Source organism: Centroberyx gerrardi, chromosome 9 (genome assembly GCF_048128805.1).
Source record: "Centroberyx gerrardi isolate f3 chromosome 9, fCenGer3.hap1.cur.20231027, whole genome shotgun sequence".
Taxonomy (NCBI): domain Eukaryota; kingdom Metazoa; phylum Chordata; class Actinopteri; order Beryciformes; family Berycidae; genus Centroberyx; species Centroberyx gerrardi.
Genome location: NC_136005.1, coordinates 32,619,705 through 32,691,793, shown reverse-complemented (window position 1 = coordinate 32,691,793; position 72,089 = coordinate 32,619,705). Strand labels below are relative to the sequence as shown.

Sequence of the window (72,089 nt, the reverse complement as noted above, 5' to 3'; positions counted from 1 at the left end):
ATAATATTATTTCATAATTATTGTTTTCATAATAACATGACTAAATTTAATTGTATTTTTATTTCATAAAAACTTTTTTTTTATTTTTCAAATGCCTTTTATTGTCAATTACATGATATTATTCTGAATTACATTTTTCAAAGTGGTTCTTTTATTTCCTTTTTTCTTTTTTCATTGCTCCTCTTTTTATTTCATAACACTTTTCATAATGTCACTTTTCATAATGTCTCAGCTGTCTGTCAATCAAAGTGAATGGGGTGGGATCTATTTGCTGATTGGGTAATCCTTTGCAATCGATTATTTTTCCTGGCTCTGAGGCTGGTCTTGCCCCATGGGCCAAATGATGTTAAAAAAGTCATAATATTACAAGAATAAAGTGGTCATTTTGAGAAAAAAGTCTAAATATTACTTTAATATATTATCAGCACCTGGATAAGGACCTGACGCCGCGGGAGAGAAGAGGAGCAGTTCACTTCCCCACAGCTCCCAGCACTTCAGCTACACTCAGCTAACAGCTAACAGGTAATTGTAGGGAAATTGTTTACTAACTCTAGCTATGTTTAGCATGCATTCCTAGCTATGATTCCTACTATGGACGTCAATTTGGGGTAATTTTTCTTGGCCCAACATCTGTCATCGACCCTCATTATTAACCGTTAACTAGGGAGATTATTAGGCTACTTCCTGGCTCTATTGAGTGCATTGATTCTTGTATTGATTAATACCTTCTACCATGACAGACATTAGTCTTCTACTACGATTCTGTTCTATTCTACTACAACTCTAGTATTTTTACTGTAGCTCTACTGTCATATAGTATGACTCTACCCCACTGATGTTGACCTGGTTTCTTCTGTGTGTATGTGTGTGTGCGTGCAGTGAGCTAGAGGTTTTTTGTGAAACCTCCTGGAGATCTGTCCTCTCTGTCCTGTCCAGACCCGGACCGAAGTCCCCAGTCTGAGCAGAGCAGAGTGCTGGGAGCTCCTGTTCTTCTCCAGCAGAACCTGATGGAGCAGGTAGGAAGAAGGACCAGAGCCCCGTAGGTTTTGTGGAACCGATTAATTCAACATTGATTTGTTAGGCTAACTCTAGTCAGGATTTTCATAGTAATCCTTGTTTTTTCAATGTGACCATGGCATCCCTCTCTGTGAAGTTCTCAAGACTATTCTTGATTAAACTACCTGCTTAAGCCTTCGTTTGACATTTAGTCAACTGAGAGTTGCCTGTCTGTTTTACCTTGCATCTCAAACCAATGAATGGAAATCACCATCAAAACAAAACATTTAATTCATGCATTGACTTACCTGCTATAGGTAAAATCACTGATCTCCTGGTGAGTGAATGTCCACTGGCTGCAGCAAGGATCCTGTCCATGTGTGTGACTTCTAGCCTACTGCCAATGTACAAGCCAATCATGGGACATTTGGCATCTGTCAAATTCAGCTGAAACCACCTAGGTTTAGGCTAGTTGCTGTGGGTTGCTGAGTCTCGAAACATTTTGAAGCAGTTTACCTGATTGCTAGTGTGTTTACCTGGCCTGTCAAAAGTCCAGCTAGTTTCAACTTTTTTAACACTGATATTTTCACACACTGATCTCTATCAATCCATGCCATCCAGCAACGCACAGGTCTTGCCGAAGTACATTCATAACTAGTAATTTTTATGTAGTACAAATGCACATGTGAACGCCACCATATTGCGGCATAAAGAGTGCGTACGGTAATTAGGCACCACAGTGCGCACTGGGCACAAACAGCCCGGCTGCCTCTGATTTGAGTCCACTTGGATCCATGGAGCTAGTGGATTTTCTAATAAACCATCTTCCATATTAAACTCTTAACTACCTGTGCTATATGTGCTGCCTTGGAATGAGAGGACGTTAAAGTTTACTGTTACTGTAGTGTGTCACCTTTGGCTCAGGATCTTTTTAGAACTGGGGATGAAACCTTTCTTAGCTTTCATGTGCGGACTGGGACTCAATTTTGTAGCAAAACACTGGGATCAGGTTACTGGTAATTAACACATTAAAGACTACATTACCTTTTGGGAGCCAATATATGAAAATCATCTCTGTGTCTCTGGTGCATAAATCTACCTTGTACGCTTGCTAACGCTTTAGCATACAGTATGTTAAAGGACAACTCCAGCGTGATTTGAGTTTTTGCTCATTTCTGACATTTTACATCCCTTTAATGTCGACTGTTATTACACTCCGGCTTATTCACTCCCATTCAATTCCAAACGCCATAGAAAACAACTCTGGAGACTTAATTCAGTCAGTAAAGGTAATCCATCACTGTGAACGAGAGGCTGCCAATCGCGTTTTGCAAAATTGCTTCAGAACAATAATATCAGGCTATAAACTTTTACATTTTTAAAGAAGTGCCGTTCACGGTTTCATATTAGTGTCCAGGAACACTGCAAGAGCTAAGACGAGACAGTTTTCTACTTGTAAACAAATACACCGCTTCCGGGTCATTACATGCCCGATTTCTGCATTTTTGCCCAGACATGTATTTTCCCTGGTCATCTCTGCCTGAACAGCTGAACCAAAACAGAACAGAAAGTTTTATTCCAAAATAAAACTTTTAACCACTAGAACACAACAACTGTGCTTAGTGGTATTTTACTATCTGTCTCATCTGAGTTGAAAGCTCTTTGATTTTCCACAAAGTGATGGATGACAAATGTATGCAACCTCATATTTTGACCCCAGTGAAACAGGAAATGATGAAAACAATACAGTTTCTGGATTCTGAGATCAATAAAAAAAAAAAAACAGCTTATCCTCAACGGCCTTGGTGAGTCCGATGGCCAAGTCGCTGAGCTGCAGCGGGGGTACGGACGAGAGGATCGCCGGATTAATCCAGAAGCCCTGCAGGACTTTGGGCACAACCCGCATCACCACCTCCTAGGCCGAGGAGGCTGGAGCTGGGCTGCTGCTGCTTCTCCATCAGGCTCCTGATGGCTTTGACAGCCAGACGGATGATCTGGGGGTCTCTGTCGATGAAAAGACACAATTTCCCCACAGGAATCATTCAAGTTTCATCTTATCTCATAAATGGCTTCAGGTGAGTTGAGCACGATTCAGGCTAAAAACTCAATAACCATCAGTTTCATGCTGATGTTCACCTCCCACATCTGAAACAAGAAATGGGATGCACCATCAAGTTTTGACATATTTACAGGATCAATCTAGTGTTATGTTACTCCAAACTGAGTCTTTTCATGATCTTGGTCTTACCAGCGTGAGGAGAGGCTGGACACTTTCATCAAAACTCTGGAGATCAAACCTCCACAATCTTCAAATGGAAAGAAAACAGAAGGTTCATCTTAACTGTTGCTCTATTTTCTTCTCATTAGTAACAGACTAGCTTAAAGGACTAGTTCACCCAAAAATGAAAATTCAGTCATTATCTACTCACCCCCATGCCAGTAGAAAATCGATAGCTAAGACTAGCTCGAATTACCAGAAACAAGACTTCCGGTTTGGCCGTTTAGCCTTCCAAATAAAAGCGTGAGATTTTAAAACAGAAATACTGTTTTAAAGCAATTACTTTGTATTTAATTGTGAAACTCAATAAGTGAGCACCCATATTAATGTTTGATGTCATAATAATAATGAAAAATGGCAGAAAATGTGCCATTTCTAACTATAAACGCTGCATGTATTACACTGTGCAGAATACATACAGAACAGAGACTAAAGTGGACATCAAACATTAAACCGATTTTCTACTGGCATGGGGGTGAGTAGATAATCATTTTGGGGTGAAGTATTCCTTTAACATTAGCAGAGTTGATGATAGATTGAGTGGTGGACTGTCTGTATGTCTCACCGCTCCCTGGGAGATTTCCTGCCCTGCTCCACCAGCCAGTCAGTCATGTCCTCAGCTGTCAGCTCAGATGGGACCTGCTTTTGTTGCTGACGCCTCAAAAGCTGCACCATCATTTTTTTCTACAAGACAATAGAAAACATCAGATGTTCTCATGTGTAATCATAGGAGACACTTTACCAGAATTTGTCAGGTGTTTTATTTTGTGCGGGCCTGAAACAAAAGTGGTTCTTACTTGTACTTCATAGTACTTCCACTCCCAGCAGAGCTGTACAGTCTCTCTGTACACCGGTACATTGAACAATACCTTTGAAGGAAATTAGATAATGTCACTCAAAAGCCTCTTAGGCAGCTCAAAATCTTTGCAATTTAACTGCAATAAACAATGCTCACATACCTTGATGGGTCTATAGATGACCCTTTCTCCTTCAATCCAGTCCATGGATGTTTTGCTACTGGATGACAAATCAACAGTGCAGAAAATACATGTCTGGGCAAATATGATGATCAAGATCGATCAATAAGTTGCCTTTACATTTTTTATTTAATCACACAGGAATGTCTTTTTGCAAGGCAACACTTGAATAGATGTTAATCCTGTGTTTTGACTTGGTTAGTTGGTTGGTATTGGGAGTGTAGCCTACATTGCCCTAAAAAACTGCCAGGTGTATCAGCACTTTTATATCCTTGATACGCACACTGTGTAACATTTTGGTCAACATTGCAGGATTACACAGCCTAAGCAGATGGATAAACACTCTCACATTGTCTACATGGCAACTTCTAATGCTATGGTATTATGCTGCAAGTCTGACTTCAATTCCTGTTGACCGACACGTTGCCTTGTCATCTTCTCCAAGGTTTACATGTGTGCCATTAAAATTAGCCAGCGTTAGAGCTGACACAGGTTCTCATTTATTCACTTTTAGGATAATGCTAGTCACCTATAATTACTTAACATACTGTATGCTAAAGCATTAGCATGTGCACCAGACAGAGCTATCTACCGGAGGCACAGAGATGACTTTGGTGCTAATAGGGCACCAACTCACCTGAGAACTGCTGGTCAGGGATTATGGCTGAAACTGGTGCCTCTAGATATACATAGACACTCAAATCATGCATGAGTTCCTGGTAGATTGGCACTTTAGCATACACTAGTGATAGAATGATAGTAGGCTCCAGGGGCGGAGCTAGACTCTCAGCACAGAGGGGGCGGAGCATTCTCGAGGGGCCCTTCTGATAAAGTCATTTTAAATTTCACAACTGTAAAATAGCTGATATATCCTATCCTATCCTATCCATAAACACAAATTGTCACTTATTGAGCCAAGCAAGCCAATGTCTAAGAAAACATACAGTGAAGCCAGAGCCACTTTGTCAGACAAGCTTGTTCTGAAGAACAAAAAAAGAAAACAGGTTGCCAGTCGCGTTCAAATGTTTCAGCACCGAGGACAGCGCGCGGTTCAGCACCACAGCGACACCATACAATGTCATAACCAAAATTTAAGTTAATAAAGACTAATTATGGATGTTTCACTCACCAATTGTTGTCCCTGCTCAGCCTGCTGTAGTTTAGTGTAGTCCATTTGTGTAATATCCTCCATAGAACAAAATAATCCGAACAGGTTAACGAACTTTGTACATATCATGATGGTCCCTTTTTAAAACTTAATCCTCCTCTCCTTCATGGAGACAAACCTGCCAACCACTTTGTTTTTATCAGTGTTTATGTCCCGTTCAACATACAGCAAAGTGAGGTTGGATAGTCTGGCCTCATCCATGCACGAACGCAAATCGCTCTTAATGAGCCTCAGACGGCTGAAACTTTGTTCGGCACTGGCGCTGCTGATGGAAATGGTTTTGTAAATTCTATGGAGAATGGTCAGATGTGGGTATGCTCGATCCATGTCGTTGGCAATGAGGAATGGTAGGACTGAATCGGTGTTAAGGTCCATGGCTAACTCAGAATACAATGTACGAAAAGAGTGGAACTCATCCACAACTTCTTCTGGCTTGGAGATGTCTTCTGAGTAGAAACGTGCGAGCTCCAGCATTTTTTCTTCAGCATCAGGGCGCTCAAAGCACTTTGGGTTGAGTACCGTGAACAGTATAGCCATTTCTTTGAAGTCGGAAAATCTATTCTCAAACTGCCCCACAAAAATATCAAGGATGTAAAAATAAACCTTAGCTTTTAAGCGACTTCTACTGTCCTGGATTGGGTGATCTTCTGCGTCCTCATCAAAATGCCTCTTCCTCTTGCGGACTCTCTCCACCGCAAACTCAGTGGTTGCGTTGCTTTCTCTGGCCATCTTTTTTGCGGTGCTCTCCATGGTGTCAAAGGCCTCATCTGTGCGTAATTCTCTGATCTGAGTCATAGTGGTGTCAATGAGATCCACGGCAGTGTTGACATCTAGTGACTCTTTTTGCAGATAATTAGACAGGATGTATGTCCTCTTAAGTAAATTGTTCCAAAACACCAATATTAATTTAAACTCAAATGTGCTGAGTTTCGACAGCAGGCCATCGGCTTCAGAGGCCGCCTTGGGTGTGCTGTGGTTATGGTGTTTGATACGGTGCAGGGCTTTGAGAATTGCGGGCAGGCTCTGTATCACCGCTTCTGTGGCCTGCTTCCTGGAAGCCCACCTTGTGTCTGACAGGCTCTTCAGCGTTAGAACGGTTCTCTCCAGTTGCATGTTATCCTGTTCTTCTTCTAGTATTTTAAACCTCGGAAGGCTCGAAGTTAAAGTTTCTAAAGTTTCAAGTGTACCAAAAAAAACTTTAGCACTACACAAAGAACACGCAGCATCCATAAGTATTAGATTAAGATTGTGTGCGCAGCAGTCGACATAAAATACTTTGTCGGAACAGTTTTGCTTCACTCTGGCTTGCAGCCCTGTTAACTGTCCAGACATCGTCCTCGCCCCATCATATGCTTGCCCCCTCATGTGATTAACATTGAGACCAAGGTCCTTAGTGAGTGCGTTTATCAGAAGATCATAAAACGACTCGGCACCGCCATCAGGCAACTCCTCAAATTTCACAAAGCGTTCGATGCTATTGCCTGTTTTGGTGACATATCTCAGTGATAGAGAAAACTGATCTATTCTCGTTATGTCGATGGTTGAGTCTACAATAACGGAGAAAAACTTTGCTGCCTTGACGTCATCTATTGTAGTGCTCAATGTCTCGCTGGCAAGAGCTGCAATAAGCTTATTTTGTGACTGGTGGCTGAGGTATGTTGCACGGCTTACCGGGTTCGTCAGGTGCTGCTCAAGGATTGAGTCGTAGTGCGCCAGTAATTTCAGAAGCTCCAGGAAGTTCCCTTCATTTGAGTCAGGGGCGCCCAGCCCAGCATATTCCCTGTGGCCACGAAAGGCCAGGCCCTGTCGAGCTAAAAAAAGAGTGGTATCGACCAACCTGTGAAGGATCCTCCTGTTCCTTTCCACCTGCTTCCTCTCAGCTTTTATGAGCTCCGCAAGCACGGTGCTGTCCTGACTAATACAGAACTTTGTCATTAACTCTGCCTCGCGGTGAGCACTGGACTTTTCATGCATCTCAATCTGCTCTATCCCTTTCTTATATGTAGAAAAGCCCATACATGGATCAGCCTAGCCTTTCCCAGCAGTTTCGTTGGATTTTTTGCCAAACAGCCAGCAACAGAAGCAAAACAGTCAGTTTGCTTTAGGCGAATAAACTAACCACTGTCGCTCCACGGTGCCTGAGCTTCCCAATTGACGCTTATACCATGCTGGATTGAAGCGTCGTTTTTCCTGGTCATATGGGAAATTGTTATAGTTATCCTTCAAACCAGGCTGACACAGGCCATGCTCGATCACAGCTCGGATCACTTCGGTAGTGAGAGGCCGGTTTTGAAAAAGGTATGGGTCGGATGGGTACTCCTCTTGGGATAAAATGTTAGCAGGGTGGCGGCCAGGTCCTGAGCTGCCAGAGGCGCAAGTGTGTCCGGAAGGGGTACCACTGCTGCTGGAAGCATAATTGACGGCTGGGCAACTGTCCTCCACCTCATCACTCATGCATGTGCTCAGTTGCTGGTGGTAGTCCTCCTGTGCTTTTCATGCTTTGATCGGTGCTCGCCTCCTCGTTAGCCACTGTCAGGCTAGTAGTGCTAGCAGTAACGTTAGCTTGATTATCCATGCCGATGCCATCATCATCGCGGATGCGGTTGTGTTGAGAGGATGAGCAAGATGAGAAGCAATTTGTAAGAGGAGCACAGGATGCAATTAAACTTTTATTACTCTCTCACTCCTTGCTTTTAATGCACCCGATTTGTATTTTCTCTCCATTTTCCCTCCACTTTCACCTTGATCGTTAAACCTGCAGTGTGGAAATTTTGTCTCCCCCTTCTGGCAGATGGCGAAAACATTTAGAAATTTTACATATATAATAATCATTATGGCACTGTGTAAAACTATTCTAAATTGTAAGGCTGATATACAGTATTTTCACAGGAACTCCATTTCTATATTACATGAGACTGTAGAATAAAATTTAGGGGTTGTGTGAAATGAACGTGACTCATGTTGCAGCTAGCCAGCTGTCCATCTCCTCCAGCATAGATCATGTTCTTGGTGACCAGGCTGCCCCACCAGTCAGGCTTGGTGCAGTGGGAGTGGCTGACCACAGGCAGGAGGGCCTGCTGCAGGATGTCAGCGATGGGACCTCCAGCTGTGGAAAAGAACAGGGCATTCAAATTTAGCGCTGTAGTCAAGACCACCTTAATCAAGTCCAAGTCAATTCCAAGACCAGGTCCAGTTGAGTTCAAGTCAAGACCAGGTCCAAAGGGCGTTGAGACCAAGTCAAAGCCAAGACCAAAATAGACAATAAACAGTGTACATGTCTTTCCAAATGTAAAAATAAAGCTTAAGGAGTTTCTTATGGATCAACAGAGATGATAGCTCTGGACTATACCCTTCAACATCCAACTAATTAAAGTATTTTTTAACGTCATTTGGCCCATGGAGCAAGACCAGCCTCAGAGCCAGGAAAAATAATCGATTGCAAAGGATTACCCAATCAGCAAATAGATCCCGTCCCATTCACTTCGATTGACAGACGGCTGAGACATTATGAAAAGTGACATTATGAAATTAAAAGTGTTATTATGAAATAAAAAGAGGAGCAAAAAGAAAAAGGGAAATAAAAGAACCACTTTGAAAAATGTAATTCTGAATAATATCATCATGTAATTGAAATTAAAAGCCATTTGAAAAATAAAAAAAAGTTTTTATGAAATAAAATACAACTAAATATAGTCAAGTTATTATGAAAACAATTATTATGAAATATATATATATTTTTTTTAATTAAAGAATAAAACCAATCAATTATTTATTTTTTATTATTATTATATGATATTATATATTTCTGTATTTATTTATGTAATTATTTATTTTACTGACATATTTATTTATTTAATTATGACTAATATTGTCCTCCATACTCATAAAGTATCAAAAATATTTATATTCAGATATTCAGACTTGCTAAGTTGGGTTAAATTGTAGATTTATACAAAGTGAATGCTGAGTGTCAATGTCTGTGGATTATTATCTTTGTGTACAGGTAAAACGTGGGTCTTCCATATATTTTTTATCTGTTTTACGTACTTAACTGTTTCAGTTGTTTTATCATTGTTCCCATTTTTGCCCTTGTTTGAAACAAGTAGACCTTCAGTATTTTCTATGACGTGGTTAGAATAAAGAATGTCAAAAGGAAGATGTACTTCACATGTTTCATCTCCAGGTTTTCATCTCCATTTGTTGTTCTGATAATAATCAAAGAGCAAAAATCTGCATGGTGATTTGCCACAGATTTTGAACACAAGTCTTTTTTTCCACTTTTTTGAAACAGGAATCCTAAACACCTAATTAAATTTATTTGGCCTTAGAATGGGTATCTAGGTGAATGTGACGTTGACTTCAGCACGCTTGCACTCCCATATTGTGTAAATCCTGAAGAAAGAAAAACAAGTGCCAATTGCGGGGTCCCAGCACAATTTGAAAAGACAGACAGATAGACAAAACATTACAGACAGTAGACGGACAGACACACACACAAACAGACAAGTTGTGAAGATCGGACACGCAGTCTATTAGTTATGGTTAATTTTGTGTTGGCCTGTGATTTCTGTCACGTTTATCTTTTCATTGCAACCACATTGTTGAAGTTATTCACAATGGCCAAACATACTATTGGAAAAATATGCCCCTCATTTTTGACGGTTTAAGACTTCTGCAAGGACAAGCCTGTATTTGAACCCACAATTTTCCACATGAGAGGCTGATGCTTTACCTACTGAGCCAAACTGGTGTTACAGTTTTATAGAGGAGAAACTAAAGGCTTGGATATGCTTTGTCAGAACTGCTTCTGAGCATGGCCCGAAACTAACTTCTGAAAGCCCTGAACCTTCATGGTTTTTCAGAACATTATGATATGTAGGAGGTGCTGCAGGCTGTCCGTCAAACAAGGGGGTGGGGTAGTAAACAGGAACTAGTCATAGGTCAGAGGTGAATGTGTTTGTTTCCTGTTGTCTGTTCAAACTAAATGGCGGGACGCTTGTTTCCCATGTCATAGGTTTATTTGTGGCACACTGCCACAATATCGGCACGAGCCACCACAAAATCAAGCTGGTAGTATATAGAAATTGATCTAAAGTGATCTGTAATGCTGCATGTCACGTTATGTTCTCTGTCACACCAAATACTAATGTCAGAAAGTAGCGGATCCAGCTGATTCCCAGCCCCCTTCACATTTCATTACATCTGGCCAATCGTTGTGGAGGGGGGGTGTGTTCGGACGTTTCTGTTTCTGAGAGTCACATTTTCGAATTGCATTGCCCCCCCCCCCCCCCCAAACAGAAGCTCCCTCCGACCTTCAGAACATGAAACCCCTTCTGAAACCCTCTCAGAACGGAGTATAAATCAAGCTTTAAATCAACTAGACCTCAACTTTATGCAAATGTGGAGTAAAAGTTGCCTACAAAAGCACATAATGTCCTTCCAGATACAAGATACAGGAGAATATTACATGCAATCATTAAAATGTTCCACAATATGGGCATTGACAAAATAGCTATTTCTGTTATACTCTGAGTTTCTAATGTCTATTCCATCAAATAGAAGGGAAGAAGTGAGGAGGAAATGGTCTGCCTTTATCTATGCACACAAAATGTATTCTTATTATTATTATTCTTAGCAGTTGTAGTAGTAGTAGTAGTAGTAGTAGTAGTAGTAGTAGTAATAGTAGTAGTAGTAGTAGTAGTAGTAGTAGTAGTAGTAGTAGTGGTAGGAGGCTAGTAATGTCTAGTTGACTCCTCGGTGGAACCAATGCGTCGTGTGTAGTTTCAGTGGGACATTTAAGATGTGAACGCCAGTGTTTGACCTTCCGCCAGGATCGTGTTCGATTCCTCGCCGACTCAAAGAGACCATAACGTTACAGGATCTTTTTTATTTTCCTTCCTAATCGCGAACATGTCCTTAATGAAGTGTTGGGCTCCGCAGAGTCTATTTTCACGGTAATGTTCACAGAATAATGTTTAGAGATGCATGCTAGTTAAGCCAAGAATTAGCAATTAAAGTTAGCTTGCCGCTACCCCTGACACGTCCCGTATTATGGAGAGAACGTCACGCCAAATTCATTACAAAAATCTGTCAGTTTAATGCGGCTTTACATATCGGGAAACATACATACCTGGCAAACATGCTTTAAGAGCATTTACGAGTCTATAGCACTTTTAAATTCGCCAAACATCCATGACACCAAGCAGCACTTTCAGAGTTTTGAATGGAGTTTGGTGGGGCGTTCTGTCAGTGCTACAGTATACTGTATATTCAGGGTATGACATACAGTAAATACAAACTGTGTATATGTAATAGCCAGCTCTTGTAAAGATTCGTGTTTCAGTTTCAAACTAAATGGAATGAATCAGTGCAATCAGTGTGTTTGAAGGAATAGTTCGGTATTTTGAACTCTGGGCCCAAACAACGTGTTTTCCGTCATGATCCTTATTAGTAGAAACCATAACGTCGCTAGGGAAATACGCTAAAGTCTTTGAAAACTATGATGAACGTTGTTTTGCAAAACACGACGCTCACAGTAAAATCATACCGGTGTCAATATGTTATCTTGAAAAAATTGTAAAAAAAAACGCAGCAGTTATTTTTGGATTCTTCTGGCTCTCGTGGACGCTTACACCGGCTGGAAGGTAGTGCGTCTTTGAGAAAAAATAGTTCCTATCCAGACAGAAAGCTTGGTTATTTTGGCCCAGGGTTCAAAATACCGAACTATTCCTTTAATTCTGCTGAGAAGGTAACACATGGCCCTAACTCAATATTCTCACACACAGTAAAGGAAATATTATTAAAACCAATGTGAAACGAACCTACCACATTCCCTTCAGTATCTTGTCTTGACATAGACTTATTTTTGGCTCGTTTTGCCAGTGATAGATTACATATTCTCTAATTTTTTGTGTAAATGGTTACTGTGTGTGTGTGTACAGATGTGTGCGCCATGCGGTCAGCCGGACTGGTTGCCTTCCGGTGTTGTCTGTCCATACACACGCTCCATGGCTGGTCCAGGCGTCACAGCTCCACACACACGCACCTCAGCTGAACTCCAACAGGGCGTCAGTGGTCCGCTGTGGTCGGCAGAAATACGAACGACTCTACCCTGTTCTGCTGGTCCGGCCCGATGGATCCACCATTAGCATCAGATACAAAGAACCAAGACGCATCCTGATGGTTAGTATGTCTTCTGCTTCACTCTGTTCTGTTCTGCTTCATTCTGTAGGCTACTTCAGGGTTTTGATGGGTTTTTGAAGGCCAACATCAATGTTTTGGGGTTGAAGCTGCAGATTGCTGTGATTTTGTGCTAACAATATCTTTAAATTTGCTCATTTTTATGCCAAAAAAATCCAAGTATTCAGTTTTTATAATAATTTTGTTCTTATCAGAGTGGAAAAGCCTCTGAAACAGCCAGAGCAGATCAATTCTACATCAATCAAACTGCATCATATCACTGACTGGGCCCGGTCCCATTTTAATATATCAAACTCGTATATCATTGACTTTACTCTGCTTTGTTCAGTTTAAGTGCAAAGCATTTATAACTTGTAATTCAACCCTTGGTAAACATTTGTTGCAGATCAATCCTTAGAGACATTGGTCTAGGGATGCAGCTATTAACCAATGTCACTATTAACCGCTCTTTAAAATGCTTACGGTTTTCTAATCATAAGCATTTTAGAAGCTATAGTATCTCTGTCTATGGTTCTATGCTCTTGAATGCAGTCTTACATTCGCACCAGATTGCGCCTGTCAAAACGTCTCACGAGTGGGAATCACATTGTTTTGTGTGTTTGTGTGGGCGCTGCATTAGCTAACAGAGAGGGCTAGGGTTGGCGTGATGTCTGCTCCTTTCATCAGGTGATGTGGACCTCCAAAATAGCATTGCCAAGCACGTGGAGGTCTTACATAGGTCCCGGTTCCAAATTGCCTAATTCACCGGAATCAATATGAAACGACAGCACTAACAATTCCTCTTATCGATCATTAAGCATTTTAAACAGCTGGATGCTCCAACCTGACGAGCAAGGACACCCAAAACATACGAGCAAAGTCATTTGTAAAAGTCTAAACCTATGCTCTCCTAAAATGACAGGGAGAGAGAAGAGTCTCTTCTGCAGTTGTATAGCCCAAGTGGAATGTGTGAATAAGTTACATTGTTACTTTTTCATATGGTTGTTATATCAAGTAGAAATAGGACAGGTTTTTTTTTTAAGCCCCTAAAAGTCCCGCACAGCTAATTCTGCTATGGTATACAATGGCTCTTACTTGCCGTTAGGGATGGCAATGGTTAACCGTTAATCGGTTAACCACCGAGAATATTTTTGACCAGTTACGCATGTCGGTCTATAGGTTAATTTGCATACACCAGTGTTGCCAATTTGGCGACTTTGTCGCTAGACTTAGCGACTTTTCAGACCCCCCTGGCGACTTTATTTCTCAAAAGCGACTAGCAACAAATCTGGCGACTTTTTCTGACCATGGGAAGCAATGTTAATGTGTTGAATCCCAAAGCATTTGGCAATAAATTGGTTCGGCTGATGCCGGTTTTCTCTACTTGCTTGTCTAATCCAGAGAGGTCTGATGATCGCAGCGCTTCCCACACACAGCGTAGCCCCCTCCCTCCGCTGAGAGCAGGGACTGTAGGATAGGGTCCACTTGTAATTGCTACCGGCGCACGCCGAAACTGGCCCGGGTGGGTGGAATCAGCACTTAATATTAAAACGTGCTACGCCGCGGCATGCATAACAAGTGCAGATATTTATATGCAAATTACAGCAAATGGAACGCTTCGAAATGCGGCGCCAAAGCTCATCTATCTACTAAAGCAAGGAATCTCTGTCTCTCTGTGAGTCTGAGTGAGTGTGTGTCCTTCGCATATCTCGAGAACCGTTTGTCCGATCTACTTCACACTTGGCGGGTGTATTGCTGGGGACCAAGGATGTGCAGTGTCGGATTTGGTGCAATTTGGACACGCGACACGTTCATTATTAATAAACTTTGAATAAACAAGCGAACAGCGCTCTGTGCAGCAGCGGGGCGAACGGGCACTGCATTAGTTGAGTCAGTGGAGCACCGGACTAAAAGGAAAGCGCCACTTTCTTGTATTTCACGTCATTTTGCGTTTTTTCTTAAAAATTAGACACATTAAACACTGGGTTTAAGTGACAAGCTCAACAAAGCCAAAAAACAAGCTGCAAAAGCCAAGGCGGGTGGAGCTGAGGGGGAGAGGAGAGCTACAGCTGCTGAAGTTGTACTGGGAGCTATGCTTCTTTGACGGACAGCCTGCAAGTAGCTTAAGCACCTCCTACATGTTGTAATGTTCTGAAAAACCATGAAGGTTCAGAAGTTCGGTTCTCAGAAGCATGTCTGACGAAGCATAAACAAGGCTTTAGCTTAGTGGCAAGTTGCTTCATGAAATGTAAAGCTGGTAGGGGATAAAATATAAAATTGTCACATACAATTAACAAAGTAGCGGTGAGGTAAGAGCTGGGCTTTCAATATAATATAAGCCAACATCAATAGGGATGGGCATTTCAAGCAAAAATACTATTTGATATTCACTGGGAACTATTCGTCCATTCTTCGAAGATCCCCCCCCCAACCCCCTGACACGGACGGTGCGAACTAGGCTAGCCATATTGAGGTTAGCTAGCCAGGCTAACTAGCAAGCTAGGCGGACGTTAGCATAGAGCTAGCTAGCTAAGCCAGCTACCTAGTCCGGCTAAATAGCTATGGCTTGATTAGCCCCGAACCGAGAGCGTTAAAACGAGAGAAGGACCAGTTCGGGGCTAATCAAGCCATAGCTATTTACTACTAGCAAGCTATACAGGCGGACATTAGCATAGAGCTAGCTAGCTAAGCCAGCTACCTAGTCCGATTAGCCCCGATAGAGGCGCCGGTAAAAACAAGGGAAATTAAAGCTGCAAGCAGCGATGATAGGGCCCTCGCACCTTTGCGCACTTTGGGGTGTGTCGCAGCCGCGGCGTCATTACTGGACAGTGAACGGTGGATGTGGAATTTTGAGTATAGAACGTGTCATTTCCTTTTGCCAGTAGGTGGCGCTATGACTATAATTCAAAATTGGCCTGTAGATGTCTTCAGGCTGGGACTCTCATCAAACGTGTGAAGTTTGGGGCAGATTTGACCATGTACAGCTGAGTTACAAACCACTTCCTGTGTTGCCAGTAGGTGGCGCTATGACCATAAGTAAATATTGGCCTGTAGATGTCTTCAGGCCGGGACTGTCATCAAACATGTGAAGTTTGGGGCAGATTTGACCACGTACAGCCGAGTTAGAAACCACTTCCTGTTTGGCCAGTAGATGGCGCTATGACTATAATTCAAAATTGGCCTGTAGATGTCTTCAGGCCGGGACTCTCATCAAACGTGTGAAGTTTGGGGCAGATTTGACCATGTACAGCTGAGTTACAAACCACTTCCTGTTTGGCCAGTAGGTGGCGCTATGACCATAAGTGAATATTGGCCTGTAGATGTGTTCAGGCCGGGACACTTATCAAACATGTGAAGTTTGGGGCAGATGTGACCATGTACAGTGGAGTTACAAAGCACTTCCTGTTTCATGGCGAAACATGGAAATTTGACGCCTCGCCATGCCCACGCCATTGGACGAAAACTCAAGCTTTTACCAACTTTTCATCGTCAAGGTCTGTTATATACGCTGAGCAAGTTTGAGGTGGATCCGATTAACCTCCTAGGAGGAGTTCGTTAAAGTATGACCCCCCTGTCACCCCCAAAAATGCCATAATAAATTCAAAATGGCTGACTTCCTGTTGGGTTTAGGTCATGGCACCCATTGACCTTTTTTGTAAGTCTGGACATGATACATGTGCCTACAAAATTTCGTACATGTAGGTGAAACGTAGAGCGAGGGGTATTTTTTTGAAATTTTGTAGGGGGCGCTATTGAGCCATTTTGCCACACCCATGCGCAAGACCCATAAAATATATAATTTTTCACCACTTCTGAGGCGTGTGCAAAGTTTCGCAACTTTTCGAGCACCTTTAGCCCCTCAAAAATGCGAATCATTCGGCAGAAGAAAAAGAAAAAGAATAATTCCTTGCATTACAATAGGGCTTCGCACCGGTCGGTGCTCGGGCCCTAAATATACTTTTTAAGACAAGACGATAGTCGCATAAACTATTCGATTTTTTATAATTAATGACTATTCGAAAATTCGAAAATCATGACCCATCCCTAAACGTCAACAAAGGCGCGTATCATGTAATGCGACCTCCTGGTTTCAAATCCAGCCCAGGACCTTTGTCACATGTCATCCCCGTCTCTCTTTACCCCAGTCTTCCCTGTCTCACTCCGCTTTCAACTCTCTAATAAAGAATTGCCTGACAAATAATCTTTAAAAAAATGAAAAGAAAAAAAAAGCAGGAACGGGAGTATTGCAGGCTCCATCAGTTACTTTTGCATTTTAAAAAGCTCACCAAAACAGCTGTTATCTTCAATATAGAATACATGCTTTTCTTTGCAGGACCAAAAGAAACATGAAAAATACGATTAATCTTTTAATTAGAAAATGCTTTCCCCGTTCTTTGTGTTGTAACAATTAATTACTGCATAATAATCATGAGACCGTGATTTTTTTTTTTCTTTACACTCTAATTGTACCATCAAAATCTCAAACCATTGCATCCCTACACTGGTCCTATATGTGTCTATGTTTGTTAAGTTTGCCATTTCTGTGTGTGTGTTGCCAGATGCCAGTGGATCTGTCTACTCTGTCTGAGGAGGAGCGTCGAGCTCGACAGAAGAAGAGAGAAGTGAGGAAGACGGTGAGACAGACGGCGGTCCACTACGAAGACGACTTTAAAGCTGATGACTACAGTCACTTCTGGAAGAAGAAATAAGCCGTTTCATATCTGTGTGGAATGCAAAGCAAGGCTTTGGAAGAAGAAATAAAAACCATGGACAGTCTGGTTTATATTATCTAGACCAGAGACCTGTTTTATATCTGTATCTAACAACCACAGCCAGGTTCTGGAAGAGGAAAAAAGACACCATCTGTATTGTCTGTTTCTACTACGGTTCAACCAATTTGGGTTTTTGAAGGCTGATATTTTTGGTTTGAAGCTGCCAATCGGCGATATTCAAGTGTCAAGTGTTTCCCCCAGAATTGCATTCGTGTGAGGGTAGAAAAGCCTCTGAAACAGCATTTAGGCTATGGGACACTAAAACTCTCCATTGAAACCAAGACTAATGAAATTCTTTAAGGCAGGGTGATCCACCCCACCTATTCAATAGTAAGAGAAACTTGCAACAGATTGTTTTTATGTAGCTGTGGTCAGGAAGAACCTCACCCTCCATCATATCAGAGGTGGTCTACCCCTGTTTCTATATCTGTATGTAACAAGTACAGCCAGTTTGTTGGAAGAAGAAATAATTAGCATGGACTTTGTGAATTCTAGTATTTGGACCCAGTCTAAAACATTTATTTCTTCATCTTTATCAATCATTGTACAAATTCATGCATTTTGTCCTGGAAGTGGAACAATCTGTCTAGTATCTGGAAGGAAATCTGATACAAGCTGCAGCAAGCAGCTTGTCTTGTACTGTTAGATTACATGTTAATAAAAGGTGTGGTTAGCCAGCAAGGAGTTGATTCTAATTTCTCTCTGCCATAGCATAATGAATAATGATGAAGAGAATGGAATTTTTTTGTTAAAATGAGCACTCTGTGTGGGAAGTATATGAGACTAAATATTGGAACAAAATAATTTGAACTTTGAATTTTCAGTGTATGTACAGGATCAAAAGATCTAAGAGGGTTTTAAGTCCAAAATATAGAGACAGTTTTCTGTTCATTTTACTATATAATAGAATCTTGTACTGTATCTGATATCAGACTGGGAGGCACTGTAGGTACTGGAGGTGGGGGTTGTTATGTCTTATAGTTTGAATGATTCCGGCTTTTATCCAGTTTTAACAAATTTTATTTAGTCAGGGTAGGCAACTTTCATTTTGTATTTGGCAAAAATTTCATAACACCTTTTCAGCTATCAGTAATTCAAATGGTCTGAGAGAAGATCAGGCCTCTGTGATAGCCCCGGCCTCTGTTTTCAGGCTCTCCAAAATCTCACCACTCCCGGCAGGCCTCAATCAATCAGGCGAGCTCTCTTCAAGGAGGCGTCCCTAGTGTCTGTCAATCAAGGGTGCACATAGCTTAGTCTAGTCCAGACCACCCTGCAAACTGCAAAGAGAAAACAAATATATATCCACAGAAGAGATGGCGTGAAGCAGCCATAATCCAAACTGAATACTGGGACTGGAATACTGCACAAGACGTGTTCATCGAGACAGAGCCACATTCAGGTCAGTCAATATTTGCTGGCAGATATTTCAGTAACAACTATAAATAGTTGTCATTTGTCTCACTTTCCAGTGAGACAAATACCATGAATTGTGTAATTTCACCAAAAGATGTGAATGGGTCTGGAAGTAGTGTTGATTTTATTTTCTTATTTTACTGTATTTCCAGTGCGTCCACTCCAATGCAGAACAGGGTTAATAAAATATGTTGGACTTCATGTCCCTAAACATTTAATTTCCTATTGGTTTTTTTTTTATATTGCACATACTTTGAGAACTTTCATTAGCTATGGTCAATCAGAAATAGGCCGGTTTTACCAGCTTCTTCTCTTTATTTTGGTTGTTAAATTGGCATTAAATTCAATTACAGGTAATATTAAAAAGGTATTAAAGTCTTACATTTGCACTCTTATGTGTGGGCAGTACAAAATTGGACAGAACTTGAACTTTTATTTCTGAATTAGGCATCACTGTTGCTACTCAACCAAGAGAGGCCTTAACTGTAGAACAAGTCATTCTCATCTGGCAAAACAATGCAGATTTTCTTTATTTCCTTGACATCATTAGACATTTTAGCCATCTTGGGTGTGCTGGTTGATTTAAATGTGAATGTGCTCTCTAAACACTGGTTACAGGGAGCAGTCAGTCCTATATCATAACTAAACAAGATGCAGATACACTATCTTTAGAGAATATCCTCCTCATCTTCCTCCCCCTCCTCCCTAACCTTTCTCCTCCTCCTCCTCGCTGAAACATGTTTTTGTCTCTTATTTTCCCTGGTATTTCCTGGTGATAATTACTGTTTGACTAATATGGGTTTTTGAAGGTTGAAACTGATATTTTTGAACTGTTGATATTTGATATTTTGTGCCGATATTCAATGTCTTCAGATTTGTACTACTACTCGTACTACCAGAGGTGTGACCAACTCAACTTTGCTCGAGTCCCAAGTCAGTCTCAAGTCTTGAGGCACAAGACTCAAGTTAAGTCCCAAGTCTAAATGTAGATTACCAAGTCAAGTGCATGTCATTAATGTCAAGTCTCAAGTCAAGTCTAAATGTAGAACACCAAGTCAGATCAGAAAAAGTCCAGTATTAATTTAATATCTTATAGAAAAGTCAATATCAAGGACTTTTCAATGCAATATGGTTTTAATAGGGTAAAAACTTGTTAAGAGCATCATGAGTTTGATTTCTATAATCAGTTTCAACTTCAATAAATTCAATCATTCCGTACAAATTCGGAAAACAGAATTTAAATTGAGTTGTCTTGGCTTGGACTGGAGTCCAACAATAATAATAGTAGTAATAATGAGGCGGCACAGTGGCTAACACTGTCACCTCACAGCAAGGTCCTGGGTTGGAACCTTAGCACTGGTCCTTTCTGCGTGGAGTTTGCATGTTCTTCCTGTGTCTGTGTGGGTTCCTACAGGTGCTCCACTTTCCTCCCACAGTTCAAAGACATGCAGGTCAGGTGAATTGGAGACTCTAAATTGCCCATAGGTGTGAATGTGAGCATGAGTGGGTTTGTCTGTCTATAAGAGTTTGTCAGTCCATGTGTTAGCCCTGTGATAGACTGACGACCTGTCCAGGGTGTTTCCCTTCCACCCCTTAAAGGTCCCATATCGTATAAAACGTGATTTCCCTTGCCTCTTTGATTACAAAGGAGTTGGATGTGCTATCTAAACATGGTGAAAGTTTAAAAATGCATGGTCCCCAGCTAAATCCACACAATCCATATTAGCAAAGCGAGCCTCTAAACGAGCCGTTTGGACTTCCGTAACTTTGTAGCGTCACAAAGGTTCGCTCATTATAATTTTTGTAAGAAGTAATAGGCTAACAAAGTGTTTTTTCAAAGCAGTTGAGCAGTTGTCATTGTTTATTACTGGAGAGTTTTCCCTACCTGTAGCTGCGGTGTCTCACATTTCACTCTTGAAACGGGTAGCCAATCAGAACGGAGGGGTTGTTAATATTAATGAGCCTTAAAGACACAGCGACAGAAACAGCCTGTTCTTGGTAAGGCTCAGAGAGATGCTGGAAAATGATTAAAATGGATTGAGAGTGTTTTTGGTACATGACACCACACAAACAGCTTTTAATGGACCTCAAGACATAAAATAAAACACTGGAAAGTGTAGACTATGGGACCTTTAATATCCATTATATCAGACTGGACCAGATTCCATATATCGGTCTAACCCTGGTGATAATAGTTTACCAGTGAAATGGATTACCTGACTGTCACGATAACAAAGTGATTAATAATTGACAGCTAAAGGTTTATTGCACAGATTCACATACTGCAGTCAAGTTCACCAGCGGAATAGACAAGCCCCTTCACACGGGGAGTCTCAAAGCTAATGCTGTCTGGAGAAATAATACAGAAGAGAAACATTGGAGGATTTATTGTTTGTAAGGAGTCAACATGTCTGCCAGTCTCGCCACAGGTCTGGATCCTCTTCTCATTCAGTTTCCTGTTTTTAGGTTCTGTGCAGGCTGGGCTTGCTTCCATTCTTAATTAATCATAAACTGACTCAATATGACAACCATCTTATGAAAAGTTTTTATGGATAGCCCTATGTACAAGCAAATTCTTCGAGAACCTGCCTCAGAGTGCCAAAGACATTAGATTGGGGTAAAGATTTCTGTTCCAGTGGGACAGTGACCCTAAGCATACAGCCAAATCAACACTAGAATGGCTTCAGAACAAGGGTGTGAATGTCCTTGAGTGGCCCAGCCAAATTCCACACTTCAATCCCGTTGGAAATCTGTGGAATGAATTGAAGATAAAAATCTCAAAAGCCAGATATGCCAAGCTGATCCAGAGGTAACCAAGAAAACTGGAAGCTGTAATCACTGCCAGAAGTGCTTCTACTGGGGTTGAACATTTTAAATGAGATAGTTCTGTATTTCCTTTTAAATAAGTTTGCAAAAAGTTTTTAAAAATGTCTTCCCTTTGTCAGTATGGGGTATTTTATGTAGATTGTTAACAAAAAGTATGATTGTGTTAACATTTTTCACTCTTCATCAGACATCCATAGGAAATTCAGCCCTGTCACTGTCACTGCTGAGTTTTGGGCTTTCCCAGTTCTCAACATCAATAATTGCAGACAGGCAAAATTATTTATTGAATAATAATGTGAACACAGAATGAAGCAGTATTACTTGGGTCTACTTTGCTGTGTTTATACAAGGCTTACAAGATGATGTTGCAAGGAGTCCAGTTAACCATTCATGAACTTGTAAGGCAGTATTTCCAATAAAGAGAGAATATGTCCTACCATAGTGAAATATATTGTACTGTGTATTTTGCATGCAGCCAGCAGCACCACTGGGTTGTCCACTACGATGACTCCCAGCACCAGTTTCAGCCTGGAAGCTGCTGACATTGCTGTGGTCGTTGTCTACTTTATCTTTGTCATGGTGGTTGGGATCTGGGTAAGATCTGAAAGTGACTCGATACATTTTACACATTTACTATTTCAAGATTATGTTTGAATCATTCTAATATATTTTACATATTAATAAATGACCTGACTCCTTGTGCACACAAGCTTAGTCTTAAATTTACAGATAAAGCTCTTTTGACTGATCCAATGTCTAGATTAAAGTGATGTTGAACTTTGGTTGTACCTTGGAGCTTGGAGCTACCTTGTAGCTTCCTGGCCATGATATAACCCCAAAATTGGTGATTCTTTATCTGTTGCTCCGGTGCTCCAGTAGAGATGATTGGAGAATTGCATTTTTTTTCTCTCCATTCACTGCAATTGTATGGTGAAACATCTCAAATAATTCACCATTCCTAAGCAGCCTGAAAATCAAAGTTCTTGAGGAGTTTTCCCATTTTCTTTCCAGTAGCTTGCATTGAAGGAATGACATGGCATGGCTGCCTTCTTCACTTTCAGGCAGAAAGACTTGCACTTTGAATATTCTCTTTGTTGCTCTGTATCTCATTTCCCTGCTTGCACCTGTCTGCCTGAAGAATATCAGTGCGCTGTGACAGAGTTGGTTCTTTGCTCCAGATTCTTAACGTTGACTAACGGGACAATCGACCAAAAACTATATAGAAAAGTCCTGAATAAAAGCCAAGTTCTCAATTACCACTAATAGGGTGTATGTGAGGTGGGAGTTTTTCAGTATTTGGATTTTGAAGAAAATCCACATCCAAAATCAATAGAATTGAAAGTGAACCCAGCACTGATTCATACAGTATATTTGTATTAGACCTATATTTGACCTACTTTCCCCTCAGGATCAACAAGGTTAATCCTATTCATTAGAGATGGGACGTTCGGCTTATCTCCTGATACAATTCGATACACGATATGGGGTTCACGATTCGATACAACCACGATACAATGTAATAAATAAAAGTTCAGTGGCAAGTCAGACTGTGCAGAACTATGTTTATTTCTGAGACAAATCTTTCGAGCGATGGCATTAGCTTGCTAGAATGTAAACAACAATTTAAAAATGTCATTACAAAGTGATCTAAATTATCTAAATAATATAATTTAGATCATGGAAAGCTTGTGAAATTGTGATGGGCAAGCTGTCTGATTTGTGATTACTACAGCAGAATAAAATGGAGCAAATATCACAATTCATTTTTCTGTCCGACGATACGTACTGTCACATTTTTGTATCGTGATATATTGAATTTCGATATATCGTCCCATCCAGTATTAATATTTTTTTCCAGGGAATCAGCAAAGAGTATTTCCATGGATAGGTGGTAATCTTTACTTCTGTCTCCTCGCCAGTCGTCGGTGCGAGCCAATCGCAGCACTGTGGGCGGCTACTTCCTGGCGGGCCGTTCAATGAGCTGGTGGCCTGTGAGTATCCTAAACTCTGTGTTGTGTTGTAATTGGTAATTCTATTCTGTTCTGTCCTGTCCTGTCCTGTTCTATTCTGTTCTGTTCTCATCTGTTCTATTCAATCCCATTCTTTTCTGTCCTATTGTATTCTGTTCTGTTCTGTTCTATTCTGTTCTTTAGTTAATTATTATCATTAGTATTTTGTATTATTTGTGTACAGATCGGGGCGTCTCTGATGTCCAGTAATGTTGGCAGCGGTCTGTTCATCGGTCTGGCTGGAACAGGAGCAGCAGGAGGCATCGCTGTCGGCGGGTTCGAATGGAACGTACGAAACACTGCCACTGACATGTGTGTACACTACTGTGTAAAAGTCAGAGAACACCCTTTCGTTTAATTCATTTCCAGTCAATCGGCCATTCAGTACAGATTCAGTATAGATTATTTATTTTTTAACAATAATGCAGGAAACATGTATATTTAACAGAAAATTACACAAAAGCCTCCAACACTAAGTATAATATCCAGAGGTGGGGATTCGAGTCAGATGATTTGGACTCAAGTCAGACACGAGTCACAATTTTAATTGCCTGAGACTTGACTTGACTTGGGACTTGACTTTGACTCGTACTTTGATGACTTGAAAAGGTTTCTAAAGTCTTGACAAAAGATCTTGTGTTTGTGTAAATGACTTAGATTGTAAGTGATGAGATTTCTTCCACCGTAAAGGGCGGAGACCCCTCATTATTGAACAACTACAGACCAATCTCCATTTTGTCCCCTCTGGCAAAGATTCTTGAATCTTTGACCAGTAATCAACTTAAGGGCTTTTTGTATACAAACAGGATTTTATCGCAGTATCAGGAAGGAACATAGCACTATAACAGCTGCTATGAAAGGTGTAAATTATTTGTATGCATCTGTGGACAACAAGCTAAGTTGTGCTGCCTTATTTATTGATTTATCCAAGGCTTTTGATACTGTTGATTTTGATGTTTTAAGACGGAGGCTGATTAACATTGGTCTGTCTGAACATGCTGTTGAATGGTTTTCCAACTACCTTACTGACAGGGTGCAATGTGTAAAATCTGAGGGTCTCACTTCAGCCTTTTTAAATGTATACAAGGGCGTACCTCAGGGGTCAGTCCTGGGCCCACTGTTATTTACCATTTACATAAATTGCTTGGGTCAGAATGTACCTGATGCTAATTTGCATTTTTATGCTGACACCATTATTTACTGCTGTGCTTCCACCCTCAATGCTGCTCTTGGGTTCTTACAGTCAGCTTTTAATATTGTACAGTCTCAACTTTTTCAACTGAAACTGGTTTTGAACGCAGACAAAACTAAACTAATGATCTTTATACACTCCAGGGAGAAACCTGCTTACTCCCCAGGTATTGTAACTACTCAAGGAAAGCAAATTGAGATTGTCTCTTGTTATAAATATTTGGGGATTTTGATTGATGACAATCTGTCGTTCAAACTACATATTGAACAGCTTTTACAGAAACTGAAGTTGAAACTTAGGTTTTACTTTAGAAACAAACAATGCTTTTCTTTTGTGGCCAAGAAGAATTTAGTTGCTTACTTGATTATGGAGATCTGCTTTACATGAATGCGCCGGCTTTGTCTCCATTCTCTTGATTCTGTGTATCACAGTGCACTGAGATTCATTACAAATTGTAAAGCCCGTACTCACCACTGCACTTATATGCTGAGGTGAACTTAAGGTGAACTGGCCATCCTTGTCTGTGCGCAGACTCAGTCACTGGTATATTTTTATTTACAAAGCACTTCTTGGGAAATTGCCTACACATCCAGTGCCTGAATTGGACCAAAAAAGGTGCCAGTACCCTAATTCAGCAGTTGCATGACATGAGCATCGCATGTGTCTTGGACATATTTATATTTATATGCATATCTTGGTAATATATCCCACTTCAAATTTATTTTTGTATGCATTTCATTACATACAAATATAATATTGCATATATGCTACAATAAAACCAACTGAAAATGAAACAAGACTGCAGTCAGTTTAACTGCAAAACAACTAGTCCTAACTTACCGTACCTTGCCATTTAAAAAAAATCAACACAGAAAAATGTGCTGGGTTAGTGCTGTAATAATATCAGAGAAAGATTACATCAGAGAAAGATTACATACTTAAAAGCATACAGAAGACTGATGCAAATAGACAGAGGTCAATATTGTCTTTATATAACTGACGGACAGAGCTGTCTGTGCTTTTTGGAGGTAGTGGTAACAAAGCAATATTGACCTTTTGTTGTTGACAGACATGATATAAGAAAACTAGCATTATGTAACTTTTTACGTACATTTATTCCTCCTTGGCGCAATAACATAGCTTTCATTTGTGCTTGCAAATCCTCTGTTTTCTTTTCTCTCTCTATTGGCACCTGACCAGTAGTGTTGATTGGACATATTGGCGTTTGATTACCATGAATTTCTTCATGATTGACACTTTAACGGCCCTGTGCTAAACTGACTGCTCTGCTTCATCAGATCAAGTGAAGAGGCATCACTCTGCTCACAATATAAATGTATTTATTTTTTCTGCACAATTAATATCATTCCATTGTCGTTTTGCCCACAAAGTCCTGCATCAGAATGTAAGCCATTATATTCTTTACAATCTGCCTTTGCGGGGCAAAACGTCAGTAGAATGGTTTTAATATTGCAGAACACGTAATTACAAGAGGCTATTTAATTTAGGGCCAGAGTGACACCTCTTCACTTGATCTATGTAGCTTTGTTTTCGGCTGCAGTTTGACTCACCGTGTGTGAGCGGAGTGCTGCCTTCAGTCTGTAGGATGCTGTCTGCTTAAATGAAGCCCTATCAAGTCTATGGCGCACTTTTTTCATACGGAGATACTCTCTTCATTCAACTAAGGCGTACCAGGAGGTGGCGGTATGGAATAAGAAGTAACGGTACTCATGTGGACAAAAATCAGAAGTGCCGGTACTCAGTGCCGGTGAGTACCGGCCCATTTCAGGCACTGTACATATCTATGTTCTTATATCAAGGAGAAAGCACAGACTCATTATAGTCTACGATCCAATGACTTTTTGCAATTGTCAATCCCCAAGTCCCGCACTGAAATGGCCAAAAAATCCTTTATGGTGTCGGCCCCTACTTGGAACATGCTACAAAATGATCTAAAAATTAAGACACTCATCCCAATGAACGAGTATAAGGCCTTTGTGAGCGATTTGGTATCCAAGTCAATCGGACTCTGCTCTTGCTTTTTATAGGTTGTTTCCTCACTGCCCCCTGTCTTTGTGACTGTCTCTCTGTTGGGTCAGACATGTTATGTATTTGAACTCACTGTTTTATAGTTTTATAATGTATCTACTTGTTTTGTCTTGTTGTGTTTATAATGTTTAATTGCTCCTGTTCTCCTCCTTATTTGCTGCTGTCTTGGCCAGGTCTCCCTTGTAAAAGATATTCTGAATCTCAAGTGGACTTCCTGGTTAAATAAAGGTTAAATAAAAAATAAATAAATAAATAAACCAGACGACTGAATTTAAATTCTGTTTGAAGTATTGAGTTGAAACTGATTATAGAAATCAAACTCATGATGCTCTTACCAAGTTTTTATCCTATTAAAACCATATTGCATTGAAAAGTCCTAGATATTTAGTTTTCTTTAAGATATTAAATTGATACTGGACTTGATTTGTTCTGACTTGACTTGCTGTTCTACATTTAGACTTGAGACTTGATATTAATGACATGGACTTGACTTGGACTTGACTTGGTAATCCACATTTAGACTTGAAACTTGACTTGAGACTTGTGCCTCAAGACTTGAGACTGACTTGGGACTCGAGCAAAGTTGACTTGGCCACACCTCTGATAATATCAAATCTATCAATATTTAATTTGTCCACTCTTTACTGCCACTTTAACTTTTTCATCCTTCCAATCTTAAAACCAACAAAAGTTGTTCCCAAAAGTGTCTAACATGATGTCGGCACACTTTCCCTTCAAAAGCGACACTAACATTCACACAAACGTCTCAAGCACACCCAGCTGCCTTTTTAGATGCACATTTCTTTCTCATGTGCATCTAAAATGGCTAAAGGCGATATTTCTGATGTGATTTGCTAGAAGATAATACACTTGCATAAGGAAGGTGAACATCAAAGGAAATTAAGTGAAAAAACAGTAGAGGAGTTTCCAAAACTAGAGTTAAAAAAATAATTGCAAGATATAGGGAAAATGGGAACAACCATGCAAGACCTGGTAGAGCAGCGAAACTCTCACCATCAGATAGACAGCACTTAAAGCTTTCATCTTTGAGAGAGGAAAAAAAAATCAAGCTCCACTCTTGCTTCAGATTTGAAAAAGTCTCCCAAAAAGAATGGAAGCTGTAATAAAGGCAAAGGGTGGACACACTAAATACTGAATTTTTTAAAATTTCTATTTAGTTGTGGAGGCTTTCGTGTCATTTTGTGTTAAATATGTGTTTCCTGCATTTCCTGACACTGAAAAATAAATAATGTGAACTTAACGGCCGTTTTGACTGGAAATTAAACAAACCAACGGGTGGTCTCTGACTTTTGCACGGTACTGTATGTGTGTGTGTGTGTGTGTGTGTGTGTGTGAGAGAGAGAGAGAGAGAGAGAGAGACTGGGTGTTGGTGTATTCTCAGTCAGGGTGGAAAAAGCCTCTGAAACAGCATTTTAACCATGGGACCCAAACTGTCCATTGAAACGCAGACAAATAAATACAGCTGCTGCACACACAATATGTAAGCCTTAATTGGATCAGGTGTGCAAGAGACGGGCTGGAGCAAAAACCTGGAGGAGAAAAACACTGGGCTACACCACACCTCTTTTCACCAATCATGAGCAAACTTTATATTTTGACTACACGGCTCTACAGCATGTATACCAAATTTCATGCAATTTCAATGACTTGATTAAGGAGTGACATCCCTCTACGAACCAGTAATCCCTTAAAATAACATTACATTTTCATTTATTTACATTAATTCACCCCTTAATTCTTGGAAAATCCCCCTAATTCTGTTTTCTGAATTTGTATGAAATGATTGAATGTATTGAAGTTGAAACTGATTATAGAAATCAAACTCATGATGCTCTTATCACGTTTTTATCCTACTAAAACCATATTGCATTGAAAAGTCCCAGATATTTAGTTTTCTTTAAGATATTAAATTGATACTGGACTCTTGATTTGTTCTGACTTGACTTGCTGTTCTACATTTAGACTTGAGACTTGACATTAATGACATGGACTTGACTTGGACTTGACTTGGTAATCTACACTTAGACTTGAGACTTCTGCCTCAAGACTTGAGACTGGCTTGGGACTCGAGCCAAGCTGACTTGGTCACACCTCTGGTTGTTCATTTTTATGTTAGTTGCAGCATCAAACTAACATCGCAATCTCCCCTTCAAAATATTAATTGACTGGACCAGATCCCATTGTTGAAAGTCTAATGTGTATGTATGTTGCTGCAGGCAGCGTGGGTGCTGGTGGCTCTGGGCTGGCTCTTCGTACCGGTCTATATCTCTGCTGGTGTGGTGACCATGCCGGAGTACTTGGCCAAACGCTTCGGAGGCCAGAGGATACGCATCTATATGTCTGTTCTGTCACTCATTCTCTACATCTTCACCAAAATATCTGTAAGACGCAAACACGCTCACTCACACGCATGCAAACACACAGAATGATCGAGTAACGCTTTATTTTCTGGGTCCACAATTTCCTAATCACTTCTTAGAAAGGAACTGTTCATTTCTTGGGAAGTTTCCTAGAAAGAACCATGAAATGATGTAGTAGTTATATAGAAAATGTAAGCAGTCTGGTGGAGTCAATAAGATACTGTCAATTTCTAAAAGAATTTCCTGGAAAGAACTGCAAAACTATAAACTATTTATTGGAAAAATAATAGGCAGAAGTCAATTATCATAAGTCATTATTCATATAATTATATAATATAGTTATTTGTTGAATTCTTTAGTTAATTTCTATTTCTATATAACTACTACATAATCTACATAATTCTGTCTTGGAAACAACAAAAGAAATTGGAGGTACTTACCAACTACCATGAACTCTTTCTCTATTTTCCCTACAATTAGAACATAATTTCATAGTTCTTTCCAGGAAACTTCCTAAGAAATTAACAGTTCCTTTCTAGGAACTTATTAGGAAATTGCGGACCCGGAAAATTAAGCGTTACCGGTTTAGAGCAACAATAAGTTAATGAGAACCAAAGTTTGATTGAACACCCTCCTAATTGAAGTCCAGTTGAAATCAGCTGTTTTGCAGTCTTATTCAGATTTAGACTTCATTAAGAGCTTTATTTTGATATACTGTAAATAAACCTCTCTTATTTGATATTCGAATCGACTTACTGAATTGAAATGTTGGAGAAATTGGCTGTGTGTGTGTTATCCAGACAGATATCTTCTCCGGGGCGTTGTTCATCCAGGTGTCTTTGGGCTGGGATCTCTACCTGTCCACCGGCATCCTGCTGCTGGTCACTGCTGCTTACACTGTGGCAGGTACACACATGCGCGCGCGCGCACACACACACACACACACACACACACACACACACACACACACAGTCTCAACATTAAACCACACGGCCCTACAAGGAGGAGTAACTGTGTGAGTACGAGTTAAACTGAGTAGAATGACTTTTTTCTCCAGCTCTGCTAACAATGGATTCTATATAATTGAAAGTGGCATTTAAAGGCCATACATATATTTACCTCAATATATCATTCTTAAATTAGTTTTGATAGCATAGTTTAATGGCTGTAGAAAAATGAGGCCACCGTGGATAAAATTGGTTCATTCTATGTGTTGCTCTCTATGTGTTTATACTATTTGTCCCGGAATTATAGTGGTAGTAGCTTTAATGGTATGATTTTTGTTGATTTTAAATCTGCTGTACACCCTGATCAAGACAAGTAATGATCTGACATTTTCATTAAAAAATGTTTTGCTACAGTAAAACTCTCTATCAGCGATTAGCAATAGCGAATAGTGATTCAACTAAGAGGCTGAACATCACCACTTCAACACATCACCACACAATTGATAAGAAAGAGAAAGGGCATACCTGCCAACCTAACAGTAATGGAAACAGGAAGATGGGTGATGGAAAACCATGGGAACCAGGGGAATCCCCTTAAAATTAGTAATGTAGTTATTTCTTATTTTATTCATTATTTTGCTAGCTTGGGCTAGCAAAATAATAGAATAATAATAAAAATAATAGGCTAGGCAAGGCAAACTTTATTTATATAGCACATTTCATCCAATGTGCTTCACATAAAACAGAAAAAAATACATGAAGACACCTCCTAAGCCACACACCACAACTATTTAAAATGACATAAAAAAAAAATAAAAAAAATAATTAAAGCTGCAAGCAGCGATGATCGGGCCCTCGCACTTTGTGCACATCGGGGTGTGCCGCAGCCGTGGCGTCGTTACTGGACACCGACTGGTCGACGCGGCTCTGAATTTTCATTATAAAACATGTCATTTCCTTTTGCCAGTAGGTGGCGCTATGACTATAACTGAATATCGGCATGTAGAGGTCTTCAGGCCAGGACGCTCATCAAATGTGTGAAGTTTGGGGCAGATTTGACCATGTACAGTCGAGTTACAAACCACTTCCTGTGTTGCCAGTAGGTGGCGCTATGACCATAAGTGAATATTGGCCTGTAGATGTGTTCAGGCCGGGACTCTCATCAAACATGTGAAGTTTGGGGCAGATGTGACCATGTACAGTGAAGTTACAAAGCACTTCCTGTTTCGTGGCGAAACATGGAAATTCCACGCCTCGCCTCGCCACGCCCACGCCGTTGGACGAAAACTCAAGCTTTTACCAACTTTTCATCGTCAAGGTCTGTTATATACGCTGAGCAAGTTTGAGGTGGATCCGATTAACCTCCTAGGAGGAGTTCGTTAAAGTATGACCCCTGTAAATGGCCAAAAATGCCACAATAAATGTAAAATGGCTGACTTCCTGTTGGGTTTAGGTCATGGCACCCATTGAGGTTTTTTTTTAAGTCTGGACATGATACATGTGCCTACAAAATTTCGTAAATGTAGGTGAAACGTAGCGCGAGGGGTATTTTTTTTTATTTTGTAGGGGGCGCTATTGAGCCATTTTGCCACACCCATGCGCAAGATGCATAAAATATATAATTTTTCACCACTCTGAGGCGTGTGCAAAGTTGCGTGCGTTTTCGAGCACCTTTAGCCCCTCAAAAATGCGATTCATTCGGGGGAAAAATAATAATAATTCCTTGCATTACAATAGGGCTTCGCACCGGTCGGTGCTCGGGCCCTAATAATAAAAATAATAGGCTAGCATCTGTTTGTGCGCGCAACCAACATAAGCATTCATATCGCTACCTCTTGTTGTTATGCAAGAGGTAGACATCGTCGGCAGCAAATTAGGCGAGTGCGCTCACACCAGAAGCGTCATGAGCGCCGCTGGGCGCTCTGGTCGCTGGCTGCTCGCTGCCAGCCCTCAGCAGTCGTCGCTAGGGGGCGGGGCGTTCAAGCAGCGCTGCAGACATCAAGTTCGGTTGTGGCCAATATAACCCTAACCCTGCAAAATATACCTAGTCTATATTTCATAAAATAATGCTTCTGGCATTTGTATTTAAGCTAGTAGCACAGTAAATTTAATTTTACTACTTCTACACTGTACAGTAGACCTAATCACGCTTACCAGAAATCCTTAGTATCTCTGACACCTTCTTCCATGCATCATTTTTTTGTTTGTTTTTGTCTCTATAAACGAACAAGGACGGGTCATACAGACTGCAACAATCAGTTTCTCCTCCATTGTCAGTATGGAACAAGTATTTGCTAGGAACTTGGTTTGGTGTACTGTGCGCTCACACCAAAAGCGTCATGAGCTACAAAAGCGGCCGGCAGTCATTCATTTTCAATGGGAGCTGGCGACGAGAGACGTCCGACGCCGTGGCAGCAGCAAGCGGCGCGATGCCGGCGACGAGTTGAAGTTGAGCTGAGGTGAACTTTATGCAAATTAGCAGTGACGCGCTGAAGCAGCAACCAATTGCAGATTGGGATTTGATTTTCTTCTCGCTGTAAATGTCTCCCTATGTTTTGGGAACATATCAAATTACTTTTATTTGAAACACTAAAAGAAACTATAGAAAATGTATCACTTCCACAGACTACGAGGCAAGGTATAATAGTTCTTATTCCCAAACCAGGTAAAGATCCCAAAATATTGGATAATTGGCGATCAATAACGCTCCTCAACAATGATTACAAACTGCTAACACACATATTTTCAAATCGTCTTAAAGAAGGGCTTTCTCAAATAATAAGTGACACCCAGTCAGGATTTATGAGAGGTAGATCAATACATAACAATGTGCGCCTAGTCCTAGACTTGCTTGAATACAGTGACTATATAAATGATGATGGCTTTATTCTTTTTCTTGACTTTTATAAAGCTTTCGACATAGTAGAACATCCTTTTATTTTCAAGGCATTGGAACTTTGTGGTTTTGGAAAGAATTTCAGGAATGTAATCAAATGCTTTTATCATGACACTAATAGCTCAATATCTTTATCAGGTGGTACTTCCCCTCGTTTTACAATTATCAGAGGTATAAAACAAGGCTGCCCAATTTCACCATCACTCTTCTTAGTTGCAGCGGAAATGCTCTCAATTCTTATCAAAAATTCAGATATTGAGCAATTGAGTGTGTTTGAAAACTAAATAGTCATAAGTCAGCTGGCAGACGACACAACTTTGTTTTTGAAAAATGTTGAGCAGGTTCCAAAGGCTATTCAGATTATAGATTTATTTTCCAAAGCATCTGGTTACAACTGAACTTGAAAAAGTGTGAATTATTAGCTATAGGCTACATGACTGCCATCTTGTGGCAGCATATGATATCCCCATTAAAACTACGGTCAAATACTTAGGTGTACATATTACAAAGGATACTAAATTAAGTGAAACTTTGAATATATGGAACAAAATGGATGAATGCAAATCAAGGTTAGACAGATGGTTAAATAGAGATCTTTCTCTTTTTGGTCGCATTTATATAACAAAGATGGAAAGTCTTTCAAAGTGCATTTATCCAGCTTATTCTCTTTCCATATCTAACAAAGCGGTAAAGACCTTCAATAAGTTAAACTCTGACTATATTTGGAAAAGAAAACCTCATTATTTAAAGAAAGCAACCATGGTAAAAGATTATGAAGATGGTAGTCTACAGGCTGTATAAATGGAACCTTAAAGATCAAATGGTTAAGATCCTTTCTAGTAAATAGCAACAGCTTTTGGTATTGTGTTCCCAGGGAAATTTTTTAAAAAGATTGGTGGTATTGATTTTCTTTTACGTTGTGACTTTTTTGTTCAAAAATTACCTGTAAAATTATCCTCATTCCATTCACAAGTATTGTTATACTGGAAACTATTGTACAAACACAATTTCACACTGCACGACGTTCCCATCTGGAATTGCAGATTCATTCTTTTTAGAAATAGGTCTTTATTTTTCAGTGACTGGATGGAGAAAAATATTTGGTCTGTCACTCATTTATTAGATGAATCTGGCAACATCTTACCTTTTGAGGAATTCTGTATGAAATTTAATTTCCAGTGCAACCGTAAACAATATGATAAGCTTATTAAAAGCATACCAACTTCTTTTATTTTGATGGCTAAAATCGCACTACCTTATATGGTTGCCCCCCCTCATCCCCCTTCACTGATGATTGATGGACATGATTTCTCAAGTAAGATTTTGCCAAACAGAGTGATCGGTGGTCTCTTTACAAATGTTTTATATCCTATGCAATTCAGCAGGAACTCAGCTTCTCATACTTTCTGTCAGCCTACCTTAAAGAAATTACGCATTAACTTCTTAAACTTACCGTTACCTCCAAAAGCAAAAGAATTTCACTTCAAAGTATTTAACGATATAGGCTATATCCTTCAGGAGAACTCCTTAGACAAAGGTTCAGAGATAGTAAGGATTTCTGGTAAGCGTGATTAGGCCTACTGTACAGTGTAGAAGTAGTAAAATTAAATTTACTGTGCTACTAGCTTAAATACAAATGCCAGAAGCATTATTTTATGAAATACAGACTATGTATATTTTGCAGGAAAACGTGGAAGTTTGTTTATTTGATCATGCTTGTCACAGTTCACAGCAGGCCTGCCGAATAGCTCTACTACAAACTTGATATATTGGCCACAACCGAACTTGATGTCTGCAGCGCTGCTTGAACGCCCCGCCCCCTAGCGACGACTGCTGAGGGCTGGCAGCGAGCAGAAAAATCGTCTTTAATAGTCACAAACATTATGCCTGATAGATACAATAAGTGATTCAAACCTGTGTGTGTGTGTGTGTGTGTGTGTGTGTGTGTATAGGTGGTCTGACAGCAGTGATCTATACTGATGCCCTCCAGACTGTTATCATGGTGGTGGGAGCCTTCACACTCATGTTCATAGGTAACACACACACACACACACACACACGCACACACACACACACACACACACACACACACACACACACACACACACACACACACACACACAGCTAACGTTTTGTGACAATATTTAATTTGAATTTGACCATGATCATGTCAGTGGAAAGTGGAAAAGCCTCTGAAACAGCATTTAGACAATTGGGACAACAACTCTACTGAAACCCAGAGGGCAAACTGTGTAGCATTGATCAATTCTACAATAAATATGTAGTATCGGTCAAAACTGCATCATATCCATCATACACTGACTGGATCAAATCACTTTTTTTTTTTTATAAAAGTACATTATCAGACCCAGATTTTAGCAAACCATTATATTGGTCTAACTCTACCTGTTTACCATTCATTTTCAATGGAGAAGCTCCAGATAGTATGTCACACCCTTGTTTCATGGATCAGAATTGTTCATATTCACAAATATGACCTACAGTAAGATGAACTTACTGTATATGAACTCTACTAGTTGATTTTCCTTATATGAGTTGACAACTCTGTACCACACACACAGTGAAGTTGAGGATAGTGAGTGAGTGTGTGTGTGTGTGTGCGTGTGTGTGTGTGTGTGTATTTTCCAGCATTCTCCAAAGTTGGCTGGTATGACGGCCTTTTGGACCACTATCCGTCAGCGGTTCCCTCGGTAACGGTTGCTAACACCACCTGCCACCTGCCACGTAGTGACGCCTTTCGGTTGCTAAGAGACCCGTTGACGGGGGATTTACCCTGGCCGGGTTTGGTGTTCGGTCTGACTGTACTGGCTACATGGGTCTGGTGTACCGACCAGGTAACAATAACTATAAGTACACTGGTATATGTTGCCAATATTGTTTTTTTCATACTGTATTGAATCATTTTGTTTTGTGATTGATTGTTGATCAGTTAGATCTATGTAGGCTCATGCTCTGTAAAGTCCTGTGAGATATGCTTTGTGATGAAGTGCTATATAAATAAACTTGACTCGTAGAGGTAGTAGTAGCAGCAGTAGTAGTAGCAGAAGTAGTAGTAGTAACAGTAGTAGTAGTAGTTGCAGTAATAGTAGCAGTAGTAATAGTAGTACTAGTAGTAGTAGTACTAATAGCAGTAGTAGCAGCTATTGGCAGCTTCAACTGTAAAATATCATAATGTGTGTGTGCAGGTTATAGTCCAAAGGTCTTTGTCAGCCAGGTCTCTGTCTCATGCTAAAGGAGGCAGTGTGTTGGGAGGATACCTGAAACTGTTGCCCATGTTCTTCATTGTCATGCCAGGCATGATCAGCCGAGCACTTTTCCCTGGTAAGTCTCACACACACTCACACACACACACAGTGCACGCACGCACACACACATAGCTCTCTGTACATACGCATTTCATTGGACAGGTTAGAATACAGGGTCACCTCAATGGGGTATTCTGGTGGTCATTGTAGGTGAAATACCATGCTCTGTGCCTGAATGCTCCATTATGCAGTATAACTTTTCAATAGTATGCGGTAATAATGCAGTATACTGAATTTGTCACTAATATCACTGATTATTATTATTACTGAAAATGCCAGGGTGTTATATTGTTTCCCAGACTTGCTTTACGAGCCATTGGCAAAATACTATCTAAGAAGAATCTACCATAGCTCATTTGACCATGGTATATTCATCGAAAATCCCTCACATTTCTGAGCATTATTAATTTGAGGTTTTGCAAGTGATCTGAACCTTGAAGTCACAGTGAAAATATCAGTGATAGTGAACCTGGAATCATTTGACAATCTACCCTCGGGTCAGGAGCATTACACCAAATTAATCACAGGTGGCAAACATGTGTTTTATTATATTATATACAGTGTATTATTATTATATTTCAGTGAACCTGTAACCATTTGACTACAGTATACCAAATTAGTCAAGTGGCATACAATCGACCCAACATCTGTCCAAACGTGGGTCAACATGCAGAACAGTGTCATATGCATATACAGTGGTTTAACCATTATGTGAACAGAAAAGGACCTCCTGATCCCATAGTGAAATATACATTCATAACAAAAGTGAATTTTGCAAGCATAGATATGTGAAGGGTTGTATACATAAGGGTTATAAGGGTTGATATGCATAGTTAAACATGTCAGATAATACATTGTATGCAGATAACCAAAATAAGCCCTTAGCTGTTTGAAGCACATACTGCAGCACTACCAGCAGGTAGCAGTCACTGCATTTTAAGGCGGAGAACAAAATGAAAAGGAAACCATCATGCCAGAGCATGTGTTATAGCATCATAGGACCACTCCCGTCAGGCAGGGGGGGGATAAAGCTAACTATCAGCTGCCACTCCTAAAACTGAGGCTGAAAGAGATGAGGATGATGCCATATTTAGCTGATAAAACCTGCCAAATGTAAGGGGTGAGGCCCAACCTGCTGCACTGCAGATGTCATCCAGTGACGCTCCCCCTCAGCAGGGCTCACAAAATGAAAACCCCAATTGTAGAGTGAGCCACCACTGCAAGTGATGGATCTGACCCGAGCGCTTATAGACTAGGGAGATCAAATCCAGTATCCAGTCGGCCAAGTGCTGTTTAGACAGAGATTGTGGGCCAGAAAGTGAGTTTTGAAAGCCAGAGATCTCAGCACCTGGCCAAGTAATCGTTGACTTAGTGATCTCGGAGATCAACAATCCTATCAACCCTGCACAGATATACTGTAATATGGCCATTTTGTGTTATGGGGCATTAAAAATCGTACTTATTGCCCCTTTAATTTGACTGAATCACTTTAACTTGCTGTTATGGAGTATATGTATGTGACTGTTTATTACCAGGCCACACATGCATGACACTTGGTTGATTCTTTGTTGATATGTCTAGTCCTATTTTACTAACTAAACATTTACATGTTTTTTTTCTGTGTGTGTGTTGTGTGTGTAGATGAGGTAGGTTGTGTGGATCCAGCAGTATGTCAGAGTGTGTGTGGGGCTTCAGTTGGTTGTTCCAACATCGCCTACCCTAAACTAGTGATGGAGCTAATGCCTGTGGGTAAGGCGAGCGCGCGCACACACACACACACACACACACACACACACACGCACACACAGTCATATACAGAGTTTGACCATTGCATTGCATTGTCTTCAGTTGCTGTAACCCAACAATCTGACTATTATGGGACCCATACCTGTATGTAAACAGGCAAAATTATTCACCCTTACTTTACCCTTACACCCTTACCTTGCTATTTGCCTCTCTCTCTCTCTCTGCCTGTCTCTCTCTCTTACTGTCTGTCTGTCCAGGTCTTCGTGGTCTAATGCTAGCAGTGATGTTAGCTGCTCTGATGTCGTCTCTGACCTCCATCTTTAATAGCAGCTCTACCCTGTTTACACTAGACCTCTACCATAGAGCCAGGCCTAGAGCTACCGAGAGGGAACTCATGCTGGTCGGAAGGTACACATACATGCATATGATACATACTGTATATGCATAGATACAAATGCATGTACACACACAAGAAAAGGTTTGTGGAGTTGTTTAGGAGTAGCTAGGCTATCTGAAGCTGCATATAGTCTAGCTGCATATAGTTAGCATAGCAGTGGAAGGAGATATTGTGTCTATGGGTAATATGAATCTTTCAATCATTGAACCTTGAGGAACCCCACAGGTAATGTCTGCTGAGGATGATGGGGTGGGGAGTTTTTTCTTTTACTTAATGCACCTTTCCTACTACTGAGGGTAGCGCCACTTAAACCTTTATAAAACACAAATCCTCCCCACTGGTGATGTAAAACCTAAACCTCTCTAATCTCCAAACCAAGCAGCCAATAAGGAAGTGGCGGCAGGTGGCAATTCCTCTAACGTCTGCTAGATGCTGGCTCCAAAAAAACTCCAAACCCGGCCCAACTCCATGCAAGTCAACGGGACCACAACCTAACTTCTTGGTCAAAATATAAAGTCAATATTTTTTTTCGGTACAAGGTTATGGTCTCAGTAGCTAATTTCACTTCTTCTGTGTGTCTTTATGGCGATTTCCAAAATAATCGTGTCATTAACGGGATATAAACAGGGGTTAAAGTGGGCCGGAACGATCCGGAACGGCGTTCCGGCACCTTCGATTAATAAGTAAATAATTCTGATTGTTTCATACATAATAATGTCAAGGTTGTTCACAGGGCTGCCAACTCTCACGCATTGACCGTGAGACTCACGCAATTGACATTTTTCACACGCTCTCACGCCACAAGTCCATTTTCTCACGCAGTGAAAAACAAATTCATAACTGATAACATCGCGGCGTGAAAAGGGACGCTGACAGCGCACGAGACGAGACAGAGCAGCACCGTGCAGCAGCGAGTTATTCAGACCATCTGAATAGCGAGAAATATACACAAATCTATTATATTGTAATCTATTCTCATGCATGGTGCTCAGAGTAATCTCAGTCCGCGGCTCTTCTGCGTCTCTCCCTCTCCTCTCACACCGTGCGCACGCAGGCAGGAGTGAGAGTGAGTTGCTATGGTTACGGGGACGCTCTGTGTCTGTCGCTCTGAAACTTTCTCAAGATTCCCAATAATAGGTTTTTAGGTTAGTATGCCTATGCAAAATCATGAATGTAAGCACCTCAATGCTGAAATCTAGTAATATAACAAAATTTAACATTTTTGGTTAACATTATACAGGGTTGCTGTTTCTTGACTTAATCCAAGAGGTTAGGTGGTGTAGAAATGCAGGAAATTTTTTCTGACCCCCCAACCAATTATGTATCCCCCCCCCCCCCCCCCCCCCCCCGAAACAGGGTTCCCCCACCTGCCAAATCCCACTTTAACCCCTGGATATAAAGGATATAAAACAGGGTCGTTTTGATCGACGGGTCGTCGTTTATGGACCAATAGCAGGCGGAGCTGCGGGTCTGCGGACGACCCAATCTTTAGTTGTCAAAACGGCCCTTCGAGATGTCATTGTTTGTGAAGGTATACTGCAATAGATTGATTTAACTTACACAGAATTAAGCTTGCAGTGCTTGCATTGGAAGAGCAGCTGTCAGACTTGTTCAATGAGCTTTGAAACTCAGAGTGGGAGGAACCAGTACGTACCATTGTTGACTCAGTATGTTTTCGAGCTCGAGAATGATTTGTTCAAAATGTTTTGTTCGTTCTTTTTCGCCCAGCACTAATGGTAGCCATGGCTTGACATTGCCTTTTGCCCGCTAACCTGAAGACAGTAGATTAACCTTTTAAGTAGCCCACTTGGGCCAATAGATTTCAAAGTCCTAAACAGACAAAACACATAATCTCACACAATTTTCTTGCAGTATTATAATGGTGCATTGTCAATAAATATTAATAATAATAATTCACCTGGCTACACTATGAAAGTGATGACATCATTTTCAAAAACAGAACGTGCATTTGGAGACATTCGGTTACATTCATTTCAAAATAAACTGTTGGTAACATAGAAAGTGAAAGCATTAACTTGAGCCATGTGGTTAGCCAGTTTACCTTTCTGTATTAGTTTAGATTCGTCCTTAAAAAGTGCATGGATATCATTGAAACCAGTGCTGGATCTGATTGTTTCCAAATTAGTTCATTGCTATGGCCGTTACTATGTGATAACACTTAACAAACTATTTTTTGAATCATTTCTGATAATTTTCTCCTTTGTTATGGTCAGGTTATGAATTCTTGGCCCAAGTGTTTGTTGAGTCAGACTTAAGTAATATGTCACTGGGGCAGTGGTTACAATGGTGGTTATAAAAGGCCACTGGCCCGGTCTAGCTGTGGTACCACTTAAAGAACACCTTACTGAGATGAAGGGCTCTATTTTTGTGACGGCGCATGGCATTATTGTCACACAGGTTTCTCACCTGCACCCGGATTTGCGCTTGCATCGGCCGCCTGCTCAGACCAGGTCAAAAGCACATGGCGTAACGCGCAGTCGTGTTCTGTGCTATTTTAGTGGCTTTACCAACCGATGTGTGCACGAACAGATCCCATTCAAAAGTTTCCCAACCCTTTTTGTGGATATGTTGGCCAAATTGACTTTGATATAAATCTCTCAAGCAGGAAAAAATAAGACAGCATTTCTCATTTCAACTATATACACATATGGCAGTGATGTGAACGATTGTCATTCAACATAGAACTGTCAGCATGCGCCATGACGCATGGAGTCTGTATTGTGGAGGCAGCTGCATCCTCTATAAATGTCAAGGTCTGGCTGGTGGATGCCCTTCTTCTGTAGCCAAACTGTACCTGTGGTTCACTGCCAGCTTCTGTTTGGCTCTTCATCTAATATCATTGAACAGTTTCCATTGGGCAACGGTTCTCCTTGGACCAGAGCAACACGGTAACCAAATGTGTTATCTCCTCCCAAGCTAAATTAATTTAAGGTGCTGTATATTTGCACGTCGTAATTCTGCACTTCCCGCACAAGGACAGACATCAGTTTCCTCTTGGGAGAAGCTTTTGTGGTGAATCCACTCCGGACTAGAGATGGAACAGTATACATTTTTTACAGTACGATAATCATGGCCACAAATAACCCGGTATTATCACAGTATTTTAACAAAATTTGCTGAAATATTGCTATAGTGTTAAAAACACTGCATTTTATTAAACAGAATATGTTCACTTTTGTACATACTGAACACTAGGCCTATATTGACTGGATATATCACACCATTGTTTTATTAAACCTTCACTATCTCTGCTAAAGACAAAAGACAGTCTTTTTTCCTTTTGTCTCTAAATAAGTAGTTGTAGTTCTATCTAGGGTTTGAGTCCAAGAATGCTGTACACTGCTTACTGAAAATTTAGCAGCATTTGCAGTTGACCTCTACAAAAGTGTTCAAGATAAAATCCACTTGCACATAAATGACAAATACGCCTTTTGTCCTGTTTCCCTGAAATAGATCAGTAAAAAAAAATGATTGACTTAGCTGTAGCTGCCTCGTCAAGGTTAAAGAATGTTAAAGAATGTCAACATGTTGACTTTTCCTGGTGCCAGTTTTGATCTGATTTGAAAGGATGTGTCCACCAGCACTAACCACTCTCTGATGGGACACTTGTTGTAGGGATGATAAGAAACCTCTATACCAATAGTTCTCCAGTATGCACACTTGACTCAAGATTGCAACAAATGAGGGAGACCACAAACGAAAATCAAATTATTGGAGCATTTATTTATCTAATAATGAATGAACAGTGGGATGTGGAGGTCAGCAAAGTCAGTAGTGTAGTGCATGCATAGATGAGTGTGGTATGATGCGTGGGGTGTTGAGGGGTAAAGTAACAAAATAAAAGAGTCCTATAGAGAGAGTCTAAGAGCACACAAGGTGTGTCTAGGCAGGAAGAGAGACGGAACTGATCGGGCCTGAGCTCATTATCAAATCCAAGAATGCCAAGTCGTTACTTGTGAACTTGTGGAGAAAGTTCTTCCCAAGTTGTCTTGGAGAGAACGATCTTCTCATGAAAGTGAGCACAGAGAAGCTTCCTTGCAATTTGAGATGGGCTGTGTGCTTCACATTGTGCAGGTGATTAAGACACAGCTGTTAATTTTCCCACCTGTTACAACCATTGACTGTAAAAAAAGATGGACGTAGTGAGTGTGACGTCACCCATAGGTTTCCAAAGGGCCGTGTTGAAGCCAAAAGTTGGGGATTATGAGCGGCGCCATGTTGACATTTTTTGGAGCCGGTGCAGCCAGAGTGAGCCTGAGGGTTGTCCGCAGCTCTGCCTGCAATTGGTCCATAATCGGCTACCTGACGATACCTGACAGGCGACCTGTCAATCATTAGGAAAACAACCCTATAATAATAAGGACACCCATTAGAAGAAGTGAAATTAGCTACTGAGACTATAATCTCTTGTTGAAAAAATTTACTTTATATTTTGAGTGAGAAGTTGGGTTGTGGTCCCATTGACTTGCATGGAGTTGGGTCGGATTTGGGGTCTTTTTGGAGCCAGCATCTAGTGGACGTTAGAGGAAATGCCGCCTGCCGCCACTTCCTTATTGGCTTCAAATTCACCCATGGTTTTGGCCACTTGGTTACAACTGGCTCTGTACTATGAACTATGGCGCTTCTCAGACTTGATGCGTCGTTCTCGCAATTAACCTTGGGCTTTCCAATTTTGTTCTTGTCAGTCAAGTCACCATCCGATGCATTCTCGGCTGGCAAGGAAATCTTTATCCGTCCACCGTCCTTTCATTCTTTTGTTTTGGAATCATGCTTCGCCAGTTAGATATTACATGAAACACATCATGGAGGACCCAAGAATGCATAAGAACGCATATTGATAATCAGTCATGTTCTGTTTTATACACTTGGATCAACCTGCCCAAGTGCAAATCATCAAACCTAACCTTTCTTCTGGGGTGCTGCTGGTCTCTTGTGGAGGTGATCTTCTTTAGCAACCCAGCCAGGCCTTCCTCTTCTGTTTCTGCAGTAGTGGAATTGGAGGTGGTGCTCTCTGCAGGCTCATCTCTTACTCTTGCGAGTGCCAGTTTTATGGCCTCCTGAACACATTAGTTGACTGTTGCTTCCAGATCACCTGAAAAGCTTCCCTTGAAACAGGGATCAATGACGCATGCTAGGTCCATCACCCTCAGTGCTTTGTCTGAGTACCTGGTGTCAAAGTATACCTCTGCTTCTCCTTTGTCATCTCTGTTGAATGATTGTAGTTATGAGTTCAAGGATAGGCTTTAAGGCTGACAGGGTCTTATATGTTGATCTCCGTCTGGTCACCACATCATGGATTAGTGACTTCTTAGGGATGTTCAGAGCTGCTCGTTTGCGTTTCAGCTCTGTCCTTCTCTTCCAACTTGGAAAAACCCTGGACCAGGTGGTCCACGCCACAAGTCAGGGAACTTCAAAGGCTTTTGTCATGTTTGATGCATTGTCTGTAGTAATGCCGACAAGGTCTTCGCCAACATACTTATCATCACATAACACACGGGTGGTATTAATATGAACTCTGTATCTTAAATCTTAAAGCATTAAGGAGTTTCAAGTTGTTTCAAGAAAATCTGTTTTCAACAAGGTGCTCCAAAATCTAATCTGATCATCTACTCCATAGAGGTTACCTGTGGTGTAAGTATGAAGTTTCTATTGTATTGTTTTTGAGTTATTGTGTTCACAAGAATGTGTTTACACACAGACACACGCACACACACACACCACCATGATGACATAATGTCCTGCATACCATGTACCATGGTGAAGGGACATAAAACCATACAGTCAACCAAAACTTGTGATGGCAGGTTAACAACATGAATCCTATTTTCTGTGGTGACATGTTCATGGCAGGCTAGCAATATGAATCCTGGTTTCTGTTGTGACATGCTGACGGCAGGTTAACAACATGAATCCTATTTTCATTTGAACACCACAGTGTACCTAAACATTGTTGCTAACCAGGTCCACTCTAGCCTTTCTCAAATGGAAACCAGCTGGATGAAGATGGTTCAGGAACATGACAGTGGCAGCATGTCCCTGTGTGTGGCTGTTTGGAGGCAAAGCTAGGTATACCTCCCATTCAAAATATGCTTATAGGATGCTTACCACATGTGTCAAACTCAAGGCTCATGAGCTGAATCCAGCCTGCCATGAATTAATCCAGCTCATGTATTCATTCTGGTCTGCCTGGCAAAGAATATAGTCTGAGTCAGCACACGCAGCCCTAATAAGACTAATATTACTGCCAGTACTAATACTAGTACTAATGTGTGTATATTTTTCAGGGTGTTCATCCTGGTCTTGGTGTGTATTAGTCTGTTGTGGATTCCAGTCATCCAAACAGCAAATAGTGGACAACTGTTTGACTACATCCAGTCAGTGACCAGCTTTCTGGCACCGCCCATCACCGCTGTATTCCTAATGGCTGTCTTCTGGCCACGTGCCAACGAGCAGGTCTCTCTCTCTCTCACACACACACACACACACACACACACACACACACACATACACACACACACACACACACACACACACACACACATACACACACACACACACACACACACACACATACACACACAGCTAGCATTAGAATGTGTCAGCACAGCAACTTTTAATATATCAGTGACAAAATTCTGCATGTTTCTATAATTTATAAATAGTATGGTGTACTAGCCATAGAATTAGACTGATATATGGGTCTGCCAATAGTGTCCTTTTATTAAAAATAGGAACAGTGTCCTTCACCTCTGATATAATGGATATGATGCAGTTTGATTGATTACATATTTATTGTAGAATTGATCAATACTACACTGGCTGTCCAAGGGAAGATCTTAACCTGAACTGATTTTATTGAGACATTTTGATCAGATACCACACAAGTGTGCTTGAATATGCTTTATTATAATTATTTGTAGTAGTAGTAGTAGTAATAGTAGTTCTAGTATCTCATCCTTGGTTTCAATGGAGATCAAGTTTTAGTGCCCCACAGTCTCTAAGTGCTGTTTCAGAGGTTTTTGCACCATGGGGAAATGCTCAATATTTATAATTTTTTTTTTTTTTTTGCATGAAAATAGTAAAATTCATAGATGTTGAATATCGGCATAAAATATTGGTTAACTTATCGGCAGCTTCACACAGTATCTGCCTTCAAAAACACATATCAGTCGAACCCTAGCTAAAGCACCATATGACTCTGCATGCCATATCTTTTTGTGTGTGTGTGTGTGTGTGTGTGTGTGTGTGTGTGTGTGTGTGTGTGTGTGTCAGGGTGCGTTCTGGGGCCTGGTGACTGGTCTGGTGGTGGGATTGGTCAGGATGGCTCTTGAGTTCAGCTATACAGCTCCTTCCTGTGGACAGACTGACTACCGGCCCGCCGTATTGGCTAATGTCCACTACCTGTACTTTGCTCTCATCCTATTGGCTCTCACTTCCCTTGTCATTGCTGCTGTCAGCTTGGCCACGGCCCCAATACCTAAAGAAAATGTAAGGACACACACACACACACATATATATACTGTATATATACACGTGCAAACACACATCACTATCATCATTATTAGCCAAGTTTATTACATGACTACAGAGAAAGAGATTTTCAAAATCAAAGCAGGGGGTTTGGGGATTCTCCCCCAGAAAATGTTAAGATTTAAAGATCTTATTTCCTGCATTCTGGTGACTTTTGTAGGATATAAAATACAACAACTGCATCTGCATCTTTTATTTTCTTATAAAAAGTTATTTTATTGAAGATATATAAATCAATTGACAGACATCATCATTTCATTTTGACCCCCATGCTCTACTCAGAAATCAACTCGACAAACTTTGCAGAAGGCAAACCTTTTCCCATAAAAACTTTCAGTCCCTCCACAACTGAAACTTGCGTATTTCTTTTTCCTCCAACTCTCCATTTCTTTTTTCACAGTATAGGCACGTTTGGCTCCAACCACCACTGAACTGATAACGTAACCATAGAAGAATTTTAGAATTTTTGTTGCAATGCATTTTGTTGACCATTTGGATACAAGTTTAGTTTTAACATGGGGATTATTTGGCACTTGCCCACCATGAAAACCAGACTATAAACTACTCACCAAGATCGGATGCAGCTGGAATGAGTTTGTAGCGTTCAGATTTTTACTTCCCATTCATTTGAATGAGGTTGCGAAAATAGCCTGAAAATTGACATTTAACACGTTGGTGAACAGATTTTTAAGACAATAAAGCAATCTTGGGTCCCTCGCCATTTTGCACTTCTATTCTTGCTTTACACTAAAATTTGCATTTTTATTGATATAGTTAGTAGTTCCTGTTTGGGAGACCGGATTACTTTTATTTTTAAATGGCGAAATTATGTTCTAAAACACTGGACCCACAGTCAGTTGAAAATCACAGTAGCGGGATCTCTTGTTGAATATGTTCACAAACGCGTTAAATGTCAGTTTTCAGGCTATTTTCATGGCCTCATTCAAATGAATGGGAAGTAAAAATCTGAACGCTACAAACTTGTCCCCGCTGCATCTGATCTTGGTGATTAGTTTGTATTCTGGTTTTCATGGCGTTCAAGTGCCGAATAACCCCCATGTCAAAACCAAGTGGAATATTGCTTTAACATTCTCTACTTCTCCCCTCTTCAGTTGTACAGGCTAACCTGGTGGTCCAGACACAACCAGGAGCCTCGTGTTGACCTCCCTGACCTCTGGACGGCCTCTGACCCCGTGACTTCCGACTCCAGCCCTGACCCTGACCCCGTCCCACAGTCCTGGTGGCGGAGGGCTGCTCTCTGGCTCTGTGGTCTGACTGCTTCCAGCTCTGGTTCTGGATCTCCAGCAGTACAGAACACTAAACTGACCTCACTACAGGAGCAGCCACTCTGGAGGAATGTCTGCAATATTAATGCCATAATATTACTGGCTGTTAATGTGTTTCTATGGGGATACTTTTCCTGACATGCCCATGTGACTGCAGCGTCCTGGGTTTGAATCTGACTTGGGACCTTGTCGCATGTCATCCCCCTCTCTCTTCCCCCTTTCCCGTCTCTCCACTGTACTGTCCAATGAAAGCAGAAATGCCATAAAAATATTTTAAAAATGAAGTATAGTCCAGTCAGTGTGGTCCACTTGTAGTATGATGGAGGTTCCTTCCTGGCCACAGCTAGTCAATATGTTTTTATTATTATTATTTTATTATTATAAATTAAAGAATTTCACCAATATGGCTTTTGTTTTATTGTCCCATGATGGTCTAAAAGCTGTTTCAGAAACCTTCCCACCCTGACATCATAACATTTCTGGGGAAAACACTGAATACTTTTGGATTTTTGGGGAATTTTTGGGACTTTTGGGGATTTTTTTGGTGGTTGACTTCTAAAGCCGGGATATTCAATTAAAATTCCAGCAAGTCCAGTCACACAAATTTCCTACATCAAAGGTCTGGTCTATCGGAATATCTAACAATTGTCCATATTTTTGATAATGATAATAATAATAACTTTATTTGTAGAGCATTTTTCTAAAAACACGTTTTTTTCACAAAGTGGTTTGCATACAATAAAACACAAAGAAACAGTGAGGTAATTAGAATTAGATCAAATTATGGAAAATGAAAACAATTTAAAAAAAAATATGATTAAAAGGCCTACATGGTTATTGTATGTCTAGTCTTGTTTATTTATATAGCCCTTTATCACAAGCATGTCTCAAAGGGCTTTACATAGCATCATATACAGTACATGTCACATACTACATCATATATATATACTACATATACATCCTATACTATGTCATGTAGGTCACATACTTCATATACATCATATGCATACTATACATCATATACTATGTCATATACATCATTTTCACTAGATTGCATACATCATACTACACAAACACACTCATGCCTAATGGGCAATTTAGAGTCTTCAATCCACCTATTCTAGATACTAAACCTGCCTGCTGTACATACTGGAGCCTTGTCACTAAGTCACTTTCCACAAGAGGGGGCAATTCACTGGGGTACAGAGGGAGTGTGTGTGTGTGTGTGTGTGTGTGTGTGTGTGTGTGTGTGTGTGTGTGCGTGCGCACAGACACACACACACACACACACACACACACACCACACTCCCTCTGTACCCCAGTGAATTGTGTGTGTGTGTGTGTTATGGGCGTCAGTTGGGTATGGTAAGGTGTGGTATGCGCCATACCTTAAGGAGAGTAAAGATAAAGCAAAAACCATCATAAATCTATTTGGAAGCCATTGACCAAATAATAATATAATAAATAATATAATATCTAGAACATCCCTATGTCTAATAATTTATCACATTAACCAAATAATATATTGTCAGTCCCCACATCTAATATTTCATTACGTTTTGGTGGTAAATGATATTAAATGTAAAGACTTTGCCATACCTCTATATTGTGTGTGTGTGTGTGTGTGTGTGTGTGTGTGTGTTTGTGTGTGCGCGCGCGCGCGCGCGCCCGTGTGTATTTGTGTGTGTGCGCACACACAATGGCCGTTGCCATTGGTGACGCGTCTCTATCCAGTTTAGTCCTGCGCCAGCCTCCCCTTTACAGCTTGTGATTGGCTGGTGGGAGTTGTCCAGTGCCTCTGACTGGCTAGGCTAGCTGTCAGCTAGCTAGTTGAGTCTATTTAGTTTAGCTGGTTGTATTATCGGATCAGATTAAACCTGCAGCTCAGCAACGTAACGTGAACTACACCGTAGGCGGACTTTATGATATTTTGTGGTCAACGGTAGCACATTAGTTCTCTAGATAGGTTGCTAGTTTCGCTAACATCACAAGCAGCTTCATTATTTTTGTTGGCCATTTTTTCTCAAGGCACGAAAACGAAAGATTGCCGAAATGTCTTCAGACGAAGACAGGGCCAAGGACATTTTGAAAGGCTTCAAACTGTATCCTTTTTCTGTAGAGGAGGTTTGCTGGTGTTCCTCTCATGTTACTCGGACAGTAATAGGGTAATTGTCTGTCTTGTTTGTTACTAGCTAGCTAGATGGTAATAACATTTATTGTGGCTGTCTTTGGTCTAATGGTACTGTAATGTTGGCTACTGTAGCTAGCCTGTCATTAGCTTCACTTGCCATTTGTTATTAGTTAGCTGATGTTATTGTGCCTATTCTGATCTGACAGGATGAACAGCTGTTGCATCTGTTTCTATGTTATCGGAAGCTAGCTCACAAGAAAAACTGTCTACCAGCAAATATGCCAGGCCCTGCTTGGCTAGCTGCTCTCTGTGCTAGGTGAGCCAGCTGTAACCATAAAAACCTTTCAGTAACAGTTACAGACTTGCAATTAATGGCGATACAGGTAAGGTTGACATAGTTGGTTTTGACTGATGCATCATGCTGTCAGATGCCAGCTGTTCCTTGTCAAGCATCCTTATCTTGCTAGTGTAGCAAGCTGATGGCTAACAGTTATGTCAGCAGACGTAAAAAAAAAAAAAACTGTTACTACCGATAAGTATCTCATTATTTGGTTTTGCTGCAGGTTTACTCCATTTAAAAATGTGGCAATTCAATACTACTGTGCTTATTTGCAAACATGCATACCTGGTAAAATTGACACTCATATAACCCACCAAGCAGCTCTTATTTCAATAAAATGCCAGCCTTTAGACAATCTTCTTCCACCAAAACAAACCGTGAAGGGTGAGAGGGAACAGTGTGAACCAATTATAAAAGTTAAAGGTTAAATGTGTAATATTTCTGCTTTACTGAAGCATAATATGACTAGTAAATATCAGCAGAGGTTCCTGAATAGTAGTGAGTGAGACAACGTGAACAGCCAGAAAACAGAGATTTCTGCATTAAAAAAACACAGGAGCGGCCACTGTATTTTTGTAGTTGTTTGAAGGCCCTCCTACCACAGTGCCAAGAGACTTGGCTTGGACTTGCAGTCCTCTGCGAGCTAACATGCAGCTAGCTTGACTATTTAGCCTTCTAGCTAACCAATAGCAACAGTAAGTGACTTGTAAATAACAGTTCTGCCATTACTGAATATGTTAACTAACCTAGAAAAATCTCCTACACATTTTCTAATTAATGATTTTGTTGTTGTGTTCAACGTTAGCCTTTGTTACGCTGGTAGAGAGAACGTCAGGCCAAGCAGCGGGCATGTGCTTGAGGAGGGCAGAGGAGCGGCCAAGCCTTGAGTTGTTGTAATGACATCGCTGAACAATAGAGATCAGCATTGGACCAGAAATTACACATAGACAGATTTTATTGAATTGATTTATTGAAATTACCGCTTGGTAAATCAGATGTAGGCCTATGCTGAATTTGCCATCAGACCCTACCGTTTTGTTGAAGGTCTTAAAGGAATAGTTCACCCAAAAATTAAAATTTTGTTATTACCTAGGCTACTCACCTTCACATCAGTTGAAACACTGATGAAGTTTGTATGTCCACGTAACACACAGCAAGTTAGCTAGAGCAGCTCCATGTCAGCCTTCTCCAAAACAACTGAAGTGGCTGGGAATTGATTCTTTAGAGCAGATTTTTTCAATCATGGTCCTCAGGACCCAGAGCCCTGCAGGTTTTCGTTCTAGCGTTCTAATCGGGGACATATTTACACCTGGGATGCCAGGTGAATGCAATTAACTACCTGCTAGGATACATAGGTCGTTTTTTATTATGGCCGATTCTGTCCAGCTATCAGCTATGAGTTATCTCTTTGCTGTAGGCAGGATGGCAATTCTTTATACATGTGTGACTTATTGGCTGTAGGCAGTATGATAGCAAGGGACATTTGTATCTGAGCCCTGTTAACCATGTAATTTTGAATAAGACAGGCATTAGCTTTATGTATCTTGGTATCTATGTGTGTATCAGTGTGTCTATTATTACTATTGTTCGTTTTGTTATCATTTTTCTTATTAATAGTAGAGATATTATCTCAACGGATGGTGGATCACAAAACTGTATGAGCCACTTAGCAGCCAAACTTAGTTTCTAGAACAGAATTTCCGGGGAACAGAAAGTGCATGGTCAATTAGAATAGCTTAGTAGCCACAGCCAAAATTGACTAGCTCTTTGCTGTTGACTTGTGTAAGCCCTAGCCCAGGCCTTATTTTGATGAAAACAAGCTGAAGCTTTGCATCTGGGAGGTGATAGAGTGTGTGAGTGGATAAAAGTTAAGTAGCCATCAGGGCAGGTTGATGCTTCCCCTCTTATTGTCTTGACTGTCTTTATGTAACCAGCTAGGACTGAAATAGCCCCAGACTGTAATACCCTCTAGAAAAAGCAGCACACCAGCACTGCCTGCTACTGCTACTACAACTATGGCCCAGGCTTGCACTGCTCTACAACCAGTAAGAACTGGACATGTCTGTAGGTCATCTGCGGGGGGTCTGGTGGCAAGGCACATATGAACCACACAGTTGGACTCGGTACATCTCCGATTTGCAGATTTATTGAACATTATTGACCATAAAATTACTTGCAGCTACGGCAGCATAATCCAAGTGTTCTGAATTTTAACGATGGCACTGTGGGTCCAAACGTCCAGTATTTACCTCATTATCTCCAAGATTTCCCCCTCTCATGAAGCTGCGGACACCTTGTAGCGATCTGGTGCAAGAGTCTTGCTCCCTTTCATGTGCTCTTTGTAAGCTTGTACCTTTGAGTTTGACAGTCGTAAATGGGCTACAACTTGTAGCCAATGTGTATTCAAGTACTTTTTTCTGCTCGAAATTACAGTATTTCCGACGGCATTTGAAGGCAGTGCAGAAAATTAGATGAATATTGGAGTATTGGAGCCACAGTGCAATCATTTGGCTTCAGAACACATGGATTATGCTGCAGGAGCTATTTGGAGTAATTTTATGGTCATTTTTGTCCTTTTTGGAACTGTAAAGAATAAACCCTGGCAGAAGGCTGGCATGGAACTGTGTTGGCTAACTAGCTGTGTGTTATGTGGATATACAAGCTTCACCAGTGTTAACACTGACATGAGGGTGTGCACATAATGACCAGATGTTCATTTTTGGGTGAACTACTCCCTTAAGACAGTCCTCGATTTTTTTTCCAGAAATAGGCTTAGGTGCTAGGTGCTAGGTGCTATTCTAAATTATTATATATTATTATTATTCTAAATAATTTTAATGTTTTGGTTGGTTTGGGTTGGTGTCATCAATCGGTTGTCAAAATTCTCCAATCTCATATTTACAGTGAATATCTCGATTTTGATAGCGGACCAAGTGATCAGTGCATCCCTAGTGCAAAGGGGTTAATATAGTGCCCCTTATGGGCAAATCAGTGCCATTCTTGTGTCCAGGTTATGAGACACCACGACTATCTGTGTGCCAAATTAGAAAAAGGTTACCAATGTAAGCCTGAGTTATTGGACTTAATAATTTGAATGTACAACACAGGACGAGGTGAGGGGTAAAAGAAGTTGCTCATGACCTCTGTGTCAAACCAACCAATTAGTGCTATTGCAGTCTGCTTCCCCCGATGATTAATTTTTCATGAAAACTGATATTAAAAGTAACTAAAAGATCAAAATTCACAGGTTTTTCATGTTAACTCTTGTTAGCTTTCTTAGCTATCTTTTTCTTCGTTTTTGTTTTTATATTTTTAACTCTGTAGCACTTTGAGATTCACTGTGAATGAAAAGTGCAGTACAAATAAAATGCATTATTATTATTATTAGGATGTCCTGGTGGCTCAGTGATCTAAGGCATGTACCATTTAAAATGCAACCGGGTTGTGAACAGTGGCTGGTCATGGTGCATCCTGCTATAGGCTAATGCTAATTTTGACTAGTAAAGCTAATGTTGACAAGACAGCAGTGTGCTGCTAATGCTAATGTTAACTAGTAGTGTTGCCATGACATCAGAATTATGACTTCGATACCAGTACTAAGTTTAATATCTAAAATTTTGGTTGCCCCCCTACACAGGGAGGTCAGAGGTCAGGGTCAGCTGCAGAGCAGCACCCCTGGAACTGGTTGGGATTCAGCGTCTTGCTCAAGGACCTATTCTCCACGCCACCCTGCTGCCCAACTTATATTAAGTTCTTTACTTAGCCTACCTAATGTTTGTTTGACCTCTTAAAGGTAAAAATGATATGCAGTACAGACTATACATCTTTTCCTTGAACAGCTAGCCTTGTGAATGAGCTCCTGTAATGTGTTTTCCTTGTTAAGGACTTCTCAATGGGCTCCAACAGTACCAAACCCACCAGCTAAACCACTCTAAAAGCCCAATTCAGCCCTGTAAAGGTGATTCTGGTGATAATGGGGATTATGATGACCATGTCGATGGCGATGATGATGATATTGTGTTAAGTGTCAATTGATTATTGGATTTATTGTATTCCTCTCCTCCCCTGCCTGTCTGTAGTGTATCAAGGTTAGGGCTTGGGTTGGTCTGTAGCTGGCCTGGCTTCTTTTTACTTTCTGTTCAATCAGTTTAAAAGGTGAAATTTACTATACATTTATATATTGAAAACCTTAGGAAATGACTTCATGCATATCATGAATAAATTGCACTGTTCACATGTTACACTGATGGGATTGTTAACATTTTGAATTGATTGAACTGAAAACCCTGGTCTTTAGGAGACTAGAGATGGGGTTTATTTGTACTGGGTTAGGCTGGGAACTAGGAAGCTGCCAGCATTTTGAACCATCAGCCTCTCTTTAAAAATGAATGCAGACTAAAAGATGACAGCAGCTACTCACTGGGGACTCATTAACAGGTGTATATGTGCGTGTGCATGTGTGTGTGTGTGTTTGTGTGTGTGTGTTCTGACAGATGGCTGCAGGCACCCTGGAGGTTAACACACACACACAGAACCTGCATTGATCCTTGGAGAGAGTATTGTGCAACCTTGTCTGATGTTTTTGAAGCTGAAATCGATTGCTGAAGTTTTTATTAGTGGTTCAAGCACGTACTAACGAACCACTATTGTTTTGCTACTGATTTATTTTTATTAGGGGTTCAAGCACTGTAGGTGCTGGGATTCTTTCTTTCTTTCTTTCTTTCTTTCTTACTTTCTTTTTCTCCACTAAAAGTGTCTGCAGCTGTGAAACCACAAGTCCTACAGCAACCATATTTGGCAGGTGGGCTCCTACGGCCCCCCACTACTCAGGCAAGGCAGCTCATGCATGTTGGCCAGATGGTGGCGCTATAACAAGCAACTTTACGTTTTGGCCAATAACTTCTGAACATAGAGAGAAAATTCTTGGGTCCCTAGGTTCTTTTGAAGGTGCGGGGTTTAACCCATATATCACTTTCAATGTCCATATTGGCTTTTCTGCCATTTTAAAGTTTTTAAAATCACTTTTTTCGCAACTCCTCCTAGGCTGTTGATCTGATTCATACGAAACTTGGTGTGGACATCTTGGGAACATCACCTGTAAAAGTTACATAAAAATAAATGATAGGCCAAATTTTGGCTTTGGGTTTGGTTTTTATCAACCAATGAACTTTTAACAAAACACAGTCTAACAAAAAATTGGCCATAACTCATTCCATTCATGTAATTAAACCAAAATTTGAAACACATGTTGAGGAGTGTTGTTGAAATTTGGTCATGATTGATGAAAGTGGGTGTGGCTTATTACATAATAATCAAATCTCCATAGATATTAAAATCAAAAAGTTTGTAAAAAATCAGCCGTATGTCCTAGAGAGTTGAAATTTTCAGGACGCCGGTACCTGCCCCCGATTATGAAGTCACCCCCCTCTGTTTATAGCAGAAGTGAAGATCGTAATCGAAAGTAGAATGTAGATCGAAAGTAGATCGAAATGTCCAGCTGCAAATAGTTTGATAAATTGACAATGTGATATGTTCAAGATAGTTTGATCAATCTTTACCAAGCTAAAGACAAACGATGACTGTACTCTCAAGATTGATGTCTGTAAAGCCATGTTTAAATTGATTAGTGGAGGGCACTAATGCAGTTATTCAACATAGATTGGGCTATCACAAAACTTGTCCCTTTGTTTTGTTTCCTCACTCTGGCACAGCAAAGCCAGTGGCCTAGAGCTTAAGGCACAGGTCTTCAGAGCACCAAATTGTGAGTTTAACTCCCAGACCTACCATCACTAAGTCATGAATATCCAAGTAACAGAAAACTGTGTATGATAATGCATTTTGATAATGCATTTTGAATTTTCATTGAAGAGTAAATCAACACTAAATCACATAGAGCAGAAAACTCTCTAAACTCTTTATGGATTGAAACTTTCAAGCATGTTGCACTTCTTGCCACAGTCCAATCAGTGATGTCAAAGCACGTGCTTGGCATCATCCGTCAAAGGCAAAACACCTGATTTGACATCACTGATTGGAGTGTGGCCAGAAGTGCGGCATGGTTACTCAGTGGTTACTACAATTGCCTCACAACAACAAGGTTGTGGGTTTGAATCTCCACCCCGGGCAGTTCTGTGTGGACTTTGCATGTTCTCTCCATGTTTGCGTGGGTTTCATCCCATAGTCTAAAGACATGCAGGTCAGGATTGGAGACTCTAAATTACCCTTAGGCGTGACTGTTTGTGTATTTTCTATGAGGTGTATGATGTAGTATGGTGTGTGACATGTACTGTATGTAATGGTATGTTAAGCCCTTTGAGACATGCTTGTGATAAAGAGCTATATAAGTAAACATGACTTGACAAGTGCATCATGGTTTAAAGTTTCAACCCATAGAGAGCAGTGCAGCAGCAATATTGTGCCCCATGTGATTTAGTATTGATATGTTTTTTAAAGGAGAGCACTATAAAGTTCTATAAAGTGCTTAGCACTGTCAATCAGAGGCTGCAGTATCATAATTGTTGTAATTAAGTGATATATTTGACAAGTCATGGGCTGCAAAATTTTCCATTGCAAAATTTCATTGCAAATTCTCGTCAAACAAAAATTTTCAAAATCGCCCAAATTGAGGCCAAAGGTCCAAAATTTAGGCTGTAAATCCCACACCGTGAGTCCAATTGACAAACCTTGGTACACACATTCTCCTTGCATAATCTGAAAAAAAAGTTTTTTCCGCTAAGGATTTTTCAGTTTTGCACCTATCATCACCAAACTTGGTATGTAGCCAGAGGGCCTTGAGATACACTTTGTAACCACTTTCCAGCAAAATCCGCTAAACAATATGGCCACCATATCCAAATGAACTTTTCAATGGGCGTGGCCTAACACAAAACTGGCTATAACTGATACACCATTGGTGCAATCAACACAAAACCTGGTGAAATTGTTCAAGAGAGGACAACAAGCATGTCTGCAATGGCATTTTCAAATCAACCAGTAGGGGCACCACAATAGCCACAAACAGTATCTCCTAATCCCGAAATGTGGTTCACATACTCTAGGACCATGGATTAGGTAGGTACAGCAGGTTGGACCTGATTGATGAAAGTGGGTGTGGCCTATGATGTAATAGGGGTGGGTAATATGAACTCAAATTAATATCACGGTATTTTCCACTGTCTGGACAGTATCGGTATTACATCATGGTATTCAAAATGTTATAATTTAACATTTGATAATAAAATTAATACATGTGTTTTATCTTTATAATACCAAACAGAGTGAGACGACGGACAATATTATGCATCTCAAATGCTTTTATTGTGCAAATGTTGTCTTTCTCCAACTGAGAAGCAAAGGTAGGCTATAGGCCATGAAAAATATGAAAAAAAAACCTAACATTTTAAATATTGCAAGTATGTATGTAAAGAATGGCCTCTAAATTGATGTGGGCATTTAAACACACTCCAGTTAGCTGCATAGAAAGGTAGGAGATACGCATGGCTTCTGTTTTTGTCGGACTACACACCCGTCTGTTCTGTATTTTAGCCATATAAATGTATATAGATGCCACGATTTTGCTTACTATGGTCATTTATCACCATGTCGGTAAACAAAATAGAGGATACATAAACCAATGTCGCTTAAATAAATGTTGGAGATGAGGTTATCTGTGGAGCCGCTGAGAAGCTTCTATTTGGTAACGGTACACCTACACCACACTACACATTAGTATCCTATATGTTACATTTAAGTTCCTCATGGTACAACTTGAGTTATTTATGGAAAAAAAGTAAAACTAGATAACTGTGTTCACTTACCCATATGTAAACCATATGTAAAATGTAGACAGGCTCAACACAATGGGCAGACCACGGACAGAACAAGAACAGAGTTAACCGCAATATATTCTATATATATATATAATAATAATATAATATATATATACTGTATATATATATATATATATATATATAAAAAGTCACTAGAAGTCGCCAGATAACATCATACGCTACTTTGCATATCAATATAACCTACAGTCCCCACTCTCAGCGGAGGGCTGCGATCATCAGACCTCTCTGGATTAGACAAGTGAGCAAACCGGCATCAGCCGTATCAATTTATTGCCAAATGCTTTGGGATTCAACACATTAACACTGTTCCCCATGGTCAGAAAAAATCCCCAGATTTGTCACTAGGTATTGCAAAATCCATATCATAGCAGAACGTCATACCAGTGTTGACTTCTGCTGATGTCATCACTCTTGTGCAGAAATCATCACTAATCATCAGGTTTGGGACACCTTGGGACACAGCCTTAAGTAACAATCTACTGTTGTCTAAAGAAAACATCAAGGTGCTTTCAGTTACCTGGTTCCACAGTAAATACTCCTTGGGGGCTTGGACCGACTGAATGCTTTTCTGCTGTCACTGCATCACAACCGTAGGTGATTTTGACTTTATCAACACTGTGAAACAATGGCTCCGTGTTCCTCTCTATAAAAAAAGCAGAATTTGAGAAAAAATATGCTATCGACGCAGCGCTATTGATGTTAAAAGGCGCATCAACCGGTGAATATCAAACTTCAAACTAACTTCACCCCGGTGATCAACGGAGCCTGAACTGATCCAGTCATTGGTCAACTGATTTCCGCCATTTTTAACATTGTGAAAAACTGTTTTTCCCTACGGCTTTTCCAGTTTTTCACCAATCAGCACCGAATTTGGTACATAGCTAAATGGTGATGAGATACACTTTGAAAGCATTTTCCAGCTAAATTAGATAAACAATATGGCCACCAGCAACCAATGACAATAGACGTGGCCTAACACAAACCCGCCCATAACTCTGTGACCATCAATACAAAACTTGTTACACATATTCAGCAGAGATCATCAAGCATGTCTGGAACAGCATTCCAAATCATCTTATAAGGGGCGCCAAAAATGTGGTTGTTGTTGTGGTTGTGTTCCCTACAAAAGATAGCTGAAATGGTTCTTCAATGCCATGAGTGCTTGAACCACGGCATTGCCGCTTGTGGCTATATTTTTATGTGTAGTTTATAAGGAAGTAATTTGAGGGGAATGAAGGGTGATGGCACTCCTCTACTCAAAGTAGAGGAGGATAATGATTTACCTGCCTATAATTTTCTGTAATGACACGTAGAACAGTGTTTAGGAAGTAATCAGACATTGTGATGTAGCATGACTGGTGTTCCACAGAGTGGCCTGGATTATTCTGGAAGGAGTGGAGGAGGAGGTGGAGGATGAGTTTGAGTGGAGTTGGGACTTAGTTAGACTTGAGAGGATTAGAGGAAGCATTCAACTCAGCACACATTTCTAGAAAGACAGAGGTAGAGGTGGGGGAGGGTGGAGATGGTAAAGCACTGTTACCATATAGGATTTGACCCATATGCGGTTTTGAAGGCCAATACCAGTACTGATATTTTTTTCTGCTGATAGCAGATATCAAATAAATCTTTAAATATGACTGTTTCCATCCGCCCAAAAATTCCAAATTTAGTTACAAATTACTAGGATTCAGAATTTGTTTTATTTGCAGGGTGGAAAAGCCTCAACAGCATTTAGAGCATCATTGGACACTAGATTTGGAGTAAAATCCTTCCACACCACACTGACATTGATAGTTTCACATTTGAGCTATAAGATGCATTGTTATTTTTGAGGCCTATGTTCTAAAGTTTCTGTTTGGAAAAAATACTTCATACTCTAAAATGCCATGTCAAAGTGTACCAGTAGATGGTGTAGGACTACTCTGTCTACTGCTTTCAGCTAATCCACACAGTCTCCTCAGAAAATAAACCTTTAATATGCCCAGGGCAAATTCTAAATATTAGCCACATACTTGTTTGGGCTATATATTAGTGGCTATATATTGCTTGGTTTTAATGTTTTTGTTGTGTATTAGTGGTGATGCATGTAGAGGAAACAATTGGCCTCTCTGTGTTGGAAGCTTGTCACTCATCTAATAGTTGTGTGGTAAAATGGCAAGTCAGTGTCCTGGGGCTTGGGACTCTGTGTGTGTGTGTGTGTGTGTGTTTTGAGGCTAATTGCTGGGGGGAGGGAGAGGATCTGGGGATAAAGGGCATCACAGATGGTCTAGAGACGTGTGTGTGTGTGACACTAAGTAGTGACTGAGTGTGAAGGCTAAGGAGTGTGCGGTGTCTGTTCATACACACTGTTTGTCTCTTTCAGTCTGATATCCACAGTTTAAGTGTTGCCTGTCAGGAGCTAGACTCACTGTAATGGGTGTGATGTGCGAAGGGATTGTGATGAACAAACCTGAAAAAGCTTGCCTGACAGTGGAACCACAGGCTAAGGCCCTTTACTGGCGTCTGTGATTGAAGGTTGTATTGTTGTCATTGTGGTTGTGGAGGTCAGGAACAGCTGACCAACTGCCAGCCTGATGGGACAGCTACCAGCTACCAGTGAGCATCATTTACATAAGGGCTTATCAACCTCCTCTTTCTCATGTGGATTGAGGTTACTAACCTACGAGACGACAATGTTTAAGCGACCGATATGGTTTTTTGAAGACTGATGATAATATTTTTTGGATAGAAGTCTCCCCCAGAATTGTTTTCTTGTCAGGGTACTACTGCAGTACGATTACTACTATTAGTGCTACTGGTACCACTGCTGCTACTATTAGCCTTCTACTACTACTAACACTACTAATAATAAAAAGGCATATCCATGCATACTTGTGTGGAATCTGATCAGATCTCATTAGAATCAATTCAGGGCTTCCCATAGGCAACCAGTGTAGTATCGATTAATTCTACAATAAATATGTAATCAATCAAACTGCATCAGATCCATCATATCAGACTGGACCAGAGCCCCTTTTTAATAAAAGGACAATATCGGCTCCATATATCACCAAACCCATACATCTGGCCAATATATCTAACCGATATGTCTTCCATCATTACGGAGCTCATTTTAATCTTCCTATGACCCATGTTTATTCCTGTGTTAAGACGAAATACAAACTGAAACCTCTCTACAGCTGAATGGCAATTTATTTTACAATAAATTGGAAATAAGAGGTACTGATCTTATTCAAAAGGCTGCTATGACTGTATAACAGTTTTGTACTTCAGCAGAAAAGCACAGTTTGGTATAGTTTCTTCTTCCCTCTAGTGGTTCAACGCTGCCATGGTGTGTTGCAGTGTAATTCCCGTCTTTCTGTATATTCTTTAGTTTTGTTGTTGTTGTTGGCCGTTAACCCCTCCCTATCAGTAACTGGATGAATCTTCGGGATGCAGAGACTGGCAAAGTGCTGTGGCAGGGAACTGATGACCTGTCTCTACCAGGTGTAGAACATGAAGGTACACGCACACTAAACATGCTAAACATACAGCAAACACAGAGAAAACATGCCGGTGTTACAAAAAAAGCATGTCAATGGATTTGAAATGTGTACATGTAATAAGTTAACATCTAGAGCCTTTTTCTGAGATGTGATATTGAGGATCTCTAAGTGTTTAACGCTACAATGATGCATTAATTATTAAAGATGTTATTAAATAAAATAGTGAATATGATGGAAATTAAGCAATCAAATGCCTTGATTAATTAACTTGTTAATGAGTATATCAGATATATATATGTATATATATATATATACATATATATAGTTATATATACACATTGGGTATATGCCTAAATTCCTCAGTCAGCATATGGAAATGTCCCAGTAGAATACTCACTGGTGAACAATATGCATCATGTTCACTCCTATTAATCAAAACAAGGGAACCATATGCATCACATGCACTCCTATAAATCAAAATGATGGAACGATATCAATCACATGCACTCCTATTAATCAAAATGAGGGAAGGATATGCATCACATGCACTCCTATAAATCAAAATGAGGGAACGATATCCGTCACATGCACTCCTATTAATCAAAATAATGGAACGATATCAATCACATGCACTCCTATTAATCAAAATGAGGGAAGGATATGCATCACGTGCACTCCTATAAATCAAAATGGGGGAGCAATATACATCACCTGCATTTCTGTTAATCAAAATGAGGGAATGATATATATCACATAGGGCTGGGCGATATTGCAAAAAATATTGTAAAAAATCAAAATGATTATACATTTTGTGTGTGTGTGAATGGCGTGTGGATGGTGTGTGTGTGTGTCAGGGTTTTATGTTTTTGTGTTTTTGTTTTGTCTTGTTTTGCATATTGCACATTGAGATCTGCCCCTTAAGTATATGTGTTCTACTTTTTCATTGTAAAATAAAATAATTCCCCCCCCCCAAACAAAAGGAAGGAACGATATGCAGTCCTATTAATCAGAACGAGGCATCAATATGAATCACGTGCACACCAGTTAATCAAAATAAGGCAACGATATGTGTCACGTGCACTTCTATTTATCAAAACAAGTGAACAATATATATCGTATACTCGTATCAATTAAAATGAGGTAACAGTATCACATGTAGTGCAGTCCTATTAATCAGAACGAGGCATCAATATGAATCACGTGCACACCAATTGATCAAAACGAGGGAACGTACACATTGCAACTAAATACGATTGTCACTCCTCATTGGAGTGCTTAATCCTGTTACATTCACACACATTTGGGTTATTAAGGAGAGTGACAACCGCATTCTACAACCGAACTCACTACCTGAAAATTCAGGTATTGACAACCGAATTTGAGAGCGGATTCGGTTAGTCCCGAGTAGTGTGTACCAGAACTGGACTGGACAACTGGTTGTGACGTGGCGTCAGGCGCAACACTCGTTACGTTACGTTATGTAACATTATCACTCCTGGTTACCCGTACATACACAGTCCACTAATTTTACTCTGCTCTGCTCCAGTGTGTACCAGACATGCAAATTCACTCTCATTCATAAATTTGGTTGTCACTACTGAATTCTGGCAGTGTGTACGTAGCCAATATGTATCATGTGCATCAATTTATCAAAACCAGGGAATGATTTTTATCACATGCACTTCTATTAATCAAAATGAGGGAGAGATATGCATCATGACCACTCCTACTAATTAAAACAAGGGAACGATATGTATCAAATGCAGTCATTAAATCAAAAGGAGCTCTATCCCATTCACACAGAATAATATTTTGTGTCCTCCATGATGTGGCAATTATGGCCTCTGCATGTAATAGAAATCTTCCTTTGGCCTGTCCTGTGAACTTCCTTCCTTCCTCTCATCCTTTACCTTGGTACATCTTAACAAACTGTTACATATGGATCTTCTCAAAATGACAAATGGAGCTACAGCCAGAACTGAGGGTGGCATCACTCTTCTAATAAAGCACTATTGTATGCTTACTGGGCATTCACATCTATTTTGTAGTAATAGATGTGAACGGCCAGTTACAATACCAACTTCAACTAGTTCTTACTCTCCTCTCCTCTCCTCTCCTCTCCTCTCTCTGACCGTTTTACTCATTGTCTCTAGCTCGGGTTCCCAAGAAGATCCTGAAGTGTAAAGCAGTGTCCAGAGAACTGAACTTTTCCTCCTCAGAGAAGCTGGAGAAGTTCAGGCTGGAGCAGAAAGTTTTCTTCAAAGGGCAGTGTCTAGAAGGTAAACAGCCAAAGCACTGGACTGTCTACAAGGACAATCTGAACCAGGGTTACCACCGATATGGACAATATGGTTTTTTGAGGGCCAATACTGACATTTTTGGTTTAAAGCTGCTGACATCCGATATTTTATACAGATATGCAGGATCTTTACATTTGACCATTTTGATGACAAAAAAAGTCTTCCATGTGTTTGCTCCAGAATTTTATTCTTGTCAGGGTGGAAAAGCCTCAGCATTTAGAGACGGAATCGCCACTTGCAGCTATGTTTCTCATTTGATTTTAGAGCCATGACCTTAAATTAAGGCTGCACGATACTGGCTTTTTTTTTTACACAGTTCCTATTTCAGCACTTGAAAGTAAATAAACATTAATGATTAGGATTTACTCAGTTTTAATTAATTCACTTTACCAAAATATCTAAAATATCTCATAAATATTGTAGTCTTCAATCTTTTATTCAAGGCTTCTCAGTGAGTCCGAACATTTTACATTTATAGGGAATCTTTTGAATGGTTTCTAAAGGTTGTGCTTGCTCCTAAATGTTACTTTGTGTTCTTCAGTCCTGCATCTCAGTAGAAAAGGTATCCCACTTTTGATGTTACTACCTGATGCTAACCCTAAAGGCCATTATGGACAGCCATTTTGAGGCAATGCATAGGGTGTGTGAGAAGTCTGGAATCAAACTAAACCAGTATTAAAACTGCTTGTGGGATTCAACCCCACTCTTCCATTCACAGACCAGAACCCCTATAGCCTTCAAGCTTGTTCATGCTTCACATGGAAATGGATGCAATGGAGTGCATGTGGTCAAAATGATATAATTGTGGTCAGAATGACTGGGTCCATTGGAATTATGCACAAGGTCTTACACAACCTGAAATGCTGACAGCGCCGCAACACCTCCATGCATTGATTTCATTTTATAAGTGGTAGGGACATGTAGGGCTGCAACTAACGATTATTTTCATTGTCAATTAATCTGTCAATTATTTTCTCAATTAATCGATTAGTTGTTTGGTCTATAAAATGTCAGAAAATGGTGAAAAATGTCGATCAGTGTTTCCCAAAGCCCAAGGTGACGTCCTCAAATGTCTTGTTTTGTCCACAACCCAAAGATATTCAGTTTACTGTCATAGAGGAGTAAATAAACCAGAAAATATTCACATTTAAGAAGCTGGAATCAGAGAATTTTGACTTATTTTTCTTAAAAAATTACTCAAACCGATTAATCGATTACCAAAATAGTTGGCGATTAATTTAATAGTTGACAACTAATCGATTAATTGATTAATCGTTGCAGCTCTAGGGACATGTAAGGGGTTCTCCCCCAGAAGATTTTTTGCTCATTATGTGCAATTTCATGCATTTTTACATTATTTGGCATGGCTCGTGGCACCTCTAGTATTGAAGATCTTTTTAGAGATCCAAGTAATTTTACAGCCAGTACCCGATTTCTGATGGTGTTTTTATCATTATTTACCCTCAAAAACAAATTAGGCCGTATGACAAATACTGTGATAACGTGGCAGGTATTGTGATTATTTGACCATTGACCTTATTACCCTCAAATAACCTTTTCACAGAAACACTGCATATGTCACTATACAGTTATTAACTTGAATCTTAAATTTATCAAATTAAAGATCTTCACTTACCTCTGTATTGTATTTTAATGGAATTATTTTATATAATTATTATAATTTGATGGAAGATTTCCATAACACTGAGCACTAACAGCTCCATACATAAAATAAACAGAAAAAACAGTGCAGTTGTTAGTTAGTGCAGTGTCCTGCCTGGATTTGGGGTTTGGTTGGAATGGCTGCTCTCTGCTGTCTCTCTGACCCTGACTCCCTCAATCTCCTACTGTCCTTCCTATGATATTGATAGAATCGACAACATTACCTTTTAAAAAAAAAAAAATACAATTTACTTGTTTCATATTTTACTAGCATTTCCCTGTTCCATTTCTCCCTGAAGGTGATCGTACCTGGCTATCACTAATATTTTCTGCCACTTCCCTTAAAATTGGCTCAACTTCCTCCTGCTACAGGAAACAAAAAAGCTCTCAAAATATCATCGATTAATATTTATTATACAATGGCCTGGATGACTAATTCATTCTGTTTGGCTGGAGGGGTGTTGATTGATTTCAGATAGCCACATGGCTATGGTCCTTATCACTTTTCTAAATTATCGCACTATGTTGAGACTTGCTTACAAATTGAATGATATTGTGTACAAGGCTACACAATATCGGCATCTCTTTTATATGATGGCACCAACAACAGCTTTAGGAAAACCAGGAATACACTTCATTTAGCTTTATTAACTTTCTTCATCGTCTAATCACCTGAACTCTGCTGGCCTGTCTCACCTCAGTTAGATAGAGCAGTGCATGTATTCAGAAGTTTTTAAAGGGGATGAGAAGAGCTGATTTGATTGGCCATGATTGACGGCCACCCTTACCTATTGGTACTGTATTCTTCTTAATCCAACCCCTTCACAACTAGAGTATGTAACTAGAAAAAAATCTGGTTTTAACTATCCGGATGATTGCAGACTTTTCACACACACTGTAGATGAGCAATATGGCCAATTTTTTTTCTCTTTTTCTCTGCTGAAGGCAACATTGTAAACTCAAATTATGCTTGCAAAGAGTTTACCAGCAGGCTAAATGTATGTTGTGTGGCTGTTGAAGAAGCATTGAGCTCTATCTCTGTGTCTCTGTGTCCAGAATGGTTTTTCGAGTTTGGTTTTGTCATCCCTAACTCCACCAACACATGGCAGTCTCTGATAGAAGCAGCACCAGAGTCCCAGATGATGCCAGCCAATGTTTTAACGTAAGTCTCTGCCCATACGCTGTTTTATCTCCTCTCTGCTTATGTTTCCATACTGCTGATACACATCTTTTTATCTCATCTCTAGCTATGTTCCCATACATCTGTTGAGTGAATTTCAATCAAGCTTTTTTAAAAGTCGCCAAAAATAAAACAAATCAGGTGTGTTTTCGTCAGCTGGGTTGAAGTGAAGAAATCGATTTCCTGAAGTAAAAAAAAAACCACATCCGTGTTATTGCTCTTTAGTGTCAGCTGATGTTAGTTATATTTCATGTTTTCATGAAAACCCTAAAGGTCATTATGGTCACACAACTAATGGTCATACAGACACGATGTGGACTTAAACATGTTAGAAGCAATGTGTGGCATGTCTGGAGGTCGTCATTACTTATTCAACAAATTTTTTCTTTTGTGGCGATATTGAGGAAATATTATCAAGTCTTCCCATTTCTATTTAGCCTTTCTAATTTGATTAGTCGTAATTAACATTAAAAAAAAAAACAGCTTGTGTTGTTCAGACGATTGTCATACAATTACTTGTTTTGCCATTTTTTTTTCAAGGAGCATATAGTAGCATATTGTAGTTCTACCTAGAGCTGGGCGATATGACCAGAATATCATATCACAATATTTTACAATACAATATTTGACGGCATTTGGTTTCATTTGGTACATCACTCTAGGACACCAACCAATGAATTCACCCAGGTTTCTCCATTCAGATTGTTGACCATTCATACTATGCTTAAAAAATAAGGAAAACCGAACTATAATTAGGGAATCAATTAAAATGGTATTAAATTCCACTACTTTTATTATGAAAATTAATTTTCCACTAGTTGTATGATTATGTGACTGAATACTAGACTCCACTAGCAGCTTGGAAAATGTCACTTCAGGACGGTAACATCCTAAGTTTAGTATTGGTAAAGTTTAGTGTCTGGTATGACAGAGAACATAATGTGATGCACTCCTGTTAGAGATCGATTTAGATCAATGTGCAATTTAAATATATAATGTATTTCAATGAAAAGCAATAAAATACCATTCTATGGTAAATAAGGTATAATAAATAAGGTATACTGCCCAGCCCTAGTTCTACCTTACTGTTGTTTAGGACCTTACCTTAGAATTTGATTTGGTTTACAATTATATTGCCTCTTATTCCCAGTGGTAATGTGACCATATAGACCAAGTTCTTCATTAGTAGTTGTAATATATTGCAATGGTTCCCAAACTGGGGTCTGGAAACCTCCAGGGGTCCTTGAGTGGGTTCAAATGGACCCATGGAGGTTGAATTTCACTATAAAGATATACCATGTAAGATGTATGATTGCAGAGTGCTTATTCAGATGACTGATCTGTTTTTATTCATAATTTATGCAAGTAAAAACACTCTGATGTAAGATTATAGGCTGGATTAAACTGAAAATCTTACATAGGTTACTTTAAATTCACTAAAACATTAGCACAGTGAAAGAATGTATCAGGATGATTACTTTATCATTAGATTTCACTGTCCCCACTCTTATCTCCCCTATCCCCTGATCTCCTCCATAATGTCATATCTAACTTCTTAAATCGCATTCCTTTGGACAGAATCTAGGCGACATAGAAAAGTTTTGTTGTAGTTCTTAATAATGGTAATGTACTGTATATCTCTGTTTTTCTGTGGTACTGTTGTTATAGAGACACTTAAATGACAATACCAGATTTGATTTGAGTTTTTTATATTTAATATCCGTTTGGTGTAAACTTTGACTGTTTTTATATGCTTGTGCAATGATATTTTTAAATGATTTTTGCCATACATCTTGGGCTCATTCATTCATTCAATTCCAAATGGCATAGAAAACAACTCCTGAGACTTCTAATTTCATTGGTAAAGCTAATCCATCACTGTGAATGAGAAGCCAACAATCTAGTTTTGGAAAGATCAGAACGGTAATATCAGCCTATAAACTTTTACATTTTGAAAGAAATTCCATTCACCCTTTCGTGTTAATATGCACATTGGGGAACACCATGAGAGCCAAGATAGATAGGTTACGATCTACAGAAATGAGCAAAAACTCCAATCACACTGGAATTGTCCTTTAATACCTCAGTTAATGTCTATCTCTCTCTCTATTCCAGTGGTAATGTGATCATAGAGACCAAGTTCTACGATGATGAACTTCATGTCAGCACCTCCAGGGTACGACTCTTCTACGTCTGACCTCCGACCCCTGACCCTACCCTCCCTAACGCCGACTTTCTGCCAAGATCTATAAATTACCAAGTCGAGGCACTATTTTCAGACATAAATAGCTTGTTGCTGACCTGGGATCAGCATGCTTTGTCCAAAAAAAACAGCTCTGGTCCCACAGTAACTGAACTGAGCGTTGTTGTATAGGAAACTTGGTTGTTTTATTGTCATTGTCTTGGCCTGAATCATTTCTAGATCTTGGGAGGAGAGGGAAGAGGTGGAGAGAGAAGAAGAGTTAATCTTTCCATTGTTTGCACTTTTCCCAGATCAGCTCTCTCTGCCTTTTCCCCAACAGACTGTTCCACTGTAAATATATCACCACTGATCTCAAGTCAGCCAGGGAGCCACTCTGTAAATTAACTGATTTGTAAATTTTTTTTGAACTCCCCACTCTCACTCCACGGTTGCATTTACTCAGGAACAGAAAATCAGACTTGGAACTTGCTGTGGCACAGATTGGATCTTCTCATGGCCCGGTCTAAACATGAAAAAACTGGACATGTGATTTCTCTGTTTAGACAGCCACGAGAGCTATGTGACAAGTATATAAGATGCTTTGTGTCAATGGGAATGCAGCCCAACACCTCTCCTGAGCTGCGTTCAACAAGAGGTTATGATCGTGAAACATAAGCCAATGTTTGCTAAAACGAGCAAAGATTTCCTGTGGTAGTCTAGCTCAGTGGTTTTCAACCATGTGCCATGCAGGTCCAGGAGTCTGCACGTTCCCATTTCAACCTAGCAGCTGATTTCGCCGGTTAGTTCCTCCTCTCTGGTTGAAGGTGTGTTAAAGGAATAGTTCACCCAACTACAGACTGGTGGGTCACACATGATTGAAAACCACTGAGTTAGAATGTACCATATTCATTAGCAAACAGCCTGGGGAGGCGGTACATGGCCAGCATGAGGTTTTTTTTTTCTTTAAAGTATGACATTTTGCACTATTGTGCTGATATTTGGCTAAGAGTTAAATGACATTTATTTCAAACATTGAAGTTTCAACTGAATCATTACATCATGCAGATGGGCATGCATTGTTTATTCACAATAGTTCACCTGTTTACTATTTTATTCCAAGTAGACAGAGTTGCAAAACAGCTCGGTAAACGGCTTGTTGAACGCAGCTCTGCTCTACGCGTCCTGGCTAGATTTTGAACTTTGGCTTCCCATCCATCTCACGGCTGTGATGTCATTGTTTTGGGTTTTTTTAGCTGCTAACTGAGCTCTGTAAAATAGACTTGTGTGTTTAATACAACAGGAGGTGTGGATTAAAGTTGTCAAATGTTTAATAACTTGATGTCGCGTCTGGTCTTTACTGTGTTCACGTTGGAGGACTGAGATGATCTGCCAGCACATTGTGTCATGTTCAATAGTGTTTTTCAAGGACTGATTCTGTCAAGTCAGTGGCTCTACAAATTAGCTCATTGATATACATATGATCATTATATGAAGAATTGGCTAACAAGGTGAAAAAGTCATTTTTCATTTCATTGTGACTTTAATCGCCGCAGTTTTCACAGGCAGCGATGTTGACTCCAAAGTCCTGTTCCATGCTGATCTTTACTGTTGCTCAGCATGGTGATGTTATCAAGGGCATCGTGACATATTAATAACCAGCATGAAGGTTTGACTGATACGAGCTTTTGAAGACCGATACCGATATTTTTTGATTGAAGCTGCCAATATTTTTTTCCAATATTTTCTGCTGATATTCAATATCTTCAAATTTGATCATTTCATACCAAAAAATTCTAAGTGTTTAGATTTCCCCCCAGGATTTTATTGTCGTCATGATGGAAAAGCCTCGAAAACAGAATTTAGACCATCATTGGACACTAAAACTCTATTGAAACCCTGGATGATATCTCACTATTGAAACCTAGGTATGCATAGATAATAAAATATATCATACATATACACAGTCAGGTGGATTGGCGACTCTGAATTGTCCATAGGTATGATTGGGAGTGTCTGTCTACCTAAACTGGCAACCTATCCAGAGTGTCTCCCTGACTTCCATCCAATGCATGCTGGGATAGGCTCCAGCCCCCTGTGACCCAAAATAGGAATAAGCGGGAAAGTGAATGCATGAATGTATTCAGACTGCATCACACTGATATATGGGTTTTACCCGAGCCAGCACTTCTTATTCTAAAGAATGGGTACCAACATGGCCAAACACATCACACTTTCGTATGAATTATCATTGCCTTTAATATTGCCCTGTTTTAAGTTTCATTCTATATACATTTGTATATTTTTTATCTTTAACTTATCTCTCCAGCCCTGCAGCATGTTGAGGACAAGGGCAGGAGAGTGGAGTTTGAAAATGATGGTGGGAGCAGTGAAGATAACAAAAAGAAAAGAAAGGCGTCTCCAGCAAATTTGAAGGAGAAGTCATTATACCTTGTTGGAATGAAGGCAGCTGGAATATATTATAAATATATTTAGTGATCCACGTGTTTTGGGGAAGTGGGTGAAAGAGAAGTTTGGAGACGTTCGTAAAGTGAGGATTTGTTTCACTTGAATCGTAATTGATTGCGTATCTAAAAAAACAAGCAGGACAATTTTACTGTTACAAAATGAGTTTCTGATACACACACACACAGAACCAGAGACTGTCAAGTTAAGTCATCCTCATTTTTTGTTTACTTAAAAATAATGATCAGGAAACTCTTATTTCTACCACAAATAGTAACATTTTGTTTTATTCTGTCTATCTGAATCTGATACAGAGATTACCACCAGCCTCCAGATGAATAATCCCTTTTTACTAATGTCATTACAATTACATTATAAACAATTGTAATTATATTATGATATTATAATATGTAAACATTTAACAGCAATCTTAAAGACCTTTATTTATTCCTTAGCTAAAGTCTTCTCATCCTCAAAGAAAACAAGAATACGTCTCTAACCTGTCACTCATGGTCATGGCCACTAAAGCCTTCTAATCCTTGAGGATGGAAAAATATGTTGTTATTCTGGACTTTACAATAAACTTTTTAACCCTCATTTGTGTTATAGGCTACTTATGTGTAATAGCCTACTATTCATGTAAATGTTTTGCCTGTAGTCAGATTTGGAAGCGGAGTGAAATTAAAGCATGTGGGGATATAAAGTAATGATGAATTCACATATTTCATTGTAACAACACTTTGTGACTTTTAAGGCAACAGAGTCACTTTCAAATATGAAATGGTCAGACTCTGGCCAGACTGAATATGAGTGGCCCACTTCACAGGATTTTCAACTGTACTGTTTCTCAACAGCACACAACAAGCCTATTACACTTTACTGCATTTTTAACTTCAGTTGATGCCAATCCTAAGAACAAACCTTCAGTCATCTTTAAAAAGAAATGACTGTTGTATTCTAAACCAGTGATTCTCAACCTTTATCATATCAATACCAACCCTTAATTTAGTCCACATTAGAGCCACGGACCCCCATTTGATGAGATTTTGTCTCTCGAACCAAAATCTCAGAATATTTTTATTGTTAGATGCAATTTTGTCCAAAATT

General features: G+C 40.0%; 3 protein-coding genes across 5 annotated transcripts; all 3 read left to right on the top strand.

The window, feature by feature from the left end:
- The first annotated feature begins 11,250 nt into the window (after positions 1-11,250).
- Positions 11,251-18,051, top strand: mrpl55 (mitochondrial ribosomal protein L55). The gene is made up of 3 exons (XM_071903498.2): positions 11,251-11,373; positions 12,361-12,601; positions 17,158-18,051. Exons 1-3 carry the CDS (start codon positions 11,330-11,332, stop codon positions 17,305-17,307), a joined length of 435 nt encoding a protein of 144 aa, XP_071759599.1. The 5' UTR covers positions 11,251-11,329; the 3' UTR covers positions 17,308-18,051.
- A 3,139-nt stretch (positions 18,052-21,190) lies between these two features.
- Positions 21,191-47,527, top strand: slc5a9 (solute carrier family 5 member 9). Of its 2 annotated transcripts, XM_071903495.1 has the most exons (14): positions 21,191-21,212; positions 22,085-22,203; positions 23,529-23,600; positions 23,803-23,907; positions 29,097-29,261; positions 30,041-30,146; positions 35,036-35,116; positions 35,733-35,938; positions 36,290-36,425; positions 38,051-38,158; positions 38,413-38,563; positions 44,858-45,026; positions 45,846-46,061; positions 47,216-47,527. In XM_071903495.1, exons 1-14 carry the CDS (start codon positions 21,191-21,193, stop codon positions 47,525-47,527), a joined length of 1,968 nt encoding a protein of 655 aa, XP_071759596.1. The 2 variants fall into 2 exon arrangements, with proteins under 2 accessions (XP_071759596.1, XP_071759597.1); XM_071903496.1 differs by lacking the exon at positions 21,191-21,212 and having other exon boundaries at positions 22,114-22,216; positions 23,542-23,600.
- Positions 47,528-49,264: 1,737 nt separating this feature from the next.
- On the top strand, positions 49,265-69,834 carry pde6d (phosphodiesterase 6D, cGMP-specific, rod, delta). 2 transcript variants are annotated; one of them, XR_013505098.1, is made up of 6 exons: positions 49,265-49,491; positions 61,123-61,211; positions 63,349-63,474; positions 66,214-66,319; positions 68,453-69,200; positions 69,235-69,834. XR_013505098.1 is itself a non-coding variant. In XM_071903501.2 (5 exons), the coding sequence occupies exons 1-5, from the start codon at positions 49,442-49,444 to the stop codon at positions 68,532-68,534; spliced, it is 453 nt and encodes a 150-aa protein (XP_071759602.1). In that variant the 5' UTR covers positions 49,265-49,441; the 3' UTR covers positions 68,535-69,834. The 2 variants fall into 2 exon arrangements, 1 of the variants encoding a protein (XP_071759602.1); XM_071903501.2 differs by having other exon boundaries at positions 68,453-69,834.
- The last annotated feature ends 2,255 nt before the right edge of the window (positions 69,835-72,089 follow it).

Coding starts and splice junctions, on each gene's coding strand:
- mrpl55 (XM_071903498.2), top strand. CDS start 11,330: ATGTCCTTAATGAAGTGTTGGGCTCCGCAGAGTCTATTTTCACG. Junction 11,374..12,360: donor CCGCAGAGTCTATTTTCACG/GTAATGTTCACA, acceptor GTGTGTGTACAG/ATGTGTGCGCCATGCGGTCA. Junction 12,602..17,157: donor AACCAAGACGCATCCTGATG/GTTAGTATGTCT, acceptor GTGTGTTGCCAG/ATGCCAGTGGATCTGTCTAC.
- slc5a9 (XM_071903495.1), top strand. CDS start 21,191: ATGTCTGCCAGTCTCGCCACAG. Junction 22,204..23,528: donor TCATGGTGGTTGGGATCTGG/GTAAGATCTGAA, acceptor TCTCCTCGCCAG/TCGTCGGTGCGAGCCAATCG. Junction 46,062..47,215: donor CCCCAATACCTAAAGAAAAT/GTAAGGACACAC, acceptor TCCCCTCTTCAG/TTGTACAGGCTAACCTGGTG.
- pde6d (XM_071903501.2), top strand. CDS start 49,442: ATGTCTTCAGACGAAGACAGGGCCAAGGACATTTTGAAAGGCTTCAAA. Junction 61,212..63,348: donor ACCAGGTGTAGAACATGAAG/GTACACGCACAC, acceptor CATTGTCTCTAG/CTCGGGTTCCCAAGAAGATC. Junction 66,320..68,452: donor ATGCCAGCCAATGTTTTAAC/GTAAGTCTCTGC, acceptor TCTCTATTCCAG/TGGTAATGTGATCATAGAGA.